At 41.6% G+C, this 72,089-nt stretch overlaps 2 protein-coding genes across 2 annotated transcripts in view; one reads left to right on the forward strand and one right to left on the reverse strand.

Annotated features, from left to right (window-relative positions):
• Positions 1-17,443: 17,443 nt before the first annotated feature.
• Positions 17,444-38,560, forward strand: LOC127584219 (reelin domain-containing protein 1-like). The gene is made up of 6 exons (XM_052040844.1): positions 17,444-17,621; positions 26,832-27,054; positions 27,819-27,988; positions 30,900-31,212; positions 32,303-32,378; positions 37,910-38,560. The coding sequence occupies exons 1-6, from the start codon at positions 17,444-17,446 to the stop codon at positions 38,558-38,560; spliced, it is 1,611 nt and encodes a 536-aa protein (XP_051896804.1).
• A 24,910-nt stretch (positions 38,561-63,470) lies between these two features.
• slc10a7 (solute carrier family 10 member 7) overlaps positions 63,471-72,089 on the reverse strand; it is a 187,179-nt gene continuing 178,560 nt past the window's right edge. The window contains exons 11-12 of the mRNA XM_052010338.1: positions 67,484-67,629; positions 63,471-65,165 (exon numbers count right to left, since the gene is read on the reverse strand). Coding sequence (XP_051866298.1) covers positions 65,127-65,165; positions 67,484-67,629 — 185 coding nt within the window. The 3' untranslated portion in view covers positions 63,471-65,126. The remainder of the gene's footprint in view (positions 65,166-67,483; positions 67,630-72,089) is intronic.

Genomic DNA, 72,089 nt, shown 5'->3' on the forward strand with positions numbered 1-72,089 from the left:
TTAGGACTGTTGTGTGCATTTATTAGACTGAACAGGCTGGGGCACCTTTCTCGGGAAAAGAGTCTTCTGGAGAACCTCAGAGCTGAGAAAATCTGCAACTGACTTCTGCAAATTGTCTGAGGGCTTCCAGCCAGAGGAATCAGCTACTTTCCCACAACCATGAGGTTCTTGAACCAGCCTGCACAACCCTAATCCTACCTCGGCAACGGAACATTACAGACCACCTCCTGCATTCACATGGACTTGTCTCTGTGTGGGTTTTTTGCACTAATGTCCTGCTTAGCACAGTTTTTTTTCTCTTCACATTGTATAATTTATGTATAATTAATGTTTTGTGTGTTGTCTGAACCTACATGCCTGTGATGCTGCTGCAAGCAAGTTCTTCACTGCACCTACACCTCACCAAACTTGTGCACATGACAATGGCAGGCACGGTAGTGTGGTTATCGTAACGCTTTACAGCGCCAGCGACCTGGGTTCAATTCCAGCCACCGTAAGGAGTTTGTACATTCTCCCTGTGTCTGCATGGGTTTCCTCCGGGTGCTTCAGTTTCCTCCCACATTCCAAAGACGTACAGGTTAGGAAGTTGTGGGCATGCTATGTTGGCGCCGGAAGCGTGGCAACACTTGCGGGCTGCCCCCAGAACACTCCACGCAAAAGATGCATTTCACTGTGTTTCAATGTACATGTGACTAATAAAGATATCTTAAACTTGAATATGCAGAGACATGTGCACACAGGAGAGAAAGGATCACTGCCTGGGGTTGGGGACATGAACACATATATGGTCAGGAATAGCGAGTTCGACAGTCAGGTAACTGGGTGTAGTGGGTGGGGTGTGGCTCATGGTTGGAGACGGGGGCCTTCAGCCGAGGGCCTAGGAGGGTCAGATGCTTCTTGGGCTGTAAATAAATTGTCATGACAACAATTATTTCAGGATTGTGTCAAGTCACTCCCTAAATTTGACTGGGCACCTCCTGGCATGAGTGATACTGGAGTGGGGAAGGGGAAGGGGTGTTGTGGTGAACTCAGTAATATAGGGGTTAAGTGGAGGGGAACACCAAAGGACAAAAGGTATTGGGTAACTTTGTGAGTTCCAGTTCAGAGAGCACTATTATTCCAGGAGTCTGCAATGATCGTCACTCTGAGGACAACTCGGTCTAATTTACCTCACTTATTCGGGAATGATGTTATTTGTTGTGTGTCAGATGTAGAAATTACATCAGATAGTTGTGCATTAACTGCACGTATTTACTATCTGAATGGTGATAGACTAGAAAAATGGAAGGAGTTCCAAGACTTTGGAGTCCTTCCACACCAGCCACTGAAAGCAAACATTCACGTGCAGTAAGCAGTTAGGAAGGCAAGTTGGCCTTCATTGCAGGAGGATTTGAGTGCGGGGGCAAATTTAAATTGATGCAGCTGTACAGGGCCCTGGTGACATCCCATATGAAGTTTTGTGTGCAGTTTTGGTCTTCCTATTTAAGGAAGGATGTTCTTGCTATGGAGGGAGTTCAACAAAGGTTTACTAGACTGATTCCTGTGATAGCAGGCCTGAGGAATGGGAAGAGATTGGGTCAGTTCGGTTTATATTCACTGGAGTATAAAAAAAGTGGAAGGGGACAACAGAAACCTATAAAATTCTTACAGGGCTGAGCAGACTAGATACAGGGATGTTCCTGATGGCTGGAGAGTCTGCAGCCAGGAGTTATACCCTCAGGATATGGGATATGCCATTTAGAACTGAGCTCAGGAGAAATTTCTTCATTAAATGGGTTAAAACTGATCATGTATCAGCATTAGGAGCACTGGCTTGATTCAGCACACTATTGAATCCGATGATTGTAGCGCCATGATTTCCTGCATGAGGCATCACTTTTCAAAAACCTAATCCTGTTGCTTTCAATCCCCTGTGTAAAGGGAGATGCCTAGAGAAGGTCAAAGTAGACCAGACATTTCATCAGAGCACGCAATCTCCCTCAGATTCGTCTGCCTCTGTTAAGCATCCTTCCATTGGAGGTGGCCATGTTAGGAATTGTAAGAGCAGAACAAGCAGAAGATAGGAATCACAAGATGTAATTAACTTTGCATTCATATGATATCTGTGTGAGAATAACACGGCAGCTATAACCTGATCTAATTATTTCACAATCATCTGGTCTGTTGCAGGAAGGCTATTACTTTTAGGGGCATAGCATCAGTCATTTCCTGGCCTCAGTTAAGGTTGAACTCAAACGTATTCAAATGACACACAAGACAGACATAATCTTTCTGTGTTGGCAGTAACATCAACAGCTACATCACTGGTGTGACATTTCTGCACAATTAAAAATGTTATTTACTCTAAATGAGAATGCATACCAGTGTTGCAAGTGTCTTGAAAATTGTAATAAAGTTACATTGAATGATACATTTATGTAAAGTCCTAATATTACTCCACATGAATGTATCATTTAATGTAATTTTACACAAAAGGCACTAAGGTTTGTAACTTTACAAAGTCCAAATATTGCTCAGTAAAATTACACACCTTAGTTCTTTTTGTGTTTCACAGCTTTGTAAGTGGATTTTGATGTTGTAGTGATACATCTTGGCTCCCCTATGTGGCTGTGGTTCGGCTATGGGATGATAGGCACCTCAAGTCCAGGCAACTTACCTTGATGATCCATGAGAAACTCTGGTCCTAAATGGGCTGGCTTCAGACTGCTACCCAATTGGGATGGGTGTCTGTGGGGCACGTGTGAGGGTGCTTCCTGAGAGGATATGGTAGGAGGTGAATTGGTATCCTTGTTGGGGGGCGGGGGGGGGGGGGGGAGTGTTAATGTCCTGTACCTGCACACTGGAGGGAGTTGCTGAGGGACTGTGTAGTCAATAATGCACAATCTACTGATACTCAGACTACAGTTCCATTCTTTCAATCTGCAGACCCTGAACTGTCCCGGCTGACAGACCTTGAATCACAGGTATCTAGTCCCTGCTATATCTTTATTCTTCTTGGAGTTAGTTCTCTGTGTAACCTGAGCAGCATTCTGCTCACAATGACAAGGTGTATGAGTGCAGAGAGCCTGTCTCTACTCTTGTAGAAGAGAGACGAGTTCTTATGTGGGGTACCTGTGCTCCTGTTGGTAACAGTCTGCTCATGCAAGAGAGCAATCTACTGGTGTGCAGCCTCTCACTGTAGTGTGGAACAGCCAGCTGCTTATGCATAGCATCTCTTTGGTCCTGGAGAACTGCGAGCTGTTCACTGAGAGCAACAATCCAGACACAAATAGAATACCTCCGTTCAGTGAGGACATTGAACTGCTCCCATGTGGCACGTCACTGTTCCTTCAGAGTTTCATACCGTGTGGCAGAGACCAGACCTCTCCTGGATCAGTGTGAGAGTGCAGACTTCTGTGACTTCAAGAAGCACGGACCACGGATTCCTCCCTATTCATCTCATGGATTCGGCCAGGCAGGCCTAACAAATGCACTAACCATCTCCTTATCACTAAAGCATACCAATCGTTGACCTAACCTGAAAGCTCCAGGGTTGTATAGGTGCATGGATCCCTGCTCTGCTGAGTCCCCATGCAAATTCCCTTTACCTGATGCTATATTGCAGCCCACTAGTGTTTAACCTAATCTGTGAGTGATGCTATGGAGTGTCTTATTACAATGACATTTTGATCATCATCATCCTTACTTTCTCCTATTCAGTCACTCCGCACTCCTGCTCCTTCTGCTATGAATATTGCTACTCTGGGAAAGGGGTAATAGGAGGCCTTTCCTGACACCCTGCAAAGGCAAAGAAGATAGTTGCACTTGTTGGCTGTACTCGAAACACATTTATGGTGATGCAGAAGTACAGAGGTTGTACTGTAAATCAAATCAAAGGGAATGTCATCATTGCAATGAAAAATAATTAATGAGCTTACCTGGCAGATTTCTTAAGATGTTTGTTTGTGAGGTGATTTGTGGCTCTGTGGCTTTTTTGCTCTTAAGGATGAGATTGTTCTGCACCAGCTTGGTGAAGTGTTGGATTCACAAGTGCCTCCCGCCACATCCACTCCCATATAGATGTCCTCCCTCCTATCCTTCTCTGTATAGAGCAAGGGCCTACCTTTGGACCCCCTTTTGTGTTGTTTGAAGGGGTAAAACGTCAAGTGGTGTAGGAGATGGTGGAAATGTGGGGCATATAAATGTAAGATAAGATATCTTTATTAGTCACATGTACATCGAAACACACAGTGAAATGCATGTTTTGCATAGAATGTGCTGGGGCAGCCTGCAAGTGTCTCCACGCTTCTGGCACCAACATAGCACGCCCACAACTTCCTAACCCATACGTCTTTGGAATGTGGGAGGAAACCGGAGCACCCGGAGGAAACCCACCCTGACACGGGGAGAACGTACAAACTCCTTACAGACAGTGGCCGGAATTGAACCCGGGTCGCTGGTGCTGTCATAGCGTTACGCTAACCGCTACACTATTGTGACAATTTGTGAGATTTATAGTTTGTGTATATGTGTGTGAGTTAGCATAAGAATGTATGAATCCAGATTAGGGAGCCATATTTCTAGCGGTGTAAAGATCACCGTAACATATCTTGTAAGACCATGAAATTCCTTTCATTGTTGTTCCATCATCCCGGGCTTTTCACTCCTGGAGGAGACAATTCCAGCCACCTGCTGCCAGGATCTCGTCTTGATGATTCTGGTGACTCTCTTACCGTCCCTCCCAGGGCATATGACCTCCCTCCTGGCATGTACTTCACACACCAGGAATTCTGTGCCTTTCGGAAAACCTGGGAATCCTCTCCCACTTCCTTTGGATCCTCAATGGCAGCCATAATTTGCTGCCGCTGTAAGTCCGTCATGGGGAGTATGGCTTTAAGGTCTGTGACTGCTACACAGCAAAGCTTTGGCAGCTGCGTTCATTTGAGCCTATTTCCAACAAGAACCCATTGAATGTCTTTCTGACCAATTTCTCCATTTTTAGAAAATCTGGTATCAGCACAAAACACAGTGATCTCCCAGTGCACCAAAAATAGATGAAATACATTTTCTAGGCAATGTCTTTATTTGCAGCTTTTTACAATTCTTAACCTACTTTCATTTTCTGCTACTGCATTATTACTTATGTAATCTCCATATCTTCCTGTAGCACTGCTTATCGGTACCCATATTACTTGACCTATCTACCCAACTTTGTAAATGTGCCCTTGGCTGAACTCCATCCCCACCCTCCTTCCCACCTCAAACTCCACCTTGTGCACATACACATCTACTTAAGGCCATGTCTACAGCCAGAGATATTCAAGTTGTCCAGACACTAGTCCCAGTTTGATTTTTGTGAAGTTGCTCCCAACAGAACAGCCACCTCTTCCCCCCAAGCTGATGCCGGTGTCATATGAATCAAATCTCTTTCTCTTACACTAAGATATATGGTGTAGCGGTTGCTACCGCAGAATGAACACAAGACACTAGTTGTAGAGTTTCAAAACAGAACTGGTTTATTTTCCCGCCTTGCGCGGGCCTTTTAAGAGAGCCTGTTCCTGCCCACTCAAAACGGCAATGACGTATATGCCACGTCATCAAACCTTTCCCGCACGTGGGTTCTCCCTGTCGCTCAGGGAAGACGGAAGGCCCACTGCCATCTTAGGCCTCGCCGCTACAACGACGCGCGACCCGACCGCCGAGCCGGTTCACTTGCTCGGACGGTAAGTCGCTACACAACCACCCCCCCCCAGGAACCGGCGATACGGTCCCCAAGGTCCATGGGCTGTGTTAGCCACTGCTTAGGAGGTCGGCCTCTGCGTCACGGCGTTGGAACCTCGACTGGTTGTTGTAGATCTAAATGGGCCGGTTTGAGGCGGTCTGTCGTGAAGACCTGCTCCCTGCCCCCAGTGTCCAAAATAAAGGTGGACACATTATTCCTGATGACTCGGAACGGCCCCTCATATGGTCGTTGCAACGGTGCCCGAGGTGTGCCCCTGTGAACGTAAACAAACCTACAGTCTCGTAGTTCTTTGGGCTTACAGGACGGGGCTTGACCGTGCCGCGAAGTGGGAATCGGGGCCAAGTTGCAGAGCCTCTCGCGCAGTCTTTCCAGGACTGCCGTGGGTTGTTCCCCTTGGTCCCAAAGGGTGGGTATGAAATCCCCTGGGACGACCAGGGGCGCTCCATATGCGAGTTCAGCTGACGAAGCATGGAGGTCTTCTTTGGGGGCAGTGCGTATGCCGAGCAGGACCCAAGGCAGTTCGTCGACCCAGTTATGACCCTGCGGGTGGGCCATCAGGGCTGATTTCAGATGGCGGTGGAAACGTTCCACTAACCCATTTGATTGAGGGTGGTAGGCCATGGTGGTGTGCAGCTGCGTCCCCAGCATGTTTGCTAATGCAGACCAGACGCCGGAGGTAAATTAGGTGCCTCTGTCTGAGTGATGTGGGCTGGAACACCAAAACATGAGATCCAAGTTGTAAGCTGCGCTTGGGCACAGGAATCAGTCATGATGTCAGATAGAGGGGTTGACTCTGGCCACCTCGTGAACTGGTCAACGATGGTAAGTAGGTACCGGGCCCCTCTTGAAACCGGCAGAGGGCCTACGAGGTCAACGTGGATGTGGTCGAACCTTCTACGGATAGGCTCGAACTGTTGTGGCGGGACCTTGGTGTGTCGTTGGATTTTCGATGTCTGGCAGTGCTGACAAGTCCTGGCCCACTCCCTGACCTGTTTGCACAGGCCATGCCAGATGAACTTGCTGGTGACCAGTTGGACAGGTGATCTGATGGATGGGTGTGCCAACCCATGTATCAAATCGAAAATGCATTTCCGCCAGGCTGCAGGAACTATAGGGCGGGGTTGACCTCTTGCGATGTCGCAAAGGAGGGTCTGCTGACCAGGACCGACTAAGAAATCTTGGAGCTGCAGGCCCGAGATTGTGGTTTTGTAGCTGGGCAGTTCATCGTTGGCTTGCTGTGTGTCAGCCAGGTCCTTGTAGTCGATACCCAGGGACAGGCTGTGGATGGTTAATCTGGAAAGTGCGTCAGCAACGACATTGTCCTTCCCGGAGACATGTTGGACATCCGTTGTGAATTCGGAAATGTAGGACAAATGTCTCTGCTGACGAGCTGACCAGGGATCAGAGGCTTTGGAGAAGGCGAAGGACAAAGGCTTATGGTCAGTGAAGGCGGTGAAAGGCCTGCCTTCCAAAAAGTACCAGAAATACCGGACCACCAGGTACAACGCTAGAAGTTCCCAATCAAAAGCGTTGTATTTCAGTTCGGGTGGTCTAAGGTGCCTGCTGAAAAATGTCAAGGGTTGCCAATGGCCTTCGATTAGTTGTGCCAGTACCCCACCAACCGCGGTGTTGCATGCGTCTACCGTGAGGGCAGTTGGGACGTCTGTCCTAGGGTGTACAAGTATCGTGGTGTTTGCCAGGGCGTCCTTGGCCTTAACAAAGTCAGCAGCAGCCTCGTTGTTCCAGGCGATGTCCTTGCCCTTGCCAGACATCAACAAGAACAAAGGGCGCATGATACGGGCTGCTGCAGGAATGAACCGATGGTAAAAGTTGACCATCCCCAGGAATTCATGTAGGCCTTTGACCGTGTTGGGGCGGGCAAAATGGCAGATAGCGTCCAACTTGGCAGGTAGGGGTGTTGCTCCGTCGCTGGTGATTCTGTGGCCGAGGAAATCGATGGAGTCAAGCCCGAATTGGCACTTGGCCGGGTTGATCGTGAGGCCGAAGTCACGGAGACGGGAATACAGTTGGCGGAGGTGGGAAAGGTGTTCTTGGCGGTCACGGCTGGCGATTAGTATGTCATCTAAGTAAATGAACACGAAGTCCAGGTCTCGGCCTACCACATCCATCAGCCGCTGGAATGGCTGCGCGGCGTTCTTAAGGCCGAATGGCATTCGAAGGAACTCGAAGAGGCCGAATGGGGTGATAATCGCAGTTTTGGGGACGTCATCCGGGTGGGCTGGGATTTGGTGGTATCCCCAAACGAGGTCCACCTTGGAGAAGATGCAGGCCTATGTAGGTTGGCTGCAAAGTCTTGGATGTGAGGGATGGAGTAGCGGTCTGGGGTGGTGGCGTCATTCAGCCTGCGATAGTCGCCGCAGGGCCTCCACCCACCAGTGACTTTGGGGACCATGTGCAGGGGGGAGGCCCAGGGGCTGTCTGACTTGCAAACAATCCCCAGCTCCTCCATGCGACAGAACTCTTCCTTTGCCAGGCGGAGCTTGTCTGGAGGTAGTCGTCGTGCTTGGGCATGAAGTGGTGGCCCTGTGGTAATGATGTTGTGTTGCACCCCGTGTTTGGGCATAGAATTTGTAAACTGAGGTGCCAAAACTGATGGGAATTCGGCTAGGAGCTTGGTGAACTCGTTGCTGGACAGGAAGTCCAAGCCCGGGGCTGGTACGCTGGTTTCCCCCAGGGGGTAGGTCTGGAAGGTTCTGGAGTGGACTAGCCGTTTCCCCCGCAGGTCAACTAACAGGTTGTGGGCCCAAAGGAAATCGGCTCCTAGGAGTGGTCGGGCGACGGTGGCAAGGGTGAAGGTCCAGGTGAAACGGCTGCTGCCGAATTGTAACTGAAGTGTACGGGTACCGAAAGTCCGTATCGTTGTGCCATTTGCGGCATTGAGTACCGGACCTCGTTGCCTGTTACGAGTGTCACGGCCGGTCGAGGGCAAAATACTGACCTCTGCTCCAGTATCAACGAGGAAACGATGCCTGGACTGCTTGTCCCGAACGAATAGGAGGCTTTGTCGGTGGCCAGCCGCCGTAGCTGTTAGCGGCAGCTGGCGCTGGTGTTTCCCTGACTTGCAGGGTGGGCAGCATCGACGGGCCTCCGCGCCCCACCTCTGATGGTAGAAACACAGTTGGTTGCCATTGTCATCGTCCGTGTTTCTGGGGTGTGGTCGCCTGGTTGTTGGGCCTGGTCTAGGCGGGCGTTGGGCTCACGGCCTGGCGATTTGGCCAACGGACGAACCGTGTTCGTGTTTGGCCTTCCACAGGACGTCTGCCCGGGCAGCCACCTCCCGTGGGTTGCTGAAATCAGCATCGGCCAACAGCAGGTGAATGTCATCGGGTGGTTGTTTGAGGAAAGCCTGTTCGAACATTAGGCAGGGCTTGTGTCCCTCAGCCAATGCCAGCATCTCATTCATTAGGGCGGATGGGGATCTGTCCCCCAGGCCATCGAGATGAAGCAGGCGGGTGGCGCGCTCATGACGGGAGAGGCCAAAGGTCCGAATCGGAAGGTCTTTGAAAGCCGGGTACTTATCCCCCTCCGGAGGAGACTGGATGAAATCACTAACTTGGGCGGCTGTCTCCTGGTCCAGAGAGCTGACCACATGGTAGTACTTTGTGGAGTTGGAGGTGATCCGCCGAAGGTGGAATTGTGCTTCGGCCTGGTCAAACCAGACGCTGGGACGAAGCGTCCAAAAGGTGGGCAGCTTGAGTGCTGCATTGTCGTCCATTGTGCAGGTCCAAAATCCGTTTGTGCAGGTCCAAAATCCGTTTGGCCCATCGGGGTCACCAATGTAGCGGAATGAACACAAGACACTAGTCATAGAGTTTCAGAACAGAACTGGTTTATTTTCCCGCCTTGCGCAGGCCTTTTAAGAGAGCCTGTTCCCGCCCACTCAAAATGGCAATGACATATACGCCATGTCATCAAACCTTTCCCGCGCGCGGGTTCTCCCTGTTGCTCGGGGAAGACAAAGGCCCACCGCCATCTTGGGCCTTGCCGCTTCAACGACGCGCGACCCGACCGCTGAGCCAGTTCGCTTGCTTGGACGGTGAGTCGCTACAATGGTATATTTATATCAAAAATACCAATGTTTTTATATCAACACTATTTAATCATTAGATTGTTAAAGTATCTAGACTATTTTACTGCAATTTTATACCTCTAAACTCATATCCAACATTGTCACTCTGATATTACAATCATGCTGATTTAAGTTATCCACCCTCCCCATTCCTATAATCAACTATTGTACTGAAGGAAAGATGAATAAAGGACCTTATGTATTGCATTAAGTAATGGATGACCTGATAATATGTGAGTTGTTTGTTTTAGACATGAGTGGCTGCAATTTATACATGTCCTAATCCCACACTAACTAGGCTGCCTCCAGATCTGTAATTCACTTCAGGCCATCCATTATCTTTTATGTAATTATGTTTCTGCAAAAGACTTCTTCATGTCCTCTAACAAATCATTTCTCAGAGAAGAAGAATGTGGCACCACAAGTCTTTGTTTGATTACTATTTGTCACTAGCAATCTTTTTTCAAAGAAAATTAGTTAAGCACGGATAAAACGTAGATGGACCTGTTGGAACCAAATACTCAGCTAAGAAGGGATGTCAGTTTAAAGTCTAAAGACTTGGTGCAAGTAATTTTCCAAATCACAATACTGGTAGTTTGGTAGTATGTGACCATTCTGAACAACCCAAAGATTTCTACCAGGGTATGTCAATTTATGTACATAAGTGTGGCTATTAGTAGGTAACACCAGTATTTCTATTGACAGATTCACAACATGATGGTTGCTATATGTGTGCCTGTGGTGTCAGTGGACTTTAGATGAGGTAATTGCTGCCACTGAGATGGATCCATGTGTGAATCCAGCTCACAGCAATGTCTTGGACCACAGGCCATTGTCTACAATACATTGAACTGAAGCATTATCAAAACCCTTCACACATTGTTGACTAGAAAAGAGAATACAAAAAGGAAACAAATGAAGGGATGAGAACAAAATTAGGAGAAAAGATGTTGAATCAGTAGAACTATCAGTAAGTTTTTCTCAGCATGCACCCTGCTTGAAATTCAAAATCTCATGCATGCTTTCCTAGTAAAAGTAAATTAAGAGAAGCTTTTGATTTGAAATTTAAAAAAAGCAATGTTTCTAAAGAATTAACACCATGTTTGAAAAATCCTACCTAGAACCTTCAAGTTATATTCCAAGGAAGAATATTAGAGGCAGGTAATTCTAGGACAAATGAAATGTATTCATTTTTATTGGTAAGTATAAGGGTAACTTCTTTCTTGGAAGATTAACAATAGAAGCATGTGCTGTTTAAAGAAGAACTACACTACACTGTTGGAGAAACAGTTATTACGGACATGATGTAGAGTGTACATTGTCTGTGATGAGAATAACATGAACCAGATGTACTGATTTAATTGGAAGGCAATGAAGAATTTCAACCCTTTAATAAGAGATCAAACAACTGAAAACTATAGCCCACAGGAAAGGGACATGGAGATCAGAAATTTAACCAAATCCCTTTTCTTTATACAACACAGATAAGACAGAGAGAAAAAAAGAAAAATGTTGTTTGCTCTTAATAGGATTAAAGAGAGAGAGAGAGAGAACAGCATCACAAAACATTTCACTGTTATTGAAGCGACAGCTGCTGAGCTTGCCATTAGAGGGAAGAGTTCAGACACTTTTCAGAGATGTGCTTCCCTGATCAGAAAGTCCCGATATATTACACGTGGCTAATACACAGCTAGTCTCAGAGCAAAATGTCCACAAAGGTCAGTCTGTTTAATGATCATGCTTTACTTTTCGTATGTATTAAAAAGGTAAGTGATCAGTAACTTTACTGAGTTCCATAGATTCCGTGGGATACAGCAATCTAGCTTGTTTCAATAGATTGACTGCACATCCGTCCAGAGCCGGATCTTCATTTTTTTTTAAACGGATGATATGTGGGCTGATGGTGGAGGCAGGGAGGTGAAGGTAGTGATATTACATTGGTATAATGAATAGAGATTTCCAGACATAATTTGCCTATGTATATAAAACAAGTAGAGTGTAAAACTGGTCATCAGTGGTAGCAATAAATAGGCAGCAATAAATTTGCTGCCCAGTTTAGATCCTAACTGATTTTCATCTCTGTTGAAGTCAGTGCAGAAGTAATTCAGGTGGGTGTGAAATTGTACTATGCTTGAACTTTAAAATGTACTGAACTGTTCCAGGATTGAGGGTTGGAATTTGTTGTGATTTTCCTTTATCTTTTAATATTTAATTAAAATTCTTTGAGAGCACTGACTGCTGCAAAGTCGTGCAAAATCTTCTCTTTTTCTGAACACAGCTTTGTACAGCAAAGAGATCAGTATTGCTGGCCCTTCTTTGTTTCGCTCTTTGATTCTGCAGCTTTTAACTATTAACATTTAAGTGAAAGATAGGTTGAAAATCACACTGTGAAAGCTTCTGTTTCTACCGAGACCAAATGCTAAAGCAGGATCTGGCCCAGTTACTGAATATATGAATGTCTGATGGCATTTTCAGGGCATCTTCCAATGAGTAAAGTGTCATTTACAGTATGTTACCACAGTAATGGACTGTAGTTGAAATAATAGATCGAGCTCTAGATGAAAATAAATCAAACAACAGTAAAACTCTTATTCGGAAAACCCGATGGTTTGACGTCTTGCTTACTGTTATGTTTTCCGCGCTCCCTTCAAATGCATTGTGGTTCTATTTCCCAAGCTGCCTTTAAACTTTCTTCCACTAGTTTTAAACTAATCAAGTGATGATTACCATTCTCTCTTTAAACTTATCAGGTGATACTTCCTCTGTTCTCTTTAAACTCACTGGGGCCTTGTTTCCCGTGCTCCCTTTAACCAACCAGAGCCCTGTTTCCTGTACTCCCTTTAAACTGACTAGGGCCCCATTTCCCACACTCCCTTTAACTTACTGGGGCCTATTTCCAGTAGTCCCTTTAAACCATCCAGGGCCGTGCGCTCCCTTTAATGTCACTGGACGATGTTTTCCATGCTCTCTTTAAATTCTAGTGCAGCATCAAAAAGTAAAAGTGAATGAGAAGTATGTTGGAGCATTAATAGGAATAATATCCAGTAGTCCTGAAATCTGCCCGTCCTGCACCACCAAAGTTCCTACAGTGCTGGAGTAACAGAGTTTTACTGTAGATCATGGGTTCCTTGATGGTTCACGTTTGGAAAGTAGTAAGTAACGGAATTAGACAAATGAGGAGTATCTCACACTCTGTTCCTGATTTCTGCAATGTCATTTGAGCTTAGTGAAAGTGTGAAATTAGCTTTTGCCAAGGAGAGAATATTAGCCTGGTTCTCGTTCCTGTTAGAACTGCTGGAAAGTCTGAGAATAAGGACTGTATTGAATGGCTTTAATGCCACATACAGTTGAATGATCTGCTGTTACTTGGTGGCTGGGTAAAACACAAAGACTGTCCATTTGTCCATAGGAAGGTTACCTATTCCCAAGGAGCTAACAGTCCACAGCACACTCAATATTTGGTCTTGACCCTCAGTAAGATGACGTTAATGAGCTGCAGACACCCTAGCACTAACCCCTCCCCCTTCCCCCCCCCACCCCCCACCCATCACCTCCTGATCTGCCTCTCATGCCTCAAGACTCAAACTTTGACATCTCTCATGAGGAGCTCCTGAGCATCTTTGCATCAACAATGAACCAAAATGTTCTGACTCCTGTTCTTCATTCCCTTGGCCCCTCCCCTCAGCTCATGTCAGTCATTTCTGCCATCAGGCCCAGCAGTTGAGAATAGATTTGCCTGAATGCGGAAGCCCAAGGAACAACAGTTCTGCCCCTACCACCATTACATTTCTAATTTCTATTGCTAGTCCTCACTTGGCTTGATCTCTCCTCCTGATTAGTTCCCAATCACATCTGGCTGAGATATAGTTTAGAAACCGTGGACTGGAAATGTACTGGAGTGTTAAGTAGAATTAGAGCAGTGAGATGCATGCAAGGAGAAGATAGTGGGGGGATCAGGCCACACATGTAACGAGGAAGGTCGATGAGGGTAGCATATTTGATGTAAGTAACATAGACTTTAGCAAGGCATTTGTCAAAATCCAAAAGAAAACCTCAAGGAAAGCCTGATGATGAAGGGTGACATTAAGAAAGGAATTAAGAAGGTAAAAAGGGTACGTGAAAAGGTGTCTGATAAAATCAAGAAAAACTTTTTTTTATAAACAAAAAGATAATAAAAGAAAGTATATGCTACTTGTGACCAAAGTGGTAGCCTGAATCAGGAAGCGGAAGACATGTGTTGTTCCAAATGAATACTTTGGGTCTGTCTTCACAGAAGGGGGGATAATACAGGTATTGACATTAAGGAGGAGGATGTCACACTGATTAACATACAAGTATCTATTTCCAATCTACCTTTTCTAAACCATATTTTAGCCAAATAAAATTAAGCCTTCTCCACTTTGTAACTTTTATTCCTGTTCTATCTTTGTCCTTTTCCATAATTATGCTAAATGTAAATGAACCATGATTTCCCCTCTCCAAAATGCTCTCCTACTATAACTACTTCCACTTGTTTACCATAGAACCATAGAACCATACAGCACAGAACAGGCCCTTCGGCCCACCATGCTGTGCCGTCCATCAAACCACCCTCACACTACCTAACCCCTTCCTCCCGCATATCCCCCCATCCCACACTCCTCCATATGCCTATCCAACAAGCTCTTGAACCTGTTCAATGTATCTGCCTCCACCACCACCCCAGGCAGTGCATTCCATGCACCAACCACTCTCTGGGTGAAAAACCTCCCCCTGACATCTCCCCTGAACCTCCCACCCATAACCTTAAAGCCATGACCTCTCGTCTTGAGCATTGGTGCCCTGGGAAGGAGGCGCTGACTGTCTACTCTATCTATTCCTCTCAGTATTTTATATACCTCTATCATGTCTCCTCTCATCCTCCTCCTTTCCAGTGAATAAAGCCCTAGCACCTTAAGCCTCTCCTCATATTCAATACTCTCCAATCCAGGCAGCATCCTGGTAAATCTCCTCTGCACCCTCTCCAACGCCTCCACATCCTTCCTATAATGAGGCGACCAGAACTGAACACAGTACTCTAAGTGTGGCCTAACTAGAGTTTTGTAAAGCTGCATCATCACCTCGCGGCTCTTAAACTCAATCCCGTGATTTATGAAAGCCAACATCCCATTGGCCTTCTTAACTGCTCTTTCCACCTGTGAGGCAACTTTCAGTGAACTGTGAATATGAACCCCCAGATCCTTCTGCTCCTCCACACTGCCAAGTACCTTGCCATTCACCCAGTACTCTGCCCTGGAGTTTGTCCTTCCAAAGTGTACCACCTCACACTTCTCCGGATTGAACTCCATCTGCCACTTGTCAGCCCAGCTCTGCATCCTATCAATATCCCTCTGTAAGCTCCGACAGCCCTCCACACTATCCACAACACCACCTATCTTAGTGTCATCTGCAAACTTACTAACCCAGCCCTCCACCCCCTCATCTAAGTCATCTATAAATATCACAAAAAGTAGAGGTCCCAGAACCGATCCCTGCGGGACACCACTAGTCGCTGCCTTCCAATCCGAGGGCACTCCTTCCACCACAACCCTCTGCTTTCTACATGCAAGTCAATTCCTAATCCACACAGCCAAGCTTCCTTGGATCCCTTGGCCTCTGACCTTCTGAAGAAGCCTACCATGAGGAACCTTATCAAATGCCTTACTAAAATCCATGTAAACCACATCCACTGCACTGCCCTCATCAATCTTCCTGGTCACCTCCTCAAAGAACTCTAGCAGGCTTGTGAGGCAAGATCTTCCCTTCACAAAGCCATGCTGGCTGTCCCTAATCAGTCCATGATTCTCAAGGTGTTCATAAATCCTATCCCTTAGAACCCTTTCTAACAGCTTACCCACCACAGACGTGAGACTCACCAGTCTATAATTCCCTGGCCTATCCCTATTACCTTTTTTGAACAAGGGGACAACATTCGCAACCCTCCAATCCTCCGGCACCACCCCCATGGACAACGAGGACTCAAAGATCCTTACCAGCGGTTCAACAATCTCCTCCCTAGCCTCTCGAAGCAGCCTGGGGAAAATCCCATCAGGCCCCGGAGGTTTATCTGTCTTAATATTATTTAACAACTTCAACACATCCTCTCTCTTGATATCTACAACCTCGAGAACATTACCCCTACCAGCAATCCCTTCCGCATCATCAAGACCCCTCTCCCTGGTGAATACCGAAGAGAAGTACTCATTGAGAACTTCTCCCACTTCCGCTGCCTCCAGGCAAATTCTCCCACCTTTGTCCTTAATTGGACCTACCTTTACCCTAGCCATCCTCCTACCTTTCACGTACTTGAAAAAGGCCTTGGGATTTTCCTTAACCCTACTAGCCGAAGCCTTTTCGTGTCCCCTTCTAGCTCTCCTCAGCCCTTTCTTAAGTTCCTTCCTTGCTACCCTATATTCCTTACGGGCCCTGTCTGAACCTTGCTGCTTATACCTCACGTATGCTACCTTCTTCTCCCTAACAAGTCGTTCCACCTCTCAAGTTGTCCCCTTTACTAAGTTCACTACTGCCTCCCCTCTTATTGGGCTTGTACATACTAATCAGAAAGAGTCTCTTCAATAAATTCAAGAATTCAACACCTTCTTTTCCTTTTACTTCTGTCCTAGTTAATGTTGGTGTAGTTGAAATCTGCTACCATTATTATCATGTTATTTTCGCACCTCAGAAAATTACCCATGTTTTTGGTGTTCTATATCTTCTGGCTATTTGGGACCCTTTAGTACATGTAACGTAGAATGTACCTCAGTTCAATTTATTTGGCTTCTTTTACTTCATCTTGCTAGCATATCATTCCTCTGAAAAGCTGTAGTTGTACCTTTAACCAGTGTCCATAAGCTTCTCTTTTTATTCCCCTCCGCCACCCCTGAGGCTATTTTGTCTGTAAACCCTACAACAGGAATGCCAAACTGCCTGTCCTGCCCATCTTTATGTGACGTTTCAGTCATATTTCTATGTCTATCTGTGTCCTCAGTTCATCAACTTTATTTCCAAGGCAGGTATTTCCACTGCCTTCCAGTCCCATTTACAAAGCCACTGCAACTTTGCTTGCCGTCCTTCTGAAATTACCATCAGGTTTCCTTCCTCTGCCAGGCTACTTTAATCCTTTCCAAATGGCACAAGCAAACCCCACAGGGACGTTAGTTTTGGCCCTCTAGACATGCGAGCTGTCTGGCTTACACAGTTCCACTTTCTACGGAATAAGTCCCAAAGCCACCAGAATGTACATGCTCCCTTCTGCACCATCACTTCAGCCGCATATCCATTTGTACTACCTTCCTATTTCTGTACTCACTGCCACGTGGCACTGGTAGTAATCTGGAGATTATTATCAATTCTCATCTGTAAAAAAAGAACTACATAATGAAATGAATCTGTATAACAAGACACTTGAATGTTGGAGGAGGAGAAGATCTGAGACCATCTACCACTCTGAGTAAAACAATGTCAGTTGGGAGAAGTTGTGCATTCCTGTGGCACTTCTTGATTTGTTCCCTATTAAGTGTTTCTATTTTCTTTTTCTTTCATATATATTTCTAACCTATTTGACACAGATTACTTTGAAATTGTTAAGAGGCCAGGAGACCCTGCTGGCCTGGATGGTAGGTTCGCTTTGCCTGATCTCCCTCACCAGTGGATTTTCGCATGGTGCGAGTCCATCTGCTTGTGCTGACATGAAACCAAAACACATCAGTGCTCACTCCCAGGATCCACGCAGCAGCTTTATCACAGTGCACACCAATAAGTCCACCTACCTTCCTGGGGATGAGGTACCAGGTAAGGACATTCGGTTATCCACGTCTGTTGCTCTATGTTGTTCCATACTGAGGCTTAGATGTGGCTACAGAGAAAGGGAGTGCATTGTTAGTAATTTTACAATGGTTAGTAGATTCTGAAAAGGTCCCAGTGGATTGGAAAACCATAAATGTAATGGTCCCTCACCCCCCCCCCCCCATTCAAGAAAAGAAAGGTAGAGAAGGCAGCAAACTATAGACCAGTTAATCTATCATCTGTCATTGGGAAATGTTGGAATTCATCAGTAAAGAAGTCGTAGCAGGACAATTGGAAAATTGGAATTGGAATTGGTTTATTATTGTCACTTGTACCAAGGTACAGTGAAAAACTTGTCTTGCATCCCGATCATACAGATCAATTCATTACACAGTGCATTGAGGTAGTACAAGGTAAAACAAGGCAGAGTAAAGTGTCACAGCTACAGAGTAAGTGCAGTGCAGGTAGACAATAAGGGGCAAGGGCACAACAAGGTAGATTGTGAGGTCAAGAGTCCATTTTATCATACTAGGAACTGTTCAATAGTCTTATAACAGCTGGATAGAAGCTGTCCTTGAGCCTGGTGGTACATGCTTTCAGGCTGTTGTATCTTCTACCTGATGGGAGGGGAGAGAAGAATGTCCCAGGTGGGTGGGGTCTTTGATTATGCTGGCTGCTTTACCGAGGCAATGACAAGTATAGACAGACTCCATGGAGGCGAGGCTGGTTTCCATGATGTGCTGGACTGTGTCCACAACTCTCTGCAGTTTCTTGCGGTCATGGGCAGAGCAGTTGCCATACCAAGCCGTGATGCATCCAGATAGGATGCTTTCTATGGTGCATCAATAAAAATTAGTGAAGGTTGATGGGGACATAACAAATTTCTTTAGCCTCCTGAGGAAGTAGAGGCACTGGTGAGCTTTCTTGGCTGTGGCGTCCACATGGTTGGACCAGGACAGGCTATTGGTGATATTCTCTCCCAATTTCCATAAAATTGGGCACAATATATGAGAATGCACAGAGAATTGAACAACTGACACAAAATAGTGAATAGGTTATTTTCAGGTTGACAAGAATTGAGTGCAACAGGGATCAGTGCTGGGACCTCAACTATTTACAATTTATGTTAATGGCTTAGACAAAGGGACCTAGTATATTGTAGTTAAATTTACTGATGATATAAAAGCAATTGTGGAAAGCAAATTGTGAGGAGGGAGCAAAAACATATGAGGAGTTATAGATAGTTTACATGAGATTGTGCAAATCTTGGCAGATGGAGTGTAGTGTGGGAACTTGTGAGGTTATCTAGTTTGGTAGGAAGAACAGAAAAGCAGAATATTATTTGAGTGGAGAGAGATCATATAACAGTGCTGTACATGGAGATCTGGGTACCCTCATACATAAAACACAGCAAGTTAATATGCAGGCTCAAGAGGGTAATTATGAGGAGAAAGGGAATATTGGCCTTTATTGCAAAGAGAATGAAGTCCAAAATAAGGAAGTCTTACTACAGATGTGCATGGCTTTGCTGAGACCACATGTGGAATACTGCACACAGCTTGTCATCCTTACTTAAGTAGGGACATATATATTGGAAGCAGTTCCAAGATGGTTCAGTCAGTTGATTACTGGAATGAAGGAGATGACTTATGAGGAACAACTGAACAGGTTGGATCTATATTGCATTAGTCTTTAGAAGAATGAGATGTGATCTTATTGAAACATCCCAAAGGAATTTGCTTGGAATTCCATGGCAATGAAGTAATCAATATTAAATTAACTCCACTGATACTTCAAGTTTTTCAACACAACATACAGCCCCGTTCTATATAGCCCAAATATTCTTGTCTCAATTATCCTGTCTGCTGGGTTATTGAACATATTTATCTAAAACCAGCTGAATGCCAGAAAGCAAGGAGTAACAAACAATGGATTTTTCAGTGACCTTAAGAGTATATAAAGTTGGATTTCTCAGGGATCAATTCTCAGTTCCTTGCTTTTCATTGTATGTATCAATGATTTAGACAAACATAAGGAGCATGATCAAGAGATTAAAATGTTTGCATTTCATACAAATTTGGACTTGTGGTTGATGGTCACAAAGAACCAGGGACAATCTCTCTTCTCCCCTCTCCCATCAGACAAAAGATACAAAAGCCTGAAAGTGCATACCACCAGGCTCAAGGACAGCTTCTATCCAGCTGTTATAAGACTATTGAATGGTTCCCTAGTATGATAAAATGGACTCTTGACCTCACAATCTACCTCGTTATGACCTTGCACCTTATTGTCTACCTGCACGGGACTTCATCTGTAGCTGTGACACTTTACTCTGCATTCTGCATTGTTTTACCTTGTACTACCTCAATGCACTGTGTAATAAGATGTCAATGAGTTGATGTGCGGGTAGGTCTATGTTGTCATAATATTTGCCCACAAAATTGAGCTACAGAATCTTTTCAATCAATGAGAAAGCGGCTGCAAAAAGGCAAGCATTCTTGATGTCAACTGCAATTAAACTCACAAAAACACTAGACACAGAGAACAAGCGAAATATTTCTCTTAAAATTTAAAAATTCTGTAAGACAACATTAGAAAAATACATCTTCCTTGACAGTTAGAGTTTCAGTCTCATTACTGACCAATGTGCCAGATGTGACCTCCAAGCGTCCTTGTGCTACTAACACTGAGTTTCCTTGGGCTAGACTCACTGAAGTATTGTTTTAGTCAGGCTTCTGGCAGTAGTCCCATCCAGAATTAGAAGCTCACCAGTGAGTGGAGGGAAATACCTGCCAATGCAGGAATCCTGAGGGTGGGAATGTTAATGTCTCCTCTGCTGATAGGACAGAAATATTGGGTTTGGGGTAGATCCTAAATCCCAGAACCATGGGTTTCTTCTCCATTTATACAACTAGACAGAATTCCAGCCTTGAGGAAGAATGGGAAGAAGGGCACTTCACCTGCTCATTTCCTCCTAGCTGCAGTTTCAGGTGTGCCCATTATGACCTGTGGACCCCTCCTGATATGGTGGAGCACAAGATTGGTATCAGAAAGTACATGGCTGGAAGTGGCACTTTCAGTGAAATGATTTGGCTCAATGCAATTGTATCTTTTGGAGTCTGAGCAGCAGAGTGTACATTCTAACAAGGTGGTTCACTAGTTGAGGGTGTTGGAAATCCATTATAACTTTAGGTTTTAGATCCTTCCCTCAAAGTGGCACGATGCCACTCCTGACTTCTTTGGGAGGGCTCCTTTGTTCTCCATGCATATTTGATTACCTTGTCCCTGGATTTGGTGGCATCAAACCCGTCAGGGGAGCCTTTCCTCAGCACATAGGCAGCAGCGCATGTGCTGCGGAGTCTGAGGTCAGCAGCAGTTTATGTACTTAGTTAGATGGAGTGTCACTTTCAATTAATTGAACGTAAATACCCTATCTTGCATTGGAATGAAAAGGACCATAGAGACTGAGCAGTGTCCTGAAATCTTGATCACAATACAGTGAACTTAAAAGGCACCTTTGGGTTTTAACTGTTCAGGGCAGGCTGAAGTTTAGAGCTACATGTATCCTCAGAATAAGGAACACTGTGTTGGAGAAAAATGGTACATTCAAGGCCTTCAACCAAGTTTCTTAATACACTCCAGTGTTAGCTTCACCAACAGGAGTTCATTTGGATAAAAAGTAAGAAGTGAAACGCAAGTTATGCAGGTTGGAAGTTAGTATTTTAACAGTGAATTTCACTTAGAGCAAATCCTATGCAATATTGATTCCTGCCACTAGGTGTAGATGGTTGTCTTGGAATTATTGTAATTGATTTCAAATTACAGACAGTATATGTGGAGGACTTTAAATGTTATTAGGGATTTCATGGCAACTAAAGGCAACTCTTTGTGGAATGAATAGTTCAAGGTATTGACCTTAAGTGACACTGAGTTGAGATTATTGTCTATTTTTGGAGTTTGATTTATTAACAACTTAATCCCTTTAATTCACACAATTCTGCACCATTTCCTCAAATTAGCCTGCCACTTTACACCACCCCAGAGCTTACAGTTTTTATCTATTGATAACTGGGGCTTGGAGATGGCAACACAGTCACACTGTTAGAGACCAAGGAAACAAAACTGCAATGTCTTCCATTTATATGGCCATTTTAAATGTGGTTACTTCTCAGAAATGCAATCAGAAACATATAATGATTCAAAGGAAGTATTAAGAGGTGTGAACAAAATCATTCTCAAAGAGATTAGTTTTAGAGGGGATTATAAAGGAAGAGAGATTCTTAAAGAGGGAATTTCAAAGTGTGAGGTTTAGGTCATCTGATGGGTGAAGCAATGAATAAACAAGAGCTGAAGACTGCTAAGTGTTTGTGCTCACGGCAATTAGGTAATTATGTTTTAATGAAAAGCCATGTGCAAAGGAAAACCATGGGCTTACTGCAAATTCTGCCAGGTCTGTGATATTCCTTTCAAGTCTTCCATGTATCTGACATACTAACACATGGAGTCCAGATGTACACAGTGATGTTGCAGTTGCCACTTCTAAGATTTTGATTACCGTATTTGCTACACTTGTACAAAATAATTCTTTCACTGCCATTGTGAGTTTTGCTTCATTGATTCTGAAAAGGAATTTGCTTGAATATATTCCAGGGGACTGGAAATCCACCTCAGGTGTGTCCTCTTTAATAACTCACAGCAGCACTCCCTCAGGACCATAGCAACTGTTCCCCGACCTTCTCACTGACCACTGGTATTCCACCTAGGTTACACCCACATGACCAACTCTTTCCCCAATCTGCTAATCCAATCCACACCCTAGCCACTCCTTAACCGATCTCTTGTCCTGAGATGTCCTAACAATCTATTCGGCCCACGACATTGTGTCGAACTAATTAAACTAGAAATTAAACACCGAACTAAACTATTCCCTTCTGCCTACACAATGTCCATATCAACCTGTCTACACTTCTTGCTGCCTAGGTAAAGCAGCCAACATAATCAAAGACACACACAGACATTCTCTCTCCCCACTATCCCGCCCCGCCCCCCCCAACTGCCATCAGGCAGAAGATACAAAAGCCTGAAAGCATGTACCACCAGGCTCAAGAACAGCTTCCATCCCACTGTTATAAAACTATTGAATGGTCCCCTAGTACAATAAAATGGACTCTTGACCTCACAATCTACCTCGTTATGACCTTGCACCTTATTGTCTACCTGCACGGTACTTTCTCTGTAACTGTAACACTTTATTCTGCATTCTGTTATTGTTTTACCTTGTACTACCTTAATGCACTGTTGTAATGAAATGATCTGTATGGATCGCATGAAAAACAATGTTTACACTGTACTTTGGTAGATGTGACAATAATAGACCAATTTACCAATTTATCCCTCCATTCTCTGCATATTCATCTGCCTAAGAGCCTTTCAAATGCCTCTGGTTGAGAGGATTGAGAACTTCAAGTTCCTAAGAGTGAACATCACCAATAGCCTGTCCAGGGCCAACCATGTAGATGCTATGGCCAAGAAGGCTCACCAGCACCTCTACTTCCTTAGGAGGCTAAAGAAATTTGGTTTGTCCCCATCGACCCCCACCAATTTTTATTGATGCACCATAGAAAGCATCCCATCCGGATGCATCACAGTCTGGTATGGCAACTGCTCTGCCCAGAACCGCAAGAAACTGCAGAGAGTTGTGGACACAGCTCAGCACATTACAGAAACCTGCCTCCCCTCCGTGGACTCTGTCTACATTTCCTGATGCCTCAGTACAGCAGCCAGTATAATCAAAGACCCCACCAACCCCAGACATTCTCCCATCAGGCAGAAGATACAAAAGCCTGAAAGCACGAACCACCAGTCTCAAGGATAGCTTCTATCCCACTGCTATAAAACCATTGAATGGTCCCCTAGTATGATAAAATGGACTCTTGACCTCACAATCTACCTCGTTATGACCTTGCACCTTATTGTCGACCTGCACTGCACTTTCTCTGAAGCTGTTACACTTTATTCTGCATTCTGTTATTGTTTTACCTTGCACTATCTCAATGCACTGTGTAATGAATTGATCTGTGGGAATGGTATGCAAGACAAGTTTTTCACTGTAACTCGGTTATGTCACAATAATAAACCAATTCCAATTCTAATTCTATCATATACGTTTAATTACTGGTTTAATTAGTTCAGCACAACACCATGGGCCGAAGTGCTTGGTCCTGTGCTGTACTGTTCTATGTTCAATAATCTCCAGCAGCTGATTGTGCTCTCTCCTCTGCCTCCAGTGACCATGCCTGACCCTTCATGCCCTAATCCCACTTGACTGATACCTTGACACATGCAATCCCCTTCCTTCCTCACCCATAATATGGACTGCACAGAAATAACCTGATTTCCTTTTTGAGTTCCTCAATGATGTCATAGGGAATGGAAAGGATTTTCAGCTTTTAAGGCCTGTTCTGTCGTGTACAATGCCTTAGGCCTTGTAAGGTGGTAAATGTTGCAGTGGAATGTCTTAAAATAGTCACCGATTCCCTAATACACCAACAGTTTAACACACCTTTTCCTGAGCTATTAAGGTTCTAAGCCAAAGATTTAAGGGCTGCAGGAAATCACAAAGGCAGACACGAGCAAAATAATAGACAGATTTAAACAAAAAAATAAGTATTTTGAATTTACTTAAGGGAGATGTAGGTCAGTGAGGATATATTTAATGGGAAGTGATGTGGGATTGGATACGGGCAGAAGAATTTTAGATGAGCTGGAGTTTATGGTGGCAGATGCAATTTAATAAATAAATGTGTGAGTAATGCAGCCTAAGTGGATGAAAACCAATGGGAGTTTTCACTTAATGGGAAGATAGTGCTTCTGATTCATAATTTCTTATCATATGAAGGCAGGGAGTTAAGCCTTTAAAAAAAGGAAGTGACATCTTAGGTTACACAAATCAGGGTATAGAGTACAAGAGTAAAGATACAATGAAAAATTGGTACAAATATTTGGTCTGATCACACTAGGGTGTTGTGTGGAGCTTTGGACAATAAGGTACATTCACTCCTTACAGAGTGTACACCACAGTTTCACCAGATGATGCTGAGGGTATTGGAAACTACAAGGAGAGATTCAAGAAACTAGTATTACTTCCTAATCGGACTTGTTAAAGATTTATTTTACAATCTTGAGGTGTTTGAATAGATTGAATAGGGAAACAATATTTCCATTGGTTGGGTAATCAGTAATGAGGGTACTTTAATTTAAATTTTCTTTAAAACTGGGAAAACAGTTTACAATAAATTTCTCAATAGTATTGTTAGGCCATCAATGCTTTGCTAAAGAAGAAACCATATCACCTTTTCATGAAAAATCTGAAGAAAATTAATTCAGCTCCACAGAGAAAGATAAGACAGTTTAATAAAGAGCTGGGATACAAGGCCAAGGTTTTCTCTGTAATCTCACATCTGAGTGGGTTGATGGTGAGATTTGAAGTTGACAAGGGGGATATTAAAGTTAAAACGTCCATGGATTGAGACCTTTCACAGCAGAGTTGACTGAAGACCCTCAGGACTCAGCCATGCAGAGTCTTTTACTCATGGTAAAGTCAATCAGAGCAAGCCGGCCTAAGGTGGGATCCCATACCAAGTGAAATGCAATCTTTGAAGTCCCAAATGGAAGATTAGACAGAAAAATATTTTTGGAAGGATCTCGATGGCCATTGCCAGTGACTGTAGTTAGAAATGCTAGTGTTTAACTGTTTAAACAATAGGTAAGTGCATGACTTCTACACATGCCCTGTGAAATGCAGATGTGCTGCAGAGGGGAAGGTAAGTTGTTTTTAAAAACTGTTTCACATTAGTTTAATGTTTTTAATTATTCATGCTTATAGCTAACATTATTTCCTTATCTTCTTTAAAACATGTTAATTATTTCAAAACTTTTAATCATTTACTTACAATGTAATAATTTTAAAATGTGTCTGAAGGTCAAGAGACATTTAAAAAACTGAGTGTGAGCTGTGAGAGCATTTGGGGAAAGGAGGGCTGTGCTCAGATCGAAGTTGTACTGTTACATAGGTGAAGTGTAAATCCTTATAAAAGGAAGGATGTGAGATTTGAAGTTCAGTTCTAGTTTCAACTTCATGGCAAGCTGCTGTATGGGGTGGTTCAACGTTAGTATGTTCTTGGAGAATTGGATGATGTCGGTATCACCCAGAATGGTTCTTTTTAGTGGGGACCGAAGACGATGCTTTCGCCTACCTGATGTTCAATGGGGAGCGTTTTAATTCATCCACAACATTGATGTTGGAGAGACAATTAGACAGCACAAACCACTTGCAGGATTAAACACTGAAGTATAGGCAGAAATGTCATTGGCAAATGTAAAGAAGGTGACCTTGTGGATAGGCATCATACTGAAAGGGTCAGGATGACAAGAGCTCCTGGGGTTGCTCAAAGAGTGGGAATGGAAGCATTATTGGTGATGTGCTGTCTATATTCAGACTAATAGGAATGGAAGCATATTGGGGGAATCCACTGAGCTAGATAAAGGAGGAAAGATGATAAAGGCACGTTCAACCTTATTAAGTATGTTAAAGGAATTGAAGAGGGATTGCGTACCATTTACAGTCTGGAGTTCCTGGAATGCTTTCTTTGATTGTGACAGTTTGGGTACCCACGGTAGGTTGGATGCCAGACTGAAGTGATCCCAATAAAGAGTTAAGGAAAAGATGGGCTTGGAGCAGGGAAGCAACAACACAATCAAAAAACTTCAGGAAAACAGGAAGGTCAGAGTTGTGACAGAAACTGAAAAGGATGGTTGCATCGAAGATTATTTTTGTGAGGAGATGGTGGTGAGGGTTTGGAAATGAGAAGTTCTTATGGCAGTGGGATTGTAGGAGGTGTCTGAATGGAGTAAGATAAAGGGGAGCTGGAGCTGAGTCTTACATTATGGTCTGTAGTCAGGATGATAAAAGACTAAAATATACATCTACTCTAACCCATCAAAACACTCAGCTTGTTGGCTGGATAGGGAATGGCATCTGAGCAGGTGACTTCCCTGTCCAGAGAGCTGTGGATTACACAGGGAAAGCCAGAGAAGGGGAGGAAATAAAATTCATTGGTGATATACCCAGCTAAGTATTATAGTATTGCTCCTGGAAAAGAGGGACAGGAATTCTTCTCTCAAGTGTGTTACTACTCTATGTTTCTTATGCTTCAGTTACTGTAAGGAGCACACGAGACTTCATGGGTTTCATGATGCAAGCTCGGCGAGTGGCTGATGACCAAGTGGCTGGTACATTCATTCTCATTTCTACTGGGTCTAAACTACTGAAATGTTTTGAGGATGGAGATACCGTGACACACTCAGACAAGTCACTGAAGAGAAACCTCTCCTTTGTCTGGAAAGCACCAGACCAACTCACTGGAGACATCAAATTTTTGTAATTATATTTTTAATATACTCATGTAAAAATGTCAAAAAATGAGATGCATGCAAGGAAATTAGCAAAAGTGAAGAAGGGTTGCAAAGTTGTTGATGTGAGTTCAGCATCTTTCTGAGGAACATTCTGAAACAGGGCTGGGGCAGGCTTGTGAAGTCCAGATCTTAAATTCAAGCGACATTAGCCTTCATCAGACATTAGTGGGTAAATTTAACCCCCAGGTTGAATGAAAGGGGTTGGAAAAAGGGAAAAGGAATGGTTGACAATATTAACATTGTCCTAAAAAAACCCAGAAAGTGCAGGAAATACCAAGCAGCTAGGTATTATCTACACAGCTAGATGGTTTATGTCAATGACCATCCACCACAAAAATATTGCTTTTATACTGAAAGATCATTCCTTTCACATTTCTCCTTTCCTGATTTTCAAAGGAATTTGAAAGTAACGGTGGGAGAGGGAATGAAGAAAATGAGAGAGAATATGGAGATAAATTTAAATAAATTTTAAAATGGGCCTGAACTCCACTAAAAGAGGTCAGAATAACATTGCATTATTCCCTTCTCTTTTGCCCTATCCTCCTCTTTATCCCTTCTCTACATTTTAAAACATTTAAACTCTCTTTTTTAATTTTGATGAAGGGCCATTGACTCTTAATTCTTTTCGCCTCTGCACAGATACTGGCTGACCTATTAAGTATTTCCAGCATTTTCTGTTTTTATTTCAGATTTCCAGTTAATCAGTGTCTTATTCCATCTTACCTACAGTGTTTCGGCTGTCCAGTCATACTTCACATACTGGAGTAGAATTGAGTCTGATCTTATTTCTGACCAAAAGCAGAATTATTCTATGTTGACCAAAAATGAGGAATTGATGGAAACACTCCAGGCATCAGTATATAACAATACAACTGTAAGAACTACTCCATCTACTGAAGGTACTACGCATTTTATTCCTATCATTGTAATAATTATTTAGAATTATTTTGATATTGTTTTATTAAGGCACCAAATCCTGGGGCCATTTAGCTAACAAAGTTAAAACATATTGTCGCCAGTTCTTCCATTAGTGACTGTAACCTGAGATTGAAATTCTGTTAACAGTAAGCAAGCATTTCCTCTAGAATTAATAAGCAAATTGGGGTGGTTTTGAAACAGAATCCTGGAATGTACGTTTCTTGAGAGGACATTCAGTGCTGAGAGAAAAAAATAGACCTTTTCGTATTTATTTTTAGGAGAGATATTCCACTTCCCTTTGCTCTGTTATCAAAGTGCTAAGTAAAAACATCATAGATGAATAATAACTTTTTTACCAAAACCTCATAATCTGTGGACGCATGATGGATGTTCGCTCCTTGAACCCTTAGCAACACAGACATTTGTTTGGAAGAGGATGCAAGAGAAATGGAGTGAAAAGCTTAAAATCTGTTAGGACATTTAGATCTTGTTTTTCTATTTTGACTGGTTAAATTCCAGCTCATTCACTTCAGGTCAGATGGTTTTCTAAAGTGCAATTCTACTCTGCCTGTCTTTATGATCTGTTGGTTTTGTAATACGCACAGACATGAATGATAGACCCTCAAAGTTCACGCCAGCATCTCACCACAAAACACTTTATTTTCTATCATAATTGCATACTCCGCTATGATGTTTTTGCAAATGTCACAGTCATGTGCAACATTCTTTTATCAAAGTTTTCAATTCTAGGAACCTTGAAACTTATCAATAACAAGGAATCATTCCCTAGAAATTGAACTGCATAATGCTTTTTCATCATTATGCAACTCAAAATCAATACTTTCCCTTCTTCTTCTATATGACTAGTGCAACATCCATAAAGTGAGTTCATAAGCCACTGCGTGGCCTGTTCAGAGAGGGAGTTCATCTCAAAGATATCTTTATCGAATTTGAGGGCAGAATGTGATGATATGGTTCATTGCTTGATTTGGGTCATCCTGAGATTCACAAGCAGAGGAAGGTTGATTTGCCATGTGTTACATTACCCATGTCCCACTTAGATCCTGCTTAGAACCGTCCATGGCATTTGAGATGGGTCAGACCCAGGAAACCTAGTTATTGGGTCTTGAATGTGTTCCTTGCTTTGCCTAGTCTTTTCAGTCCAGGTTTTATTCGTTGTGGCTGTTGAAATTAATGATGTTATAGAAGGGGAAACCATGCAGTGTGGTGGAGCTTCAGGGAGGTCTAGGTGGCTAGGTATGTGCAAATTAACAGTAACTTGCACAATTTTGCTATGTGTCACAGCATCTCAACAGCAGCGGGTCATGGAGGAGGGGTGATTTTTAAGGATCTGGTGACTGACTACACAACTGAATTCAGCTCAGAGTTGATGAGTTCTGTATGGTGGCTCACTGTACAAACTGGAACACTGTATTCAACTGTATAGTATGCAAGTAGAGGTCCATCATAGGTAGTCCCTGTGAATTAGCAAAGTATGCAAATCTATGTTTTTACTCTTGGTCACAGACTTCCTCAGGTGGTCATGATAGGTCAGTGATCTGTCAAGGGTCATTCCAAAGTATGTGGTGAATTTTCTCTCTACAGAAGGTAACATTTGTTCTTATGGATGCTGGGGGGGGGGGGTTTGCAAGGTGGAATGTCCGCCAAGTTTGGTTGCAGCCTCCACTTCTACAAGTATTCAGCAATCCACTGTCAATGTGTTCTCCAGGTCCCTTAAGGTTATTGGCCTGTTGAGATTAATCACAATTTTTCCCTACATCTTGTTCTGAGTTCTCTGCCATTGTCATTTACAGTCAGTCACTGGAAGATATTGTGGGAGCCCTGGGCCTCCGTTCAGGAATTACCATACTATTACATCTAAGATTAAAACTCTGCATTAATGCAGAAGTGATACCGTGTTGGCCCGTGTTGTGCAATTATATTTCACTATGTTTTTTTATTAACCACATACCTTATACCTCAGGATTATTCAAGATTTGATCAGAATTCTGAGTCTGGTGAAGTTAGCTCAACCTGATCTCCATTTCTTGAGTCTTTCACTTCCAACTAATGAACCTTCCTGGCAAGTATGGTAAATGTATGGTGACACTGAGGGTAACTCAGTATGAGCTCAGTATTACAGTATAACACTATTACAGCGCCAGCGACCCAGCCGCTGTCTGTAAAGAGTTTGTACATTCTCCCCGTGTCTATGTGGGTTTCCTCTGGGTGCTCCGGTTTCCTCCCACATTCCAAAGATGTACGGAAGTTGTGGGCATGCTATGTTGGCACCAGAAGCATGGCGACACTTGCGGGCTGCCCCCAGAACACTCTACGCAAAAGATGCATTTCACTGTGTGTTTCAATGTACATGCGACTAATAAGTAAAGATATCTTATCTTAAAAGGTTCTGGAGATGGTAGAACCCAGAAAGTTATGGGGATGGTACAATCCAGCTATAAAGTATAATTTCCAGCTTAACTCAAACACTTTGTGTTTTGGGTTTTGTACTTACATCCAACACACACTAAGTCTGCCTCCAGTACACAACATTGAATGAGCATTTGCACCGCAGTCTGTCCCATCCCTTCCCAAAACCCCATTTCAGGGGACTTATTAGACATAAATTAGCTCACGTAATTTGCAAAAAAAAATGTATCTTGATGGAAAGGTGTGATGAACATACATTTAACCACCAAGATTTAAGTATTCAACTGTTGAGCATGGTTCTGCATTAACTAATTAAAAGATTTGATTTTGTCAGCAGCATGAAGTTTCCACTAATATCAATTCAAATGGCACAAATATACGTTTCTTTCTGCTCTTCTTTTATATTTGAGACTTTGACTATCAATTGTTCATGAAATGTGTATTTCTATCTGATAATTACAGCATCCACCTTACCACCTCTGAAATTCACAGACTTCATCAATCCTCAAGCAATCACTCAGATGATGCAGGAATTTTCACAGACTCCAGTAATCACCAAGGAATGGTCCCTCAGATCACAGGCTACAAATGAGGAAAACTATTTGTCCAAAGTAGATCAGAACCTTGCATCTGAACAGTCCAGCTTGGTTCTGGGTGAAAATGATAGACGCCTACAGCCATCCTTGAACTCCATAAACCGAGGGAAACTGACTGCACTCCTGTCAACTGATAACAGCTTTCTGTTGAAAACCTTAGAGCTTGAGGCCACGGGAAGGTAGATCCAATCTTGTCTTAGCATTTGCTACATAGTGTAAAAATATCTACATTAAATATGTCAGTGGACACCACTGTCAGGTAGAATGGGTGGTTCATTAATCCAAATGCAGACTTGTGTCGTCATGGACTGCATCTTATCCTCTAGAAAAGCCAATGCTCTTCAAATCTTTGTGTCTTAAAATACAACATTGTTATTCTACTTCTGTTTTTAGATTGTGATCTATCACTATGAGAGGTTAAACACTGGCTTTGCTTCCTACACCCTATTCTGTAACTTCAGTTAATTAATTTCACTGTGATCAGCTTGTGCAGTGCTGTAGCCCTTCAGCGTCCCATGCAGAATTTATTGTAGAAAGTTCAATTTATGATACATGCCTGTCTCATTTATAATGTGGCTTTTCAACTATGTAGTATGTTGCTTGGAAAAGAGACATCCAACCTCTTCCTGTGATCTGGGGCACACATATGAAAAAAATCAGTGTTCAGTATGATTAAACATAGTAATTAAATAAGTTATTCAAGTAATGCAAGTCCTAATACATGAATTATTTCTGCTCTTCTGCCCTCTTACTTTCAGGAGGCAAGATGATTTTCAGCTCTTTAAACGTCCTAGGCACAGGGGAAGGGTAGAACTGACTTCTCCGATTGACGGAAAAAGGCTTTTGAGTGGTGATTGAAGATTCCCCAAATCCAGGAGTATTAACGAGATGAAATCAAAGCTGCTGATATTAGCTTAGTGCAGAAGCATTGTGGATTCAATGGGAAGAATTAATGGGACAAATCTTGGATATCATCAGCTTAGAACATTCAGCAGAGGACTTAGAGCACTGTATTGCAAGGAATTTCATTTATGTTGGACCTTTTGTGGAAGTTTAAATCAAGTTGGAAGCAAGTTGCACTGAGGAAAGAAAACTGTGTAAAAGGATCTATGATGTAATTTTGCTCTGTAACTTGAAAGAATGGGAGTGAATTCATAAAGAGAGAATATAGGGTTTTGGACCATTCTATGCAATTGAAGATATTTTTTGAATAATTTATTTACTTACACTTATTACAAAAAATCATTTTCTTACAATTTTATGTTATAGCAACAATAATTTGAATACTGAGAGTCACTTCAATCTACCTTCTCTGTCTTGCATCAGTTGCAGTAATAATGAACAAGTAAGTATATATTTAACTTTCACATCGGTTGTTGTAACAATTATATTTTATAGATTACACATTTATTGACTTAATGTGTTAAACTCTGCAGTGTTAGATTGTTGAATTTAAGCATTCTGAATTCTAAACATGGTATGAGAAAGGGCACCTCACGGACAAATAGGAACCCGCATTAACTAACAGATTTATAGTCTGTAGAATTTGGCTTCAAATGATTTTTTTGTGTCTGGAAGTGGGCTGTGGAGAAGGAAGAAAAACAATATCTTACAATAATCACAACGATAAACTAATCAAAGAATACAAAGCTTGAGCAAATTTTAACTTCCATTTGAATTCTGAGGAGACCTAACCATCTCAATTATTATTCATTTTGGCCTTGAACTTCATGAATTAGAGAACTTTGTGAGAATTTTAACCTCATCCTTAAAATCACACAACAGCTTGTTCTGCAGGCTGCTGGATGATGGGACCAGTGGTTGGGCTCACAGACCAAAACTGTGGCAGTAAATGCTGTTGGAAAGAAACAGCATCAATCGGTGTGGTACTGTGGCATTGAAGTGACACTGAGAGGTAAGTGGTCTGTAACTTCCAAGGTGATCTTGAATCAAATTCCTAATGTGATTCAATTTTTCAGATGTTGATTTTTTTGGTAAAGGAATTAATGATGTCTTGTATGAATACTTCTTCACAGAAGACATTTTTGTTGAAGCTTCACAAAAAAGGCCCTTGTTCGGAAAAGGTTCCTTAATCTATGTGCAATGATCACTGATAACCCTCACCAAGCTGAGGTGAGACTACAGTGACTGCTACTGAATGAAAGACTCCCCACAAAATAAGCATGATGGGATGGATGGAAGAGACACTAACTCACGGCAATATCTGTTGTCCTACAGCCAGCAAACTCAAACAGGAACACTGTTCTGATGCAGGGTTTCGACCCGAAATGTCAACAGTTCCTTTGCTTCCACAGATGCTGCTCGACCCACTGAGGTCCTCCAGCAGATTGTTTGTTGGTCTAGAACAGGAACACATTGAATGATTTGACTAGAACAGAGAAGGTAAAAATCGTTGTGCAAAAATGATTTTAAAACTACAGTCTGTGTGTTATTTCATGCAGACAAGAACATTTTTGCTTTATATGTTGTTTGTGGAAGGATGAATCCAAAGTTAAGTGAATGGTAAAAATAATCATTGTCATGGCTGAGAATCTTCTCAAAGTGACGAATTTGACATCTTGCTGTCAAGGCAGAACATTTTCTTTGAATAAAAAGACTCTCCATCAGTAACTAATACCTGTAATGTTCTCTTCTATACATATTTTGTTCTGCCTGTATAGGGAAAGATAAGACATAGTTCCTGGAGGTGGGTGACAACATGTAGAATGTCCCCTGCTGTGGGAACTTGCCTTTCAGAGCAGTATTCCAGGACCAACTTTGGCTACTTCATCAACGAGCTTCATTCAATCATAAGGTCAGAAGTGTGGAAGCTCACTATGATTGCACGATGTTCAGTTCCATTCACAGATCCTCAGACAATGAAAAAGCTAATGCCTGCATGCAGCAAGACAAAGACGATATTCAGGCATGGGCTGACAAGTAGCAAATAACATTTGTGGCACCGAAATGCCAGCCAGGACAGTCTCCAACAAGCCTTCATCATTGTTGGGCTCAAATCCTGGAATTACCTTCATCAGAAGGTCAGCAGCAATTCAAGCAGGTGGCTCACCACTATCTTCTTAAAAATTACCCTACCAATATACTCAAAGCCCACAGATCTAGGGCAGCAAACAGAGCCAGCTGTCAATCACACAGACATTTGGCTCAGATGTGTTAAGTGTCATATTCTCCTGCTCTGCCTCCTGTCTGAGACAGGAAGGTGGGGAAACCAGGATTTGTAAATTCCATGGGATGTATAGTTACAGCCTCTTTCATGGCTGCATGGTGGGAAAAGGAAATTAGTTTGAAAACCTGCACTATGAAGCTCAAGGACAGCATCTATCCCGCTGCTATAAGACTCTTATATGATAAAGATGAACTCTTGACCTCACAATCTACCTCATCATGGCCCTTGCACCTTATTGCCTTCCTGCACTGTACTTTCCCTGTAACTGTAACGCCATATTCTGCATTCCTTATTGCTTTTCCCCTTGTACTACCTTGATGTACTTATGTTGTGAAGTGATCTGTATGATGACTTGGGAAACAAAGTTTTTCACTGTACCTCGGTACTTGTGACAATAATAAACCAATTACCAATTAGTGGTGGCATGTTTGTGCATGTGAGCACTGATTGCACTAGACAGGGTGAATTACCTGGCTGCATGTTACTTATGTACAATTTGCATTCTGGGTTGCCTGAATTTACGTGCCTGTGATGCTGCTGCAAGCAAGTTTTCTATTGTACCTGTACCTCACTGGACTTGTGCAAATGATAATAAACTTGACTTGGATTTGAACCTACTTTACTTGAACTTTATATGGACTTCAGTAAGGCCTTTGATAAGGTCCCACATGGGAGGCTGCTCTGGAATTAGGTCGCATTGAATCCAGGGAGAGCTGGCTAACTGGATACACAATTGGCTTGATGGTAGAAAGCAGGGGGTGATGGTGGAAGGTTGTTTCTGTGACTGGAGGCCTGTGACTAGTGGTGTGCCTCAGGAGTCAGTGCTGGGCCCATTGTTGTTTGTCATCTATATCAACTATTTGCATAAGAATGTACAGTGCATGGTTGGTAAGTTTGCAGATGACACTAAAATAGGTAGTATAGTGGACAATGGAGAAGACTATCAGAAATTACAGAGGGATTTTGATCAGCTGAGTAAGTGGGCTGAGGAATGGGAAATGGAGTTTAATTCTGATAAGTGCATGATGTTGCATTTTGGAAAGTCAAATTCAGGTAGGACTTCCGCAATGAACAGCAGGGTCCTGGGGAGTGTTGTAGAATGGAGGGACCTTGGAGTGCAAGTACATGGTTCACTGAAAGTGGAGTCACAGGTAGACAGTTGATGAAGAAGGCTTTTAGCACACTGGCCTTCATCAGTCACGGCATTGAGTCTAACAATTAGGAGGTTATGTTGCAGTTGTACAGGACGCTGGTGAGACCACACTTGGAGTATTGTGTTCAGTTTCGGTCGCCCTGCTAAAGGAAAGATGCTATTAAACTGTAAAGAGTGCAGGAAAGATTTACAAGAATGTTGCCAGGACTTGAGGGACTGAGATATAGGGAGAGGTTGGACAGGCTAGGACTTTATTCCATAGAGGACAAGAGACTAAGAAATGATCTTATAGAGGTGTATAAAATCATGAGGGGCATAGGGTGAATGCACTCGGTCTTTTTCCCAGCGTTGAGGAATCAAGAACTAGAGGGCACAGGTTTAAGGCCAGAGGGGAAAGATTTAATAGGAACTTGAGGGTCAACTTTTTTTATACAAAGGTTGGTATGTATATGGAATGAGCTGCCAGATGAAGTGGTTGAGGCAGATACAATAACAACTTTTAAAAGACAGTTGGACAGGTACATGGATTGGAAAGGTTTAGAAAGTTATGGGCCAAACAGTGGCAAATGGGACTACTTGGATGGGACATCTTGATCAGCATGGACCAGTTGAGCCAAAGGGCCTGTTTCCGTGGTGTATAACTCTATGACTCTTTGTTTTGTGCACGAAGATAAACTTTGCAATGTAGCAAATGAGCTAGCCTTACCTTTGTAACATTTTGTTCATCTTTCTCAAAAGTCCAGAGGTCTGAGGAGGTGGAGAATGTGGAATGCAGTGAGGGGTGGGCTACAACGGGAGGTGAGGGGGGGGTGTCTTTAGAGGTGGTAAGGGGGGAGTGCAGGGTGCTGTGAATGGGATTGTGAGGGGGCTTAAAGTAGATGGTGAGAGGGAGCTGCAGACAGCCGTGAAAGGTAGACTGAATAGGAGAAGGTCGCGGGCAGTGGTAAGCAGCAGGCTGAAGAGCAGGTTGCCAGCCCCAGTGACTTCAGGAGGGTAGTCGGGGTAAGCAAGCCACATATTCGATTCTCACACATCCACCAAAAGTGCATGACCACTGAGTGGCTGGGGAATGTCTTGTGTGCAAAAATACGAAGGCAGTTGGTTGTCACATACCTGCAGCTTCTTGAGTTCAGATGAGATTCCTTAGCTGGAATGTCGGACACCCTATGGAAGCTTTTTTACACAGCCACTTTGCACATCTGCAGTATACCATTCTATCTCTACAGTGCTTTCTTCAACATCGCCCACATGGAGCATGTCCAGGCCCAGGCCAAAAAGGCCACTCAGCAGGAAATGTGCAGGTGCCAGGGCCAGGCATTGCCCACCTGCAGGCATTGTGCCAGACACACAGGTCCTGAGCACTGTCCTCCAGAACTGCAGTCAGCATCTCTCTCTCCGCTGGGGGTAGTTGCCTCAAGCCATAGCCAATCTGCCTCCAATTCCATTCAGAGCTATTTTCATTTCTTTAGTAGGATATGGACCTCATTGGCATGTCCATGCCTGAATGGTTGGAATAAAACTCACAGTACCAAAGCATTAGTTCAATAACCTAACCATCATGCAACCATATACCTCGTTGCTTCAGGCACCTAGCTTTCATCTGAATGCAAGTGACAGTTCAGACACAGAGGCTGTGCCCCAGGAAAGTGCTAGCAAGGCAAACTGTTTCCTCTCTTGCACTGAATCTACACCCACCCCATCCTGCTCGCTGTGGGGTGGGGATCAGGGCTTGAAAAGTGTTAAATTTATTTCTCATTGTTCCAGTGTCTCCATTCTATTATTTGTTCTTGTTTCTAGTTTATTACTCAATTATTGTTCTTGCCTTTGAACTGCTGTTAAGTAATTCTGTGAAGTAATTTTCAACAACTTGAAACTTTTTTTTAATAATTTGACATACACATTTGCAATTGTTGTCCTTTGAATTGAGTCAGCAGCTCAATTGTTGCGCTGAATAAATATTATGCTGTTTTACCTTTTAATCTTGGCTGCCATACCTTTGGTGAGCTGTGGTGGTTGTGGGGAGGAAAGAATGATAAATCCTAACTTTGACAGGATTGGAGAGCCATGAATCACCAACTCAACCCATGGAGGAACATTTAGAAATAAATCCAGCATTTTATTGGCACGTAGAAAATGTGCTGAGAACAATATTCCAATGTTTTAGTTTTGTTGAGGCTGATGTCAAATAGGAATGTATGCTGTATCTCTACTTCACCACATGTTGTTACATTTGGGAGGAATTAGTAATGGCAGCTCCTTTAAGCACTCTTAATTTAACCATCATTTTCAGGGTCAATGTAAAATGTAGAACATATAGTCAGCTTTATTCTCTCTCACCCCTAATTTGTAGAGTTCATTTCTTAACTGGTTAGGTATCAAGGCAAATAATGAATGTATGAGTATGCAACATCAAATCTAAACAACTTCAGTTGTGATGAAGTTATCACGAGTTTATCTTGTAATAATCAGCAGACAATAACTAGGCAGCAATTGGGTTGGCTGCTGTGATTTTTAACTGCTTTATTTTATTTCATAGATCGCCACATGGACCACTTCTACTGTTGTTGATTTAAGATCTTCTGATGCAATTTCTGGACAAGATTATTCTACCTTCTGGTCTGCTAGCTTCTCTACAGGTGAAGAAAAGGAATGGGTGTCCCCAGATATGGAAGATTACAAAAACCGAGCAGGAGAAGCAACAATTCTGGGCACAGGACCATTCTCAGATGTGGAGGATATATATCCAACAGGCACTATCAAGCAGCTGGTGTCACACCTTGCATCAGCAAATTTCCTGCAGTCTTCAAAAGATTCAGGTTCCAAAGTCAATGTGGGTAAGATAGTCAGAAACATGTCGGTCAGGGTGACACCGCCTGAACAGAAAGACAATAGTCCAGGTAGTGGAAATGGTGCTGCTAAGGGTGCAGAGCTGGGCATTCCTCAACTTGGAATTCTGCTTGGCTGCTCTGCTGCTCTCGGTATGGCGCTAGCCGTGGGGATGCGCCACTTCTTCTCCCAACACTGTCGAAAACGCACAGAAGTGTCCTTCCGAGATCCTGACAGCAGCGTCCTGGGTGTGGGAGACAGTGGTGAGCTGGTTCATGTCAGAAAGATACGTGAAAATAGCTTTGTGCTTGTTCAGGCTGAATACAATGTGATCAATCCACCTATCACTGTTGGAAAGTAATTGCAGTTTGAGATGTGTAAGGTTTATTTTTACTGATTATACAACACACCCTCATTATGATGCACCCTTTTGTAACAATGACCTTCATTAACTTTTCTATGAACAAAGGAGAGATATTTGCAATCTGTGTGTTCCACTTAGCAGTTGTTCCCTTTGCATGTGCGGGTTGTGAATACACGTTTCATGGGGCAAAGTGCATGGTCCTCCTGCTGTGCTTGCCTCTTGCTACTTATAAAGCAATACCAATATACAGTACATGAACCACAAATTGCTGAGAGGTTTTCAAATTGATTTTATACCACAATAGTGGAAAGTAGCAGCAACCTAAGGTAATCGTCCACTGGAGGATATTTCTGTTAGTATTACACAAGTCCTAGGCTTCACTCAGTAGAGTGGTGTTAGATTGCATACAAAACTACCCCCGCCACCCACGCACACACACTTTTGAGGCATAGTCACACAATATGGGCTGCATCCGTTTCAGTATGACTGCAGTTGTGGAATAGTTTCCTGCCTTATCAAGAGATACAGTGATTAAGAGGAGTATTATTTTCCAGTACGTAAATCACAATAAATACGATTTTTAAAAAGGTTGTTTACATACAAATTTTCAGACCATCTCATGTCCATACAGAAAAATCATACCTTCTCATGCATGATGTGAGCTGATTTTACCTGCATTAACAAAAATGTCTCATCCTCAAGGTCACAAGATCTAAGCAGTTTATTTTCTTTACAACATGCAAAATATTTGCGTCCAGAGACTGCATTTTAGTGAGGGTGAAGAGTAATACTGAGCACACAGAGCACCTTGGTTTGTAATTAGAACTGCTTAAGTTAGATAAGTTCTTCTTTCTGTAATTAGTGTATTAATATTTTTGTAAATGAACAGTCTCTTGTAAACAATTCCCACAAGGAAGCTTTGTCATCTTTTGGAATAGATTAATATCTATCTGATCTTTGCTGGATATTTCTTATTAAATAGTATTATTCTGTTTAAACAACACATCTTATACCTTACTAAGAAGTAGTAGTTGATCCCATGTTTAATAAAAAAGCCTATTTGCAGTGAAATACGTTTTATAGTGATTACTTCTACCACAAGGAAACTGATCTTCTGCAAGTATATTCTGTATTATAAAGCAGTGTATGCTTCAACCAGAAGGTATATTCTGCATATCAACATGGGTACATACATGTGAAATAACTATTGTTTCATTTATAATAAAAGTAAACATTGGTGAAACTAGTCATTCTGTTTTGAAGGACATTTTCCAAAACAGTCTTGATCTTTCCTATAGTTAAACAGGGTGACGTAAAAACTGGACAGTCAGAGTTTACAATGGTTAGGTAGTCACAGAAATAATATAATGAGAATTTTAGAATGTCATACCAAAGGAATGGAGTATGGAAAGCAGATGTTCTTTCGTATGTCTAACCATTTGTTTCATCTGAAATTTGAAATACTTCTCGGGATCAGTACAATGGGTAACTTGATAAAATTATATTAATTTACAACAGTGGGTATAAAGTGTGACATGCCAGTTTACAACACAATCATGATGGTAATATAGAAGTTGCTTACATACTTTCCAACTTTTTATTCCCACAGATAAATTTAAATCTTTATGTATTGAGTTTTAAAATGAAGTGTACCTTGTATTTTCTCTGCAGTCTTATAACTCCTCACAGATTTTCATTTCTTTATTATTTCCCTTCTGTTCTCATCAGAATTTCATGATTTTTCTGACCCCATTGTTTTCCTTCATTTTCTAGCAGTTTTTCCTCCTCATTTTACTTCATGTTTTAGTTACCTCTCTCTCCTGAACATGTTGGTATTTTGAAGTATTCTGTTCTCTTGTCAAAATAGCTGTTCCTTACACAGAAGTATAACATGTCGCAAACTGTTTGACTGAAAGGAATATTAAAATTGAGCTCAACCCTACTTTTGAATTAGCTCTGCTCCTCATAGACACTCCTAGGAGGCATTGCTAAGGCCTGATTGAAATTGGTTGTCTCAACACAGCCCTAGGACTGAATGTGGATTTCCCTTCATTGTATGATTTAGTAAATCACTTGGTTAATTAATGAATCATTGGATACACAACATATAACTTTGTAAATTTTACAAAAAGGTTAACTCTTGTCAAAATATAAAACCCTTTGTGTGGGCCCTACAACACTGGTTAACAGACATGTTTAAAGCCCGCCATTTACACAGAGACATATATAACTTTCACATTAAACGTTCAACTGCAAAACAATGTGATAGATTTTAGCAAAGCAGATAAAATGTGTTATTTTCCTACGTTTAATCATTTAATGATTCCTTATAAACAATCAAAAATCATATAAATTATTCCTTATAAATAAGCATAAAGAAGCAAATGATCATGAAATACAAATGGCAAAGAAGTCCCCTGATGGATCTCACCAACAGTCAAGGAAGTTGCTTCTGTTCAGTTTATGACAATAAATGCAAAATATACATTAGCACACAGAAGGTACCATAGTCACACTGGACTGCAAACTTGATACTCTGTAACTTTCTATGTCTGCTATATTTAATCTTTACAGATTTATACTCAAAACAAACAGAAGTATGAATTGCGAGACTGATTGAGAGTAGCCAAATGGGGTAACAATACGCTATTTATTTGGAACAAGTGAACACCTGAATTTCATTCACTATACATTACACCATAATTGCCTCTTCCTAATAATAGTAATTGTACTAAAATCTTACTACATAAAATTTAAAAAAATACTGATTTTTGAAGCATTATCAATTATGTATTTTTAACAATTTTAATCAGTAATTGACATGTTCTTGAAAAAGAATCCTCCAAATTAAGATTTTAAGTTATTTTGGGAAGAACATTATGAATAAAGAATGTTTTGTTAAATTAGTTGCAATAATGCATTTCAATTTGTTTGATATACACTTTATAGAATGTCCCTATTGAATTACATTGAATATACAACATCATAGTTAAACTATACGAATACTTTAGCTGCATTAGTTTCAATTTAAGTTACCTGTAAAAAAATCTTCAAATTCAGCTTATACATTTATTTTAAAATAACATAAAAGGATGCAAAACAAATACAGTTTGAATAGTGATAATCTGCAATAAAAGCAGATGTTGTGGAGAGAAATAAAAAATGTTATTGTTTAACTGCTGGGGAAATTAAATCCAAAGGAGGAAGATTATATTTCAGTTATATAGGGCATTGACAACATCTGCAGTATTGTGAACAGTATTGGTCTCATTCAAGCAAGGATATTAAGGCACTAGAAACAGATCAGAGATTGCCAAAGTAATATCTGGAAGGGGTGGGTTGTATTATGAGTAAAGGTAAAGGCTAATACTAGAGGTCACCTGTTTAAGGTGTGTGGAGGAAAGTTCAGGGGGGATGTCAGAGGTAGGTTTTTTTTACACAGGGAGAGGTGGGTGCCTGGAATGCACTGCCAGGGGCGGTGGTGGGGGCTGATATGATAGGGTCATTTATGAAACTCTTAGCTAGGCACATGGATGAAATTATGTTATGGGAGGTGAAATAGAGAGGGGGATAGATAGAATGTGGATAAGGTTTATATAGGTCAGCACATCACGGGCCAAAGGGCCTGTACTGTGCTGTACTGTTCTATGTTCTAAAGGTTGGGCACATGGGGTTTGTATCCATTGGGGCTTAAAAGAGAGGGGATTTAACTAAAAGATCCAAGATGCTGAGGTGTCTTGATAGGGTGTATATGGAGAGAGCATTTTCTCTCATGAGGGAACCTAGAACTAGGTGCCAATGTTTAAGACAGAGATGAGGTGATTTTTTTTTCTCTCAAAGGGTTATGAGTCTTTGTTCTGTTGTTCTATGACTTTTCTGCAGGGATCTGTACTGGGACCTCTGCTCCTTGTGAGATATATAAATGACCTGGATGAAAATGTAGATGGGTGGGCTAGTAAATTTGCAGATGATACAAAGATTGGTGGTGTTATAGATAGTATAGAAGATTGCCAAATGATACAGCAGGATAATGAACAGTTGCAGATATGGGCAGAGAAATGGCAATATCTGGCCAAATGTGAGGTTTTGCACTTTGGGAAATCAAATGTAAAAGGGTAATACACTGTTAATGGCAAGACCCTTAAAAGTTTTGTTTTATACAGAGATTGGTTGGTGCCTGGAATGCACTGCCAGGAGTGGTGGTGGAGGCAAATATGACCGAGGCATTCAAGAGGTTCTTAGATAAGCACGTGAATGTGTAGAGAATGGAGGGACATAGACATTGTGTAGCCATAAAGGACTAGTTTAGTTAGGCATTTAATTATTAGTTTAATTAGTTTGGCACAACATTGTGGACTGAATAACCTGTTCCTATTCTGTACTGTTCTAACACCTACAGTTATTTTTGTATTTTGTTATCTGAAAGGTACAATCAGAAGATCATACAGTTATACAGCACAGAAATGGGCTCTTCGGCCCATCACATCCATTCTGACCCTTTTTCACATCTACACCAATCCCATTTGCCCACACTAGGTCCATATCCTTTTATGTCTTGCCTATTTAAGTGCCTGTCTAAATGTTTCTTAAATGTAGTGATTGTGTCTGACTCCACCATCTCCTCTGGCAGCAAGTTCCAGATATCAAACGTAAATAAAACTTTCCCTCTAAAACTCCTTCCTCTCACCTTAAACCTATACCTTCTTATATTTGATACCCCTACAATGAGAAGATGATTCTGATTACCTACCCTACCTATGCTTCTTGTAATTTTATATACTTCTGTTAAGTCACCCCTCAGCCTCCTTCTCACCGGGGAAACAAACCTATCCTATCCGATCTCTTCCCATAACTGGAGTCCTCCAATCCAAGCAATACCCTAGTGAATCTCCTCTGCACTCTCTCCAGTGCAGCTACATCCTTCCTACAGTGTGGCAACCAGAATTGCACACAATTCTCCAAATTTACCGAACCAATCTTTGTAAAGTTGCAACATAACATTCCAACTTTTATATTCTATGCCCCAACCTTTAAGCAAAGCATGCCATCTGCCTTCTTCACCATCTATCCACCTATGTTGCCACTTTCCAGGAACTATGCGTTTGAATCTGAAGTTATTATGTGTTATTATGTAGTTATAATAAAGAACTACAGTTCCCAGTAGGCAATGCAAAAGGTCACATGGGGGAACAGGAAGTGGCTGTGAAAGAGCAGGAAAGCAGGCCAGCCTGTTGCAGCCTGTTGTTGTTTTGTTTTAATAAATGTTCAGATATTAAACCCACGCGAAGTGTATCTCTTGATGAAGAACAAACATAACAGAAGGTCCCGCTGTTCACCAACATTCCTTAGCAACTTACCATTCACTATATTTCTCCCACCCTTATTTGACTTCCCAAACTGCATCACCTTGCACTTGTCCGGATTAAATTCCATCTGCCAACGGACCCCCCCTCCGCCCCAACTTTCCATTTGATCTACATCCTGCCTGAGACAACTTTCCTTGCTATCCACAACACCAACTTTTGCGTCACCCACAAACTTACTAAACAGACCTCCCACACTTTGAAACAACTGCACTACAACCAAGTAACTAGGGGTGGCACTATTGAACTTGCAGTAAACTCACCCTCTCAGCTGTGCCACCTCCAGGAACTTGGGTTGCATTAAGTTTACTCCTGGTTCACATCGAGCTGGATCTCCAACAGTCTGCGGAGAGTTCTGCTGGCATTTACAGGGGTTTCTAATCAGAGGATAGACCAATGAGCGAGGGCACCTTTTGGCTGCTGTGGTGAGCTCTCAGAGCGCAGCCCTCCAGTCCACGTGTCAGCAGATGGTTGGCGCCACCGGCAACCCAGGCGTGAGGCAGCGTACCTGGGACATCGGGATGACCGTCAGCCCGGCACTAGTTCCGACCACCTTCCAATCAGCTGCAAGACCAGGGCCCACTGGGCCACAGTAACAGTTAGTGATTTTTATAAACTTTATTCATAATAAAAAAATATATACAAAGCAAGAAACAGTGCTAAAACAAAACCTTAACATTCATGGTTGTTACATCCAGTAGTGTAAGCTTTAAAGAGAAAAACACACTAATAAAAACAGCACCATTGCCTGGCTCAGCATAAATGGAGGGCGGGGTCTTAACTAGTTGGCAATGCAGCAGATTTCAGGGTTTACTGTGTCTTGAGACACTTTTTTTGTTGGTGTGTTTTTTTATTATTAATATTTCTCACCTCTTTTATAATAGTCTGTCCACTTCTTTAAAGCCGTGATTATATTCATGAAGAAGCAAGCAGGGCAGTTAGAGAGTGAGGGGTAGCGCCTGCAGTCTCTGGCTGGGCGCTGGTGAGCGGAGCAGCTGCTTCTCCCACACTCCACCTGCCTGTCAGAGCCGGGTGGCAGCGGGGCCAGGCACTGGAATAGGAGAGGTCCTGCTGGGCGTCGCCACCCGGCTGCGGACCTCCACCTGTCAGCAGGTCCGACGCAGAAACACGCTTATAGGAATTGCCTTCTGCCAATGGCGAGTGACAGAGAGCTGGCCTTTTGAGACTGGTAGGCACCGCAAGGGTGGAGTGCAAGAATCACACATTAATCTAACATTGTTCTGAGCGTTGTAAATAAATAAATGAAGTTATTGTTTTATCTTAAAAACCTAGGGGCTCTACAGAGAAGGGCCACAGTTTAGAGGCCTCTTTCCATTGCACACAAATTAGCTTAAATTTGTGTTAAAACCCCACCAACTGGTGATGTGTTAAAACCCCACCAACTGGTGATGTGTTAATGTTAAGTAATGAAGTGACATTACTTGTGAAAACGGAGACACAAGAGACTGGAGATACTGGAATCTGGAGCAGAAAACAGAATGCTGGAGGAACTCAGCAGATCGAGCAGCATTTGTGGAGGGAAAGGGATAGGAAGAGGTGAGGCAGAGGCTGGTAGGTGACAGGTGGAAACCCAGATGGATAGGTGTAGGTGATGGGCAGATGAGAATGGGAAAGATACATAAAGGGAGAGAGAACTAGGTGGACTGGGTGTAGGTCACCTGAATGGGCTACCCAAGTGGAATATGAGGTGCTGTTCTTCTAGTTTGTGTTTGGCCTCACTGTGGCAGTGGAGAAGGCCGAGGACAGACAGATCGCTGTGGGATTGGGAAGGGGAGCTGACATGACATGCAACCAGAAGTTCAAGATGGCTTGATCCTCAAGACGACTGTCCCTTCGTCTACACATGGTCTGGACAATGTAGAGAAGACCACATTGAGAGCATCAAATGCAACAGACGAGCTTGTAGGAAGTGCATGTGAACTTGTGAAAATGTTAACACAGACATTCTGTATGTATATATTTTAGATTTTATGAATAAGGTATATTTTGAAATAAAAGGTTTTCTAGTAATCAGAGGTCAAGTGCTTTCATATTGACACCAAATAGGAGGTGTAAATATGTAATCAGAGCCAAAACTGAATCCAAAATCAAGCAGAGTGAAAGTCTCTGATAAACACTCAACTCTTCCCTATGAGGTGGTAGAGAGTCTAATTCATTACCAATCAACAGAGTCATATGGCACTGAAACAGGCCCCTCAGTACACTGAGTCTGTACCAACAATCAAGCACCCATTTACACATCCTATAGTAATCCTATTTTATTCTCCCCACATTCCTTTGACCCCCTAGATTCTACCACTCATTAATACACTCGGGGCAATATACAGCTACCCATTAACCTACCAACCTGCATGTCTTTGGGATGTGGAAGGAAACCAAAACACCTGGAGGAATCCTATGCAGTCACAGGGAGAATGTGCAAACTCCACACAGACAGTATCAGAGGAGAGAATTGAACCCGGGTGTTTGGAGCTGTGAGATAGCAGCTCTACTAGCTGCACCACTATGCCGTCCATAATATTGGTGTGTCTAACCACTGTCATTGTGGCAAGCAGAATGCATGTTCTGGAGAATTCATGCAAGCAGAATGCATGCTCTGGAGAATTCACACACCATACAGCAAGCCAAGATTAACATGTCCAAAATTCTCTCTGCATAATGTCACCATTTACATTTGCTCCTGTGTATTTTCAGCAAATTAGACTATATTATACAGTTAGTGCTTGAATTCGTTGTTTTCAATTTTTATTTCTATTTCAGATTGTTTAGTTTACATTAGTATTTGGCAAAGTTGGGCATTTTTGGTACGATGCATCAAATTGTGGTTTCAATAAAGTGCAACTAAATTATAATAATTACAGAGTACTTCAAATTTATCTTCATTATTTTTTCAAGAAAATACTCATTTTCTTTTATGTAATTGCAGATGCTTTTTGCTTCACAGCACATTTCTGCCTGCTCTTTTTCTCCTCTAACCTTTCTCAGCATGATGACGCCACTAACCAAGGCATTCCATGAACTAATTAAATTGGCCTATAGTCTGTATAAGCAGTTTGTGTGGCATTCTTGCAGCAAAAAAACCTGAGTTCCCTGGTCACTACCCATTAGGAGTGCTTAGTTTTTACCAGTGTGCTTCTGGTACAATCCCCTTTCAGGTGGTGAGGCCCATGAAATGGAGGGCTTTTCCAACTTTAAGTTCTGTTCGTTTGACATTTATTGCTCGCATGTGCCAGGAAACTGGATTGCTTAGCTTTTTTTCACACTATACAATTGAAAATTGATTCAACACAGAGTGAATTGTGTTTGCAACCATTTCCCAGTCATATCACACCAACTTCCTGTACATTATGACATCATTTCTTGTGCGGAACAACTTGGACCACATTGTCCTTGGGGTAACTGGTCTTAATCCTGCTCTGGGAGGCCTGCAGGTCATCACTCGAATCTGTTGCTCTACCCCACCTTTCCACTTCCTGACAGGCAACCCAACTACTACTATTATCAAATGCTCTGATTCTCAATCTGAAGTGCCTGCTCTCTAGTCTTCTCCCACCTCCCCCCACCCCCTGCCCCGGACTTCAGTAGTAGTTGCAATCTTCCCAATTCTGACCAGAGTACCAGACTCTTCTCCCTTCCTTGTGACCTTATGCTCTGCTGCCTGGATTCCACATACCAATGGTTCAAAGTAAGTTCCAAGTAACTTCAAGACCTTCAGACAGTTTATCTGAGTTGTAGGTTTCCTTTCTCAAGCAGATAGAAGAGACTCTTGACATTAAAACACTAATTAGAATAGAACAGATAAAGCTGGAAGAACTGTCACAGTAAAATTCAACAGTCCAGCTTTCTTAAGTTATTTGGAGAATACTGTCCCCAGCTCTATTCCCTTGGCTGGGAATTGCAAGTATAAGAACTTTACACTCATTGATTACTCCGTCCACACACCATCCAGAACTCAGCAATAACAAAGAGAAATGCCATTTTTATCAGTTTAATTTCTTTGAAGTGATGAGCATTAAATATATCACCAAACAAAACAAAAATGATGCACATAGACATCTAGATCCCTCAGCTCTGCAATCTTTCACCACTTAGATAATATGCTTCATTTTAATTTTTTCTTTCCATAATGGACAATTTCACATTTTCCAACATCATACTCCATTTGCCAGATCTTTGCTCCATCACTAAACCTATCCATATCCCTTTGTACCTCCTCATGTTCTTTTATGCAACTTGCATAAAGGTTGAGGTCCAACACCAATCATTGTGGCACACCACTCCTTACATTGTACGAGGACAAAAATCCATTTTCCCTACTTTGTTCTGCCTCTACCTTCTCTGCATTTTATATCTGTCTGATTTCCAACTTTTCTATTCTGATTGGAAGGTCATTAATCTGAAATTGGTCTGTTTTTCTCTCCACAGATGGTGCCTAGCCTACTGAGTACTTCTAGCATTTTTGTTTTTATTTCAGATCTCCAGCATCTGCAGAGTTTTGCTTCTCAATCACAACAGGATGAGCCTGATTGAAATTCCCAATCAGCATGATCAACTTGGGAATGGTCACAACATGAGTGCCATTTCCTTTCCTTATATCCCTAAGCAGAGTGCCTCTTTCCATGCCTCTACTACCCCGTGTTAACAAAGAAGGCAGAAACCCCTGCACTTCTAACCCCCTGAACAAGATGGCTAGTTTGTCACCCCAACCTTGTTCTTAAGAGTGCCAGTTCCTCACTTCTCTCTGAGTAAAAATGCCAGTTCCTCTCCCCACCCTGAGAAAGTGTCCATTTCTTCCTCCGTAACCCCTGACTAAGAGTTAGCATTCAATTTCTAGGGAAGCACATTTTTAGGAAAACCACTGGAAAAAGGTATTGAATGGTACATACTATTGAAACAGAGTATCGTAGAAAAAGGAAAATGTTAAAATATAATATTTTAGTTGAATATCCGATATCAAAACAGAATGAATGTAAACTAATCAAATGGGACAGAATAAAAATATCGGAAAAAAGTCAAAGAAAATATTAAGGCTTATTAAAGTGTCAGATTACATCCTTTCTAAGTGCACGGTGGTAAATTATTCCTCCTTTCTCAAGCTATCCATGTTGCCTTTGAAATGGTTGACCACACTTTCTTCCTCTAACACCTCTCCATCTTCATCCAAATGAGTGGGATTGCACTTACCTGGGCTATTCTGATACATCCTTTTGCAGTGAGACTGTCATCTGCAATAGCTTCTCTTGCTCCCAGATTTTACTCTGGTGTGCCCTAAGTATTTATTGTAGGCCCCTCAGCAACATTAATGGAAAGCCCAATTTTGATTTCCTCATATACACTGATAAAATCTTGCCACTCTTCAACACCATCTCTCTTTCAGTGTCTCCTAATTTTCTAATTGAATAATGGACATTCATGATTCCGTAGTGAGTAGAAGAACGAAGGAAGTATGGTGGGGCATGGTCACGAGATCGACACCTAGACATCTGGTTAGTATCCAAGTGAGAAAGTCGAGTTGTGCCAACACAACTCTGTGAGCTGACCTCCAGCACAGAACAAACAGATAAGGATGTTCTGCTATGAGCAGACATCCTGATAATTACAGAACTAGTGGTTGAAGTGTTAGAGTGATCATGGAACAATGCCAGCAGGAATTCGAAGAAATTAAAGAAGTACATAAATGGAATAGAAGTTGACTTGTAGCCATGCAATTGTCTAGGAGGTATGCAAAGACATGTATAAAAAATACCTCACAGGATGATTGGCAGCAACAACTCTGGAGAATAGCCATTGCAGAAGAAGACCATGCATCAGGAACTTGCCGCGTCAAACCCTGGCCATGTTCATCTAGAGCGGATAATATCTGAGTACAAGTGGTGAGTTTTGGAAGTTGTGAAACTAACTAAAGAATTGTGTAACTAAAGAGTTAATGATTCTTGTTTGAAACTCCGTGGTGAATCTTTGAGCTGTTTGAACGAATCACTACTAATAAAGTATAGTTATTAGGCAAAGTCATTGTCTGGTGTGTTCTATAGTGCGCTGCATTTAATTTTCAACAATTCTTTCAGAGAAAGTGGGCACCTATATGGTACAGCTAATTGCAACAATTTTTGGAGAATTCATTTGGAAAGTCCAATATTAGATGTGCAGATATTTCCTGCAACCACATATTGGGAAGAGCAAAGTCTTTTTCTATAATACTTACCACAGCTCCATTCTCTAACCCTTTAGCAGAGGGTACAAAAACAGATATCATAACAATTCAATGATTCTATGAAAAGCTGATAATATATTTGGAATGGAGTACTGGGTATTAAGGACTGAAATATTTATGAGAAGAACTGGGTCACTGTTAACAGAGGTCAAATACCCTGTTGAGAAACAGCAAGATTTGCCAAGTGCCCTCCACAAATTGTTCCATAACATTGTATTATCATTTCTGAAAGAATCTTGATTAATTCCACATCCAGTCAGCACCCATCTACTCTGCTCCTGAATATGACCACTACATGCAGATTATAAATCAAATACATCATGCTGGATCTTGCTTGAAAAAAATAGCATGCCATATATGCACCATTATTAACTTGCAAATTGAGGATTAACATTATTAAGTGAATTGTGAATCTCCAAAATTTGTTGATTTATGTCACTCAACATTTGCTTCATAAGACTGCATCTCACCTTTATGATTCCCATTCTCCATATTTACTCTAAATAATTTACTTATTAAAACAGTGATAGCAAGTTAAATCTTGTAAATAAGAGCCTAAGTACCTCATTAACTGCAAGATAATTGTTTACAAGTCAACAAACTCTGTGGATCAGATAGGAAACAATTTCAATAATTCAATTTCACTCTTTCCTATAGTTAATCATTAAATATAAAACAAACAAATTCTTTTTCTTACTTTTCCGTTTTTTCTAAGATCCAATTTATTTTCTCTAACTTTATTTATTCTTTTGTATCTCACAGCATTGTAATTAATTCTCTGCTATCATTGGTTAAAGACAAACAGTCATTTTTCCCAAATGCTCCATTGACCTCATGTTGATTGGCAATTGCAGTAAATTATAACAGACTTTTGGGGAACTGAAGGAAACAGAGGGAATTCTGACTAATAAGCTCCTTGATCTGGCAAGATCCCAGCCAATTTTTTCTATTGCTGATTCAATACTCTTTTCCTTGGGAGGCCTGGCAAACTATCCTCTTTTACAACTGTAAATAACGACACTGTAGCAGCTGCTACCGCGATGTGAAAGCAAGACACTAGTTGGTGGGCTGCAGGACAAAAACTGATTTATTTTCCCGCCTTGTGCGGGCCTTTTAAGAGGAGTGGTTCCCGCTCACCGGAAACGGAAATGACATATGCGCTACGTCATCAAACTTTTCCCACGCGCGGGTCCTCCCCATCGCTCGGGGAAGACAAAGGCCCAACGCCATCTTGGGCCTCGCAGCTCCGACGACACACGACCCGACCGCTGAGTCGGTACGCTTGCTCGGACGGTGAGTCGCTACACAACCACCCCTCCCCCCACCCTCCCCCCAGAACTGGCGATACACTCCCCAAGGTTCGCGGGCTGTGCTAGCCGTTGCTTAAGAGGTCGGCCTCTGCGTCGCAGTGTGGGGACCTCAACCGGTTGTTGCAGATCTAAATGGGCCGGTTTGAGGCGGTCCGTCGTGAAGACCTCTTCCTTGCCCCCAGTGTCCAAAATAAAGGTGGACCCATTATTCCTGATGACTCGGAACGGCCCCTCATTTGGTCGTTGCAACGGTGCCCGAGGTGTGCCCCTGCGAACAAAAACAAACCTACAGTCTCGTAGTTCTTTGGGCTTACAGGACGGGGCTTGACCGTGCCGCGAAGTGGGAATCAGTGCCAAGCTGCTGAGCCTCTCGCACAGTCTTTCCAGGACTGCCATGGGTTGTTCCTCTTGGCCCCAAAGGATGGGTATGAAATCCCCTGGGATGACCAGGGGCGCACTGTACACAAGTTCAGCTGACGAAGCGTGGCCATCTTCCTTGGGGGCAGCGTGTATGCCGAGCAGGACCCAAGGCAGTTCGTCGACCCAGTTAGGACCTTTCAGGTGGGCCATCAGGGCTGATTTCAGATGGCAGTGGAAATGTTCCACCAACCCGTTTGATTGAGGGTGGTAGGCCATGGTGGTGTGCAGCTGCATCCCTGGCATGTTCGCTAATGCAGACCAGAGGCTGGAGGTAAACTGGGTGCCCCTGTCTGAAGTGGTGTGCACCGGAACACCAAAACGTAAGATCCAAGTTGTGAGCAGCACCCGGGCGCAGGAATCAGTCGTGATGTCGGATAGAGGGGTTGCCTCTGGCCACCTCGTGAACCGGTCCATGATGGTAAGAAGGTACTGGGCTCCTCTTGAAACTGGCAGAGGACCAACAAGGTCGACGTAGGTGTGGTCGAACCTTCTACGGGTAGGCTCGAACTGCTGTGGTGGGATCTTGGTGTGTCATTGGAGTTTTGATGTCTGGCAGTGTGGACAAGTCCTGGCCCACTCACTGACCTGTTTGCGTAGACCATGCCAGACGAACTTGCTGGCGACCAGTCGGACAGTTGATCTGATGGACGGGTGTGCCAACCCGTGTACCGAGTCGAAAACGCGTTTCCGCCAGGCTGCAGGAACTATAGGGCAGGGTTGACCTGTTACGATGTCGCAAAGGAGGGTCTGCTGACCTGGACCGACTAAGGAATCTTGGAGCTGCAGGCCCGAGACTGCGGTTCTGTAGCTGGGCAGCTTGTCGTCGGCTTGCTGTACGTCAGCCAGGGCTGTGTAGTCAACGCCCAGGGACAGGCTGTGGATAGTCGGTCTGGAAAGTGCGTCAGCAATGACATTGTCCTTTCTGGAGACATGTTGGATATCCGTTGTGAATTCAGAAATGTAGGACAAATGTCGCTGCTGGCTAGCTGACCAGGGATCGGAGACCTTGGAGAAGGCAAAGGACAAAGGCTTATGGTCAGTGAAAGCGGTGAAAGGCCTGCCTTCTAAAAAGTACCGGAAATGCCGGACTGCCAGGTACAGCGCTAGAAGTTCCCGATCAAAAGCGCTGTACTTCAGTTCGGGTGGTCCAAGGTGCCTGCTGAAAAATGCCAAGGGTTGCCAATGGCCTTCAATTAGTTGTTCCAGTACTCCACCAAACGCAGTGTTGGATGCGTCCACCATGAGGGCAGTTGGGACGTCTGTCCTAGGGTGTACCAGCATCGCGGCGTCTGCCAGGGCTTCCTTGGCTTTAACGAAGGCAGCCGCAGCCTCGTCATTCCAGGCGATGTCCTTGCCCTTGCCAGACATCAACGAGAACAAAGGGCACATGATACGGGCTGCTGCAGGGATGAACCGATGGTAAAAGTTGACCATCCCCAGGAATTCCTGCAGGCCTTTGACCGTGTTGGGATGGGCAAATTGGCGGATAGCGTCTACCTTGGCAGGTAGGGGTGTTGCTCCTTCGCTGGTGATTCTGTGGCCGAGGAAATCGATAGAGTCAAGTCCGAATTGGCACTTGGCCGGGTTGATAGTGAGGCCGAAATCACGGAGACGGGAGTACAGTTGGCGGAGGTCGGAAAGGTGTTCTTGGCGGTCACGGCTGGCGATTAGTATGTCATCTAAGTAAATGAACATGAAGTCCAGGTCCCAGCCTACCGTGTCCATCAGCTGCTGGAAAGTCTGCGCGGCGTTCTTAAGGCCGAACGGCATTCGAAGGAATTCGAAGAGGCCGAATGGAGTGATAAGCACAGTTTTGGGGATGTCGTCAGGGTGGACCGGGATTTGGTGGTGTCCCTGGACGAGGTCCACCTTGGAGAAGATGTGGGCCCCGTGTAGGTTCACCGCGAAGTCCTGGATGTGAGGGATGGGGTAGCGGTCCGGGGTGGTGGCATCATTCAGCCTGCGGTAGTCGCCGCAGGGCCTCCACCCGCTGGTGGCTTTGGGGACCATGTGCAGGGGGGAGGCCCAGGTGCTGTCTGACCTGCGAACGACCCCCAGTTCCTCCATGCAGCTGAACTCTTCCTTTGCCAGGCGGAGCTTGTCTGGAGGTAGTCGTTGTGCTTGGGCACGAAGAGGTGGCTCTGTGGTAATGATGTGGTGCTGCACCCCGTGTTTGGGCATAGAATTCGTAAACTGAGGTGCCAAAACCGATGGGAACTCAGCTAGGAGCTTGATGAACTCGTTGCCGGACAGGGAAATGGAGTCCAGGCGCGGGGCTGGTAGGCTGGCTTCTCCCAGGGGATAGGTTTGGAAAGTTCTGGGGTCCACTAGCCGCTTCCCTTGCAGGTCGACTAACAGGCTGTGGGCCCGAAGGAAATCAGCTCCCAGGAGTGGCCGAGCGATGGCGGCAAGGGTAAAATTCCAGGTAAAACGGCTGTCGCTGAATTGTAATTGAACTGTACGAGTACCGAAAGTCCGTATCGTTGTGCCATTTGCGACATTGAGTACAGGACCTTGTTGCCTGTTACAAGTGTTGCAGCCGGTCAGGGGCAAAATACTGACCTTTGCTCCAGTATCGACGAGGAAACGATACCTGGACTGCTTGTCCCAAACGAATAGGAGGCTGTGTTGGCGGCCAGCCATTGTAGCCATCAGCAGTGGCTGGACCTGGCGTTTTCCTGAAACTTGCAGGGTGGGCGGCATCGATGGGCCTCCGCGCCCCACCTCTAATGGTAGAAACACAGCTGGTCGCCAGTGTCGTCATCTGTGTTTCTGGGGTGTGGTCGCTCGGTTGCTGGGACTGGTTTAGGTAGGCGCTGGGCTCGCGGCCTGGTGATTTGGCCGACAGACGACCCGCCCTCGCGTTTGGCCTTCCACAGGACATCTGCCCGGGCAGCTACCTCATGTGGGTTGCTGAAATCGGCATTGGCCAACAGCGGGTGAATGTCATCGGGTAGTTGTTCGAGGAAGGCCTGTTCGAACATTAGGCAAGGCTTGTGTCCCTCAGCCAAGGCCAGCATCTCGTTCATTAGGGCCGATGGGGATCTGTCCCCCAGGCCGTCGAGATGAAGTAGGCACCCGTGACGGGAGAGGCCGAAGGTCCGAATAAGAAGGTCTTTGAAAGCTGGGTACTTATCCTCCAGAGGAGGAGACTGGATGAAGTCTCCAACCTGGGCGGCTGTCTCCAGAGAGCTGACCACGTGGTAGTACTTTGTGGAGTCGGAGGTGATCTGCCGGTTGGAATTGTGCTTCAGCCTGGTCGAACCAGACGCTGGGCAGAAGCGTCCAAAAGGTGGGCAGCTTGAGTGCCACTGCATTGGCTGCTGCGTTGTCGTCCATTGTGTGGGTCCAAAATCTGTTTGGACCGTCGGGGTCACCAATGTAGCGGCTGCTACCATGATGTGAAAGCAAGATACTAGTTGGTGGGCTGCAGAACAAAAACTGATTTATTTTCCCGCCTTGCATGGGCCTTTTAAGAGGAGCGGTTCCCGCCCACCAAAAACGGAAATGACGTATGCGCTATGTCATCAAACTTTTCCCGCACGCAGGTTCTCCCCATCGTTTGGGGAAGATGAAGGCCCAATGCCATCTTGGGCCTCGCCGCTCCGACAACGCGCGACCCAACCGCTGAGCCGGTTCGCTTGCTTGGACGGTGAGTCGCTACAACGCAATAATTACTTAACGTATCAACCATTTCCTGATTTTCTTTTACAGTATTTTGTTTATCTGCTTTCAAAGTATATATTTTGTCTCTAGTAAACCTCTTCTTCCTTATATAAAATGTACTTTTTGTAGATTTGTTTTCCCTTTCAAGTTTCTTTTTATCCCTGTTGCTATCTGTTCTGTCACCTTTTGTAGATTGCCACTGACCTCAGTTTTACTAAGGATCTTGGATGCCATGCACAGTTAAATGCTGGCAACAAACAATCTACTGGAGGAACTCAGTGGGTTGTGCAGCATCTGTGTGGGGGAGGAATTGTTGATGCTGCAGGTCGACATACTGCATCAGGACGGAGTGTGGTGAGGGAAGACTGCTGGTATAAAGAGGAGAGGGGCAGCAATCAGGCAGAGGCCAGTTAACAATTCCTTCCCTTCTCCCCCCCCCCTAGTGACAGTAACAGTGACCCAGTTCTTCTCATAAGTATTTCACTAAGTATTTCAGTCCCTAATACCCAGATATACAGATATTCCAAATATATTATCAACTTTTCATAGAATCATTGAATTGTTATGATATCTGCTTTTGTATCCTCTGCTAAAGTGTTAGACCTGCCGAGTTCCTGCAGCAGGCTGTTTGTTGCTCCAGATTCTGTAGTCTGTGTGTCTACAGTTAAATGCCACTTTGAGTTTCAGCACTGGATTTGTCCTGCTTTTTAAATACCTAGTCAATTTTTCACATGTTGCACAGATGACGGTATTGTTGAGGCACTGAAACAGTTCAGCTAGTCTGGAGCAGCTACATCTGGAGCATGTCTTCAGCACTGCAGCTGTTGTTGTTAGGACATATAAATCTATGCCATATCCCATGTAATCTGCCATTTCTTGACAAATAGTATGAATCAAATTGATTGAAGACTTAATTTTTTTATGATGAATCTTCAGGAATTTGTCAAAATACATCATTCACCTGGCATTTCTGGAGAAGGGTGATTACAAATATTGTATATTTGTCTTTTGCATTCATTGGCTGGGTACAGGTATCATTGACGATCAGGATGTTCATGCAGCCACTTTTTCCTGCAAATCATCATTTAATTTTCCAGCACCATTCACAAATGGCAGTAGCATGACTTTAGGAGATTTGATCTAAAACACTGATTTCATGGATGCTTAGGATAAGCTGCATGCACATTGCCCTGTTTTTAGCTCCAGATGATAGGCACTTCATTCTAAGATCACAATGGTGCTGTTCTAGGTTTAGTCCTTTACACTCTTATTGAAGCAGGGTTAATCTTTGAGCTTAATGGTAAACACTAAAGTGAGGGATTTGGTGGTTCACAAGGTTATAATTTGTGCTGCTGTCAATGGCCATGGCACCTCATGTATGCCCACTTCTGAGTTGTGTAATCTGTTCTGAATCTATTCCTAATGTGTTCCTTTTAATATGGTGGTAGCTCCACACAACACCATGAGGGTATTCAGAGTTTGAAGATAGCATTTCACCTCCGTACTAGTGGTCACTCCTATCAATGTTGTCATGCTGTGTTTGTGATAATTGAACTTGTCCTCAGCTCTACTTAATTTTTTTCCTTTCTGTGTGGTTCTCTCACTAGAGAAGTCTGGTCAGTGGTGGCTCTATCAAACCACTTGTTGTAATGGATATTGAAGCACCCCACCCAGACTAAATTCTGTGCCCCTGCCTTGGTATATCTTCCAAGGGCTGTCTACCTGGAATGGTAAAGGAAAGAGGCACAAGAAAAGTACAGCTTTACATTTTTGTTTTATTGTTAAAATTAATTTGACTGAAGTAAAATTCAAGTAAAATTTCCTTAGAATATTTAGAATGTAAAGTCATTAAATTAAAAAATTCATTTAAGATTTTTGTGTTTCATGTATAAAGAACATTTTTGAATAAAGCTAAACTAAATATAGCAGCAGAAAGTAGTTTTGGTTTAAAACTATATATAAATAAAAGACAAAAACTTGGTTGAATTTAAATAGCACATTAAACTATCTCTCAGCCTTCTCAAAATGTCTTATGAATCATGGGGTAACACTTATTATGCAGGCAAATACATTAAGAGACATTTCACCAAAAGAAAATGCCAGCATAATTTTCCCTTTTGCCAATCACCTTCATTCTATATCTCCTAGTACTTGACCTCTCCAATGGAAACAGTTTTTTCTCTATTTGTTCTGTCTATACCCTTCATGATTTAATTATTTTGTTCAAAGGATAACAACTCCAGCTTCTCCAGTCTATCCATATATCTAAAATTCCAAAATTCCTCATCTCTGGAATTATTTTGGTAAAACCCTTTTACACCCTTCCTAAAGCCTCTACATCTTTTCTAAAGTGTGGTGGCTAGAAATGGACACAATACTCCAGATGTGGTTGAACCTTTGTTTTAAAAATGTTCTTCTTGACTTTCTTGCTGTTGTGCTCCATTCCTCCATTTATAAAACCCATTATCCTGTTTGATTTTTAACCACTTTCTCAACCTGTTCTGTCATTTCCAACACAATGCACATGCAACCCAAGTTCTTTGTCCTTATATCCCCTTTGGAATTATGCCTTCTGGTTTGGATTGGCTCTTTTCATTCTTCCTATCAAAATATAACACCTCACATTGGTCACATTGAATTTCATCTACCATTTTTCCATCCTTTCCAGCAGCTGTTTAAATCTCTTCTTTGTCTATTACATTCTCCTCATATTTTACTATACCTCCAAGTTTTCTGTCAGCAGAAGTTTGGAAATTGTGTACTGTACACCTAAGTCCAAGTCATTAAAAAAACCCAGGAACTCCACTATACACTTGCCTCCTGGCCAAAAAAACAACAGTTCTATACTATGCTCTGTTTCCTATGACTTAGCCAGTTTTCTATTCATTGCTGCTCAAGACCCTTTTATTCCATGGTTTACGTTCTTTTTTACAAGTCTATTATGTGATACTTTATCAAATGCCCTTTGGAAGTCAATATATACATCAACTTCACTCCCTTCATCAACCCCCTCTAACAAGTGATTTAGACATGATTTGCCTTCAACAAGACCATGCTGGTTTTCTCTAATCAATCCACATTTGTACAAGTAATTGCTAATTCTGTCCCTGAATATTATTTTTAAACTTTCCCCAGGACTAAGGATGAACTGACTTGATCTGGAGTTACTGTATTTACCCATACATACTTTTCTCAACCAAGCTGTAATATCTATAATTTTCTCCTTTATTTCCCTCAGCAAACTAGCATGCATTCCATCTGGACCAGATAATTAATCCATTTTCTTTCTAGTACCTCCCCTTTTTTAATTTTTAGCTCATTCAGAATCTAAACTACATCTTCCTTTACTGAGACTCCAGCAGCATCTTCTTCCTTGGTTAGGACTGATGTGAAGTACTCGTTTAGTACCTCAGCCAGTCCTTCTGCCTTCATGAGTACATTTCATTTTTGGTCTCCAATTGGTCTCACTACTCCTTCTACAAGCCATTTCCTGTTTACATGCTTTTTTGCACAAATATTTTTGGATTCCCTTTTGGACATTTGCTACCAGTCCTTTCTTACACTATATTTTGTTACCTCTCATTTCTTTTTTAACTTCCCATCTGAATTTTTTTATTATTAGTCCAGGTCTCACAAGTGGTAACAACCTGGCATCTGTCAAATGCTTTCTTTTTATTCGTTTTTAATCTGACAGGCTTCAGTTCCAATTTATCCAGAGATCTGTTCTCATCCCGTTGAATTTGGCCCTTGTCCAAATGACTTTTTTTTAACCTATATCTTTTACATTTTTGTACCTGTATCTTTTCCCATTGTTATTCTAAACCTTATGATATTTTAATTACTGTCTACTAAATACTCCCTGCCTGATAATTGCTCCATTTGGCCTAAATCAAATCCCAGAACCAATGTCACTACTTACATTGGGTTAGAAATATACTGATCAAGAAAATTCACCTGAACACACTTCAGAAATTCCTCCCCTTCTTTGACCCTCATTTATTCTTATCCCAGACTATATTTGGATTTTTGAAACTTTTTTCCCAACCTCACTACTTCATGGCTTTTGCACATCTCTGCAATTTCCCTGCTATTTCGCACCTCAATATCCTTCCCAATAGGTGCCCAGTAGAATGGTCCCAGTACTGCATTACACTTCTATTATTTCCTAATTCTAAATAGATTGATTATGTCCTCGTTTGCACCAGGCCATCCTGGAAAGGAAAATAAGGAAATGACTGATGTTAAATAATGATTGTGTCAATGTTTACAGCAGAGAAAAATGATAGCGTCCCAAAGAATCCAATAATGATTCAGCAATGTGGACTCAGCAAGATAAACAAACCAACAAAAAAATACTAATGAAGAAAGTGATCACACCGAAGAATGGTATATCCCTAGGATAAGATGACTTCCATCCTGGAATTTTTAAGAAACAAGGCGAGAACATTTTAGATGCCCGAACCAGAATCTTCAAAAGATCAGAGAGTGAACTAGAAATAATATAGAACAGTTAGCCTAACATCTGCTGTTAAGAAACTAACATAAGTTATAATTATAGAGAGAGTAACAAATTACCTTGAAAATTCTTAGCTGCTCAGAGATAGTCAGCATGAATATGTGAAGATTAGTTAGACCATGGCTGACAAATCTGATTGAGCTTTGTTTTAAAGAGGTGATCATAGTAGTGACTAGGGAACATCAAAAGTGATTGTTTATGTGGAGAAGGTGAAGGGCTTTGATTGACGCTCATAAAAGATGGTTCACTGAAGCTGGAGTTCATGAATTTGAAGGCAAATTTTATTGACTTAGTTGGGAAACTGGCCAAGAGTCAGAAGACAAGTGAGCAATGCAGAGATAATAGGCAGGTTCTCCATTTTGCAGGCTGTAACATGGTTTCCTTCAAGGGTCTGTGCTGGGGCCAAATATTCACCTCATTTATAAATGACTTAGATGATAGAATAGAAAGCTCCATAACCAAATATGGCAATGACATAAAGGTATGACATTGTAAGCACAATATACGTAAACAATAGGTTACAAATATTAATAGAAACAAATGGACAAAATTGTGACAAATGTGCAGTCATTGATTTTAAAAAGGATAAACAACGTAATTTGCAAGTGGTGAACAACAAAGTCTTAAAGAGACTTTGGTATCCACACACATAAAATGTCATGGACAGATAAAAAAACACAATTAAAAAGGCTAATTGAATGCTTTTTTTTAAGATTAAGGGCTAAAAAATGGTCGAAATTATAAAGCTCTGACTGGACTACATCTGGGATAAGATTTATTGACTTTAGTGAAAATGCAGAGTAGAATTACACAAACTATTAATTGGTTCTAAAGGCTAAATGACAGGAAAAAAATTAAATTAGAATTGCATTCCCTGGAATTTGTAAGGTTAAGGATCACTTGATTGTATTTTCAATATATTAAGGAAATTTGATGGAGGAAATACAGAATTTATTGACTGACCGTACTGAGGTGTGGGGGGTGGGGGAAGGTCTTGAACTGGGGAGGAGGGGTGTAAAATAACTGGGCCATGCCTTTCAGAAGTGAAATTAGCAAAGATCTGTACACATAAAATATGGTAGAAGGTTTGACTTGTTTCTGCCAGTGGCAATTAATACTAGGTCAATTGATAATTTGAAATGTAACCCAGATTGAATTTTGTCAAAGATATCAAGGGATACGAGGCAGAGGTGGCTATATGGAGTAGTGTCACAAATCAACCATGATCTCATTAAATGATGCAACTTGATAACATATAATTGAAGTTGCAAGAGGCATTTGGTAAAGTTTTTACCTTTTTACAATTACTCTTCAATAATCCAAGAAGAACTACTTGGTGTTCCAATGCTTTTGGTGATGAATTGTTTGAACAATGTGTGCCACAGAGAGCTTCTCCACTGATTAATTGAAGGGAGACATAGCTGCAAAGAACTAAGGCAAATATTAGAATTTTTAGGTTATTAAGCAAATTGTTTGAATACATCTTTTTAAGTGTTCCAGTTTTTTTTTAAATTTTAATATTTTTAAGAGTTTGAAAAGTTTTAGTTTTTGAATGTTTTTGAATGTCAGAAGTATCCAGTTCTTGACAGCTTCCACATTTGTCTAAATCTGGCAGTGTGATTTAGATAAGATTATATTTTTGTTAGTCACATGTACATCAAAACACACAGTGAAATATATCTTTTGTGTAGTGTTCTGGGGGCAGCCCGCAAGTGTCGCCATGCTTCCAGCGCCAACATAGCATGCCCACAACTTCCTAAACGGTATGTCTTTGGAACATGGGAGGAAACCAGAGCACCCGGAGGAAACCCACGCAGACACAGGATGTACAAACTCCTTATAGACAGTGGCTGGAATTGAACCTGGGTCGCTGGCACTGTAATAGCATTACGCTAATTGCTACACTACCTGTTTAGCTAAAAATCATAAGGGTTTGCAACTATTTTATGGGTAGGCCTGTTCTCACCATCGTCCACCCCATTTCCACAGGTGAATACTTTATATTGCATAAGGCCCTTTCATTGCATACAGCCAATTTCACCTGCAAGTTCCATATGGGGGGACTATACTAGGCAAGCCTGTACTTTCTTCGGAGGCCAGCGGTATGTGTGAGTTCACCACTGACCATAAATTATACCGTAGGCATTTACAATGGCGTAGAAAATGGAATATCCAAGTTTGCTTATACAGATCTGGATCAGAAAGTGAACTCTGAGGAGAATGCAAGACTGGGTTAATCGAGTGGAAAAGGAATGAGTGTAATGTGGGAAATAGTAGTAATATTCATTTTGATAGGGAGAACAAGGTAAAATGCTTTTTAAATGGTTGGAACTAGTGAATGTTCTTGTATGGAGGGGTTTTGGTGTGCTGGTTCATGAGGTGAAGAATGTAAAATGCAGGTACAGTGAACAATTAGAAAGACAAACATCATGTTGGCCTTTATTACAAATGTGTTGAAATAAACAGTATGGTAGCTTTGCTGATATTGTACAAAGCTTTGGTAAAACTTCATTTAGAGTGCTGTGTGCTGTATTGGATCATATACCTAAGGGACAATGCTATAAAGGGAGGTTGAACAAGACTGGTTTACACATATTGCTGTATAGAAGAATGAGAGGTTACCTTACTGAGATATTACCTTACTGAGAGCTTACCTTACTGTATAGAAGAATGAGAGGTTACCTTACTTACACAATAACAGGTGGAATTGACCAGGTAGGTGGCAAGAGACTGTTTCCTCTAGTTACAACGTCTGGAACTAGAGGCACAGTCTCAGATTAAGGGGTCAGCCTTTTAGGACTAAAGTGAGAAGAAATATCTTTATTCAGTGGATTATAAATCTTTGGTATCTTCTACCTTAAGAGGACCCTGGATTCTCATTTGTTGAGATCAATGGATTTTTGGACATCGAGGATCAAGCAAAAAAGTAGATATGCACAGTTAAATCCATGAGCACACTGAATGATAGATCATGCAGAAGGGGTCCATGGCCTACCTCTACCTGTGCTTCATATGTTCTAATGTTTCATAGCTAATTACAAAAGATGGTCTTAATGTCATTGAATTGATAATGGTAAAGTAGGTTATTTGATTATCACTCAATTGTATAGCTTTTTGTAATAAATACTTTAATTTATAAAGACAGTATGTTTTTAGTAAGGTTTGAGAGATCAGACTAAAGTTTTAAGTTAAAATGGAAATTAGTAATTCATTTTCAAATTACTTAACAAACCTTAAAAAAGCACCTAATCCACTGAAAATGTTGGAAGTAAAATTGTGAATCCATTGGCCAATCTCTTCATGAAGAACTATAAAGTCAGAATATCAACCTCTTACATGTACACTTCACACTAACAAAAGTAAAAAATTATAAAACAAATTTGAGTACTACTACAAAGTCTGTGTGAACTGTGGAATCATTTTGTTTTATTGATAAGCCATGTAACAATAAAAAAAGTAAATTGAATGAACACGAAATAAATTGGTTCTAACAATAATGAGCTACATGACATTCAATGAGGTTTAAACATATTAATAGTAATGACTCACAACCAATAACTTTTATATGCTTACCCAACTCTCAGAAGATACAGTATTTCACCTAAGATCTATTTTGCCCAAAAACAAATACAAAGTGACGATGTTAAGAAACAATTGCAAACGAGGAAAACAACTTGGCAAAGGACAGTGAAACCAAAGACTTGATAATCGAAGACTTAAGCAGAAGTAAAGCCAAATGCAAGGAAGGATTGATCTAATTTGCACTAATACTAATTATATGTCACTAATGGCCCCATTACTTCAAGGATAATACTTGAGAATTTATAAATGCAATCATAAAAAGTATCCCTGTGTTACATTTAATAAATGAACATGTAACTGTCCAAAAGAATTGTGCCTTTATCTTTTATACTTAAGTAGCAGAAATCCACCAAAGAGTCTATTTTAATTCAGGTTGTAACATCACATATTATGTTATGTAAAAAGGTGCATGTAAAATAAAATAATGCAGGTCCTCATAATACATTAATTTGGTAACATAAAATGATATGGAAGCTTCCAGAACCTTCAATGCTTTCTAATAGTTAATTTACAAGGTTGTTAATATTGGATAGATTCTCCATCAACCAAAATATTAAGACACAAAATTTTGTTTCATCAAATTTAAATTCAGGCACACCATTATGAAACAGTAGAATTATACTAATACTTCCAAGGAGTTTCCTGCAGAGAATTTACAGAAGGCTGAATGATTGAATGAATGTAGAATATTCAGTATTTCCCACATTCAGTAACGGTTAAACCATAATATCTACCCCAGTTTTAATTATGCCTCATTTGAATAGGTTAATCTGACTGATTTAAGGGTAGTGATTCAACTTGATTGGAGGCCTTCCATTAATTGCCTTGTCTACCGTCAATCTGGCAAAAAACCACTTAAATACATCCACTACCCTTCAATTCAATAAATGTCAAGCACTTTGGTTTTAATGGGAACAGACACTAACAGAGTTAATTTCTGTCCCTTGCCCACTAGAACAGCACTTAGACATACTATGGAATTCTCAAGGGACAAAAGACAAAAAGCTTGGTGAATTGAATATAGAAAGAGGGCAACTAATGTTAGAACATTATGGATAAAGTTTTATGGTGGGTTGGTGGGGAGCATGGGGGAATGCGAATGGAAATGCCCAATACAACATTTGAATTTATTTAAGAAAAAGAAACATAAAGAAAACCCCTTATATTTGACAGCTAAACAGCATTTTGCCATGTGTTTTGTAAATAATTTTTGCCATTTAAAGTCATTCATACTCCTTGAACAAATTGCTGGAATATTCCCCTCTTATTCATGCAACAATTCTTGTGCATGGAGAAAACAAACTGAGAAATTCAGTTGTACTCTTAAGGCACTTAATAATATATATTTTCAAAATTAAACATATGCAAATTTCTTAGGCATAAATGTTCACTTAATCATTTTCTATAAGTTTTACATACTGTACACTGCATGATATGTATGTACATTGATACAAAATAAAAGATTCCACCGATGTTATACAGGAATCTTCACCTGTCTTGAGAGGCTCAGTGCCTGTGAATGACAAAAATATATCTATTTAATTTTGAATCAAACAGCTATTCAGCTTCATATCTCTTTCCATAACATAGATATATTAAAGCTAGCTATAACAAAGAATGTTTCTTTTAGATTCAACTCACCAGACGCAACCAAAGAAATTGTGAAAATCACAGCATTTCCAAAGTTATTCTTAAAACTGGGTTTTGTTTCAGCTTTATAAAACATTGTTTGGTGAGAGTGCAGGCATTAAATTTACAGTTATTGAACCATAAGAAATAGGAGCTGGAGTTGGCCATTCAGACTTCTGAGCCACCTCTGTCATCCATCAAGATCCTGGCTGATCCTACAGCTCAACACCATTTTCCTGCACTATTCCCAAATAAGAGTCACAGCACAAAAACGGGCCCCTCAGCCCACCATGTTTGTGCCCACCAAAATTCCTTGAGAAATCTGCTGATCTCTGTTTTGAATGAACTCAGTCTGAGCCTCCATATTCCAAAGATTCACCACTCTTTGTGAATGAGGAAATTTCTCCTCATCTCAGTACTAAATGATTATCCTTTATTCTGAGATTGTATGCCCTGGTTCTAGGGTCCTCTACCAGGCAAAAATTTCACCTTGCATCTAGCCTGTAGAGCCCTGTAAGAATTTTGTATACTTCAATGAAATCTCCTTTCATTTATCTAAACTCTAAGGAATACAAGCTTAGTCTAGTCCTCATACAGCAAACCCTCCACCCTTGGAACTAGTATAATGAATCCTCACTGTATTCCTGTTATGGCAAAGTATATACATGTTAGGTAGGGAGACCAAAAACTGTGCACAAATTCCAACTGCAGTTTCACCAAGGTTCTCTACAATTGCAGTAATACTTCTTTATTCCTGTACTCAAATTCTCTTGTATCTTGGCTTTCAGTGACTTGTGCACAAGGACATCTAGGTCCCTTTGAATATCAACATTACTCAATCTCTCACCATTTAAAACCTACTCTACTTTTTTTGTTTTGTGCACCAAAGTGGATAACTTCACAATTTTTCACATTATATTCTACTTGCTATGTTCTTCTCACTCATTTAGCTCGCCTGTTTCCCCTTGATCCCTCTTTACTTCATCCTCCTACACACAATCCCACTGAGTTTAGTATAGTCAGTAAACTTGTCAATGTGACACTTGGTCCCCTCATTCAAATTGCTGATATATATCATGAAAGCTAGAGCACAAGCGCCTATCCCTGTAGTACCTTACTAGTCAGAGCCCACCTATTGAGAACAATCCACCTATTCCCATTCTTTGCTTTCTGCCTGCTGATCAATTCTCATCTATATATATTACCCCCAATTCCATATGCTCTAATCTTGTTGACCAACCTTGTAAGTGAGACCTTAATAAAAAATCTTCTGCCTATACAAATATGCCACATCTACTGGTTCCCCTTATCTATTGTGCAAGTCACATCCTCAAAATAAAACTGTAATAGTCAACCATGTTTCTTTTGTAAATCCATGCTGATTCTACCAAAAACTTATATTCCTCTCAAGGTGTTCTGTTACTATATCTTTCATTTAATGTATGGCTACCTGACGTAGTCAATAGCTATGGTCCAAAAATGTCTTACCACCCCTTTCCCCTAGTGATCCAGTTCATCCATCCTTCAAAGCGACCTTCTCTATATGGGTTGAACACAGGGTTCTGGGATCTTTTAATATGCAAATCATATGACATATAAAAGATGCAAAGCAACTGTGATGGAAAAATGTGTAAATTGTGAACTGCTAATTTGGCTTGTCGGTCATTGTCCTACATTCAATAAAGGACATTGAACTGAAATGTTAACTCTGTTTTCACAGATACTGCCTGACCTACTGTGCATCTCCAGAATCTTGTTTTTATCTCACATTTCCAGCATCTGCAGTACCTTTCACTTAACAAAAACTCAAAGTTAACATCACCCTAATATTTCTTTCCTGATTTATTGGTGGTGTACTGTAGTATGTAGTTTTGACTTCTGAATTTGAAGCAAAATGGGAGTGAGATGGGCTCAGAGGCACAATGGCAATGGGGATAAATCACTGACTTTTTAGTTGATAAAATTTATGGCATCTTTGAAGTAATGCAAGGGTTTCAAAATTTACCAGAACTGTAATAAGAGTTAGAGTAAATTACATTAAACAAGCAGAGGTGTATTCATGCCATCTGAACTCTGCTAAAGTGAAACAAACCAAAGCAGGTAAATGTTTGCAGCAATCCTTTGTTTAAAAAAAATACATTGCTAATAAACCTAATACATTCTAATTATTTCAGGTTACTTATCTGGCTCAGTAGGCCTTACTTTTTGACGAGTGATCATCCAGGATTTCACTGTTCCAACTAACAGACCGCCTAGCAGAATCTGGGTGGGATGATAGATGAGTAATGGAACAGAGATGAGGGATAAATGTTCATACCCTGAAAATACTATCTTCAGCATTGGAATTCCTGTAAATAGAAAACAGATGCAAAATTGTTGGAATTCTCCCATATTTTTGATATTTAATACTTGAGAAAATATAAAAGGCAACCATTTTTGTTCCAATTTCATATTCACGGCACTGAAAACAAAACCCATCAACCACTTTCCCATATATACCTTCTTTGCCATTTGAGTTGAAGCTTCAGATGGATGGCTTAGATGCTGAACCTTCATTTACCCTTGTAAAATGAGACAAATTGTTTAATGGGATCCTGATGCAATACTGTATGTTCCATTTGGGCCTGGTATTTTGCACAAGTGCTAATTATTGGTATTTTGGTTTGAGAAGCCAAAGCAGAAGTTCTTAAATGAGCTGTTATAACTTGCCCAGGAGAAATTCAAAAAAGATTGTGAACAATTTTTGTGGATCAGCAGGAGCTATAATTCTCCTCACAACCCTGTTCCCACAACTACGTCCAACCAACTGATGTCAGTTTCTCTTTACCATTTAGGAAACACATGCTGCATGGACCTTCAACTTGGACATGACATAGACATCTCCATTCCTAACCCTGGTGAGATTCAAAGGTTTTGAACATAGGTTTTGAATAGCTCTGTTCCCATGTCATAATTTAGAGGCTTTTTCAGGTAGAGAATCATAGCATTATAGAGTTGTGCAGCACAGAAACAGGCCCTTTCAGCAAGAAAATAGCAGTTAAATAAATCATTTTTTGATTTGGTCTTCACTGTGGAGGTCACTGCAAATATCTCGATAACAGATGGGCTTATTTCAAATAACACAAGAACTTGTTAAAAAAAAACTCAAGCACGTGGGACAAAGTATTAGAATAACTCATGGGACTAAAGGTAGACAAGTCGCTAGTATCTGATGGCCTGCCTTCAAGGGTTTTAATGGAAATGGCTGCAGAGATAAAGTAGACTCATTAGCTGAAATTTTTCAAAACTCACTAAATTCCAGGAGGGTACCAGAAAATCAAAAAACAGCAAACTTGACTCCCTTGTCCCTTGTTGTTAAGGGATTTCTTATTGATTTCTGTTGCTTTAGCACTGCTGCAAAGGCACCTGAGGAGAGCGCTGTACCTCAGTAGGATGTTCAGTTGTCATAGTCAGCTTTTCACAAGCATGTTGTTGATTTCTCACTCGTTGAGGCTTTCAGAAATGACTGTTAATGAGTCTACTGTCATTGTCATTCGTACATAGAGAGTCAGATCTGCTATAATGGGCCTTAAATTGGCAATTAAATACCAAAGGCAGATAGTGTGATGGTGACTTTCTATTTCCCCACATTATCTCTATGCCTGGAAGAAAGGTTTGGGAACTGGGGTCCAGGCATTCCTTCCCTTGCTGTCATTGCTGAGGTGCTTCTCATCTGCCACCTGCTGTGCCTGTTTTTCCACCTCCTCTTCTTCCTTCTCCTGCTACTGGAGGGCCTCAGGCATAATCAGCACTGTCCTGGATGGCGAGATTGTGCGGGAGGCAGCACATGGCAGCTGATGTGGACCTGCACATAATGCTGCTGGAACTGCTGGTTTAATTTCTTGAGCAACACAACTGTTGGGGTTGAACTGCACTTTTGCAACCTTTACTCTCAAACTCTTTCTGTTTAGAAATTCATTGCTATGCAATCCAATTTCTAAGCATACTAATGAATATTAAAAATGGTTTCTTATTCTGAAAATCTTTAGTAACAGCTGAAATGTATGAACTATCAGAAATTTGCTGAAAGATCAATTCTGAAAGATTAAGTACAATTTGCAGAAATAAACTGTGATTTGTTGCAGTTATATATCAACATGTATTTAAATATAGCCTGCATATATTATTTCCTTGTGAGTTATTACTGTCTTTGCATATCTTTCCCCTCATTGTTTGTTTTGAACCAACAGACTGAATGACAAGTTAGTTTCAAGACAGGTGCATCTGGTAGCATAAACTTACTGCACTTGCACAGGAAAAATAAAACATACGATAATAACAACTCTATGCAAGTACCATAATCATAAAACTAACTTCATGATAAGAATTAAGAAAATGAATTTTTTTAAATGCAAACTAGAGTTGAAGGTGAACAGCTCTCCAAGGTCCCTAATTAATCAGTAAGGATTCTAAAAGTATTGGTTGTGTGTAAGATGTGAACTTAGAAATAGTATATAAGATGAAAGATATTGTGATCAGATTTCATTTGCAATGAATATATTTAAACATGCCAGAAGTGATCATGTGGCATGTCCTTTGACAGAGCCTCAGTGACATATAGGCATGAATGATAGTACTCTATCTATGTATTTATGAGGCACTGAACTCTTACATTGCAAATACTTGTAAAAGATTAATCGAATAGTTCTTGATTACAATGCACTGTCTGTAAAGCAGGTGGTAGATATGTACTTAAAATGGATTCTTCGTTTCTAATGTAATTTCTAGCAAGAGATTTTTTTAGACAAATACCAAGTGTGAGCTGATATAGAGCACTTTCTCAGAACATTACTACCCAATGGGAAATGACTAAAGTACAACATGTACTATTTCTATGTCATGCATGGTTCATTCTTCTAAAAGTCAGCAAACAGAAGCTGACATTCCGGTATATTCCATAAGGAGCATTTTCAAAGCACATTTGCCAGCAACCTTTAGCCTGTAATGTAGCAATCTGCGGGAGGACAAAGTAAACATAAATAGTAATTTATTTCTCCTGTACTTGATGTTCTTTCAATTTCGGGTGGAATAATGTATTTTCAAAAATGTTAATGGTGATCCTAAACTGCAGAGATCAAATGATATATAATGTCAACATTACTTCTGGGTTACATTACAAGCCCTTGGTGCAAGCCATCAAATAAATGCAAATATGATGAAAAAGAAGTCAAAATAATACTTTTCTTGTTTTATAGATAGCTTGCCCAGGTTTTACTTCTCCATTCCCCTCATCTTTCTGTCCTTCAATAAATCCACAACCCTCCAGTCAAAATGTGGGCAAATATTTTGAGGAGATCCACAATAATTATTTGGCATGATTATCTTCTTTTCTCATTTGATCACCTACAAATAAGTACTAAATTTGTTCCTGGGTTTTCTGAAATATGTGATTTGGATTTTTATATTTATTTAATAAAGATGTAGTTCTAGATTTTAATCCTAGCATTCTACATGTGAATTTCAGCTTGGCTAAATTGATTGTACTTCCACACAATTATTATTTCTTACAAAAATCTTGAACTCTCCTGGAAGTTTTGGTTCATTTGTTTTTTTCTTTTGCCTCCAACTCAGAAAGCTGCAGATTCAATCTTCCCTCCAAGATTTTAGCACAAAATCTAACCTGCCGTTCATTGCAAGCCTTGTGTTTCTCTATTGTAGTGTGCTCCTGAATAAATTAAGAATTATTTTGTTCATCCTAACTTTTTCAGGTGGGAATAAAACACCTGAAGGCACTCTCCTAATTAGTGCAGGGAGCTACCTTAATACCTCAGCTAGTTAGTCAGTCATCTCTTTACATTTTGTAGAATTTTATTGTGCATAAAATGGCTTACAGTATAAATAGTTACAACTCAACAACATACTTTGCAGTACCTGAAGCACTGAAAACTTCTCAAGTATTCATGATAAGGTACCTAAGACATTTTTTTATGTGGGTTTTAAATGATCTTTATCCAGTGATGATGGAAAATGTACCAGTGTGGGTAAAATAGGTCCACAACAGTTTAACTACATATTAATAAGTTTGAACATGTATTATAGCTTGTCACTGATGGGGTGATACTTTGTCAGAATTGATAGTTTTTAGAGCTGGATAATGACATTTTATCCCAATTTTGATGAAAAGTTATTAAACTGAAACATTAACTCTATTTTTCTGTGCACAGATGCTGCATGACCGGCTGAGTATTTCTAGGATTTTCTGTTCTAATATTTATGTTGGTTAGTTTTTGTTTGAAATGGAATATCTTTTAAGTAAATAAAGTTAGAACATTAGTTATAGTCAGTCTGCTAATAATATAGATAACATAGAAGTACCTGAGACACATCAGATGCCAGCTTGATGAAAAACTGGACCTGTGGCTTCCTGAGGCTTAAAATATGTTTATTTCAGATGGTGAACACCAAGAGAATTTGTGTCTAATGTACCTATGTCACATTAGGCCTCTGACGTTCATATAATTAAGGTGATTGCATCTGAAGAGGCTGTAACATATCAAGAATAGAGATTGGTGTAGCTGAAGGTAATTCAAGATTTGCACAAAACACTGGCAAGCCCACCTTTGGAACACTGCAATTTTGCACATACGTATATATACTTATATTGGATAGGGTCAATTTCGACTGAGAAATATACTTGCAGGTTTTAGGGCTTTTTGTCATCATGTCACCCATGCAAACTTAAGTTTACTTTCACTGTGGAAAAGAAGATTAAGAATAGAATAGCTACTGCAATGGAGAAGGCCTACAAAACTGTCCTAAAGCTAACCTG

The sequence above is a fragment of the Pristis pectinata genome, chromosome 2 (genome assembly GCF_009764475.1).
Source record: "Pristis pectinata isolate sPriPec2 chromosome 2, sPriPec2.1.pri, whole genome shotgun sequence".
Lineage (NCBI taxonomy): Eukaryota > Metazoa > Chordata > Chondrichthyes > Rhinopristiformes > Pristidae > Pristis > Pristis pectinata.

Bases quoted from the DNA above. Each gene is read 5' to 3' on its own strand.
- LOC127584219 (XM_052040844.1), top strand. From the start codon at position 17,444: ATGGTAGGTTCGCTTTGCCTGATCTCCCTCACCAGTGGATTTTCGCAT. The intron at 17,622-26,831 runs GTAAGGACATTC...CTTATGCTTCAG, and splicing joins TCCTGGGGATGAGGTACCAG to TTACTGTAAGGAGCACACGA. The intron at 27,055-27,818 runs GTAATTATATTT...TCTTACCTACAG, and splicing joins ACTGGAGACATCAAATTTTT to TGTTTCGGCTGTCCAGTCAT.